The sequence below is a fragment of the Zychaea mexicana genome (genome assembly GCF_025766255.1).
Source record: "Zychaea mexicana strain RSA 1403 chromosome Unknown BDB00scaffold_132, whole genome shotgun sequence".
In the NCBI taxonomy this organism is placed as follows: Eukaryota; Fungi; Mucoromycota; class Mucoromycetes; order Mucorales; family Lichtheimiaceae; genus Zychaea; species Zychaea mexicana.
Genome location: NW_026516795.1, coordinates 1 through 52,192, shown reverse-complemented (window position 1 = coordinate 52,192; position 52,192 = coordinate 1). Strand labels below are relative to the sequence as shown.

The window sequence follows — 52,192 nt, the reverse complement described above, 5'->3', positions numbered from 1 at the left end:
GATCCGCTTTGATAATCTTGTGCCTGAACTTGCGGCCGGCAGTCTTCAAAGTTATTGTTGGTGCAGCGCTCGTTGTTTGCTGAATATATGTAATAGCTTGATAGTTACATCGAATATCAATGACTGTGACAAATGACGAGTACTCTATATAGGATTGCTACTGTGCTGTGTTGCCGAGCAAACACAGCACAGTATTTCCAAGGAGGCGCATAATTTTATGTAAGCACTTCGCAGCTGCTCCGCCTGCTTTTCGTCGAGTTTGTGAGCCAATGAAAGGTAATATCTAACCACAATACAATAATACACACATTAATATTATTAAATACACAGAGAAAACAATAAACAAAATTAACACAAATTGACCCCTTCCCGCGACGTCGTACCCTCCTGTTCGCTGGACGCTATTCATGTTCTTGATGCCACTGACGTAAAGTCTTAAGAAGTTGATCATCTAATAAGCCCACATACCCATTACGAGGGTACGGTAAGAGAAACATCGAATACACCATTATTGATATAAATGATATAACCACATCAAATCTCCTTCTTTTTTCCCTCTCGATCTCTCGTCATTCTAGCCGCTCGTGCCCTTCATCCTCACCATTGTTGTCGTCTTCACGCTGACACCTAGCAGGCGATCGTCATTGCTGCCGCTGCCTTCCTGCACCTTGACCTTGAGCTTGTCTTGTACGTGCAGGTTATTGCTGAGCTACTTGATGCGCTTGTTCTCTCTCCGCCTGCTTCTGTCCACGTTCTTGCAGTAATCTAATACGTTCATTTCTACGCAGCATTATTGAAAAGAAAAGACCAAGGTGTGATAATTGAGTAAATATTGTTGTGCTAAGGAAAGTGTATAGTAAAAAAAGAAGGTAAAGGTAGAAGTTGTTAGACAAAATTGTATGGGTGGTGGATGCGTGAACAGTGAGGCTAGCCATGGCGTTCATTTATATCAACGGAGGAAGACAACAATACCATTTGCATAATGAGTATAGGTGTTGCTAATAGCTGTGTATTAAAGCAGTAATAATAAGCCCTCCTCTTTGTAACCCATTGTTCGAATTTGTTGGAGAAGTTGCAGGGAGTTAATGAGAGAGTTTGATATACGCAGGCTGTGTTGTTTTGATATGAAAACACACTATGATACTTTATCAAAACCGGGATCTGACCTTTATACATACGAAAGCGTACTATAGATGAATGCTTTAACATAGTAAAGCTACAACGCTGCAACATAGTGAGAGTTGCTGGTGACTTTCTGCTTTTGATTTATCATAGAAAATGTGAATTGCTATATACACTTGCTGCAAACTTACAGTTCATTTAGAAGCGACCCATTTTTCGTTTCCATCGTCGTCGAGTGCAGAGTATATAGTCAATTGCAGCGTACGTAGTTTCTATCATCTAAAATTTAACCGCACATATGCATCAATGAGTCAATGAGAATATAAAGTCCCTCAAAAACAAAGGTCTGAAAAGTATATATGAATGGCGCTACCATAAGTAGCAGCTATCGTGTATATATTGACTCAGAAGCCATAGTTTTAACCACGTATATTTTAAAGCTTGTGCAGTATTTCCTCGTTTAATTTCAACCTCAAAGGGGGTCTATAAAGTGTTGAAACTACTGAGGGTTGACACCAAACGAGCGTGATTCAAGCAGTGTTCTATGCTTAAAAGAAGTATAGAAAAAAGTTGAAAGAAGTGAGCGTTTATCTTATCGAGAGTGAGATTAAACGGGGAACCACTGTATGTAGATCTTGGCAATGTATGTATGTGCGCTGGAAAAACAGAAGAATGAGCATGAAATTTCCGCATAATATCATAATTACTGAGGACTTTTGTCGATCGAATTCTCAAGCTCACTTTATCCAATAATTAGAAGGATTAGGTTTTGTACATACACTGATAATTGTTAAACTGTCAAGAGGTTGCATAACCATGTCCACAAACAGCCTGTTATCATATACAGACAATAAGAGAGTTCTATATGCATTTTTTGAAAGCTCTGAAACTAGGTATACGTCTTGTCATTTTAATTCCGGTTGTTTGTAGCGTATTTATACTCTCGGAATCAGACGGAGAGAAACCATATTTTTACTCTCGCTTTTATCACCCCTCAATGAACGTTCTTTCAAAGTTTTTTTGCAAAGCCTTGTTACACTGTACATAACAATTGATACCGCTATTCTTGGGATCATCTTAAATATGATGCCCAAAATGCTTGGGGTATGCTGCGGTAAAAGACAGAATATCATATATCACTCCAGCCTCATAACTTTTAACATTCGGTTCAGACCAATCTGTCTATCGTAAATGGATATACTATAATATCAAGGTACCAGAAAATACTCGTTCGAAATGGCCAAAGCGTGGAACAGGTTGCACAAAGGTGGTAATAAGGCATTAGGAGTAAAGTTATTAGTGAGGTTAGGATAAGGTTTGAAACATAATTTTAAGGCATACTATGCGAAGAAAAACCTGTATTGCTCTCACTATTGCTTATAAATTTTGATGCTGTAATTTAGAGTAATGATGAGTATCAAAGACAACAAGGAAAGTTCAGTATATAACGGAAACGGCATAAACCTTCAAATCACTGTGTGAAGCTCATCAGAACCTAGTGGAAACACTCAGAATTTATACGTAGTCTCTCCTTTACTGAAACTAAAATGAAATGAACAACATAGGGTCCACTTTTAATTAGTTTGCGTCAGAGTGTTGTGAAAATTAAACGATTATCAGGTGCATGGATTTGTCGGTGATGCTTTCTCCACATGGAATTCGTAGGAATTCATTGCTTCTTGAGACACGCAACAAAACCTCAGTCGGTGTAACATGACATCCGCATTTCTACACATGTATGATACTCTTTTTTGTCTTTACTCGATTTATTCTTGTTACGATAGCTTGACCATTATTTCTCCAGCAATGAAGGCCACAGTTGAAAAAAATAAAAAAATATGTGCTGTTTCGTCTTTGCCAATAGTCAGCGTTAGATTTGTATAAGCAAAATTTGTGAGGAAAAGATTCGCATAATGATTTTCTTGACACTCGTGTGTTGTTATCGTTCTAATACTTTATCCTACTGAATATTTGTACCTTTGAATTAATTGAAATTCATCTCGTTATTATTTACAGCATATTAATGATATAATATGCTTGTGTTTATCTTATTCGAAACAATGACCATGGTCATATTCCATAAACCTGATCTACTTATTACAGGCAACCGGAGTGTCGGAGCTTTAGATTTTCGAAACTATAATTATCTAATCATCAAATTGTCAGAAGCCTTGGTAGCTGTATGAGCTAGGCTAGCAGTTTCTGTTGATCTAGTGGTGCACTATAGTCCTTCAATTCATTGTAGATGATTTTTAACAATATAAACGAGCAAAATATGTTGCATGGCTACGAAAAAAGCTTATTTAACGTTTAATAAAGACACGTTTATTGTCGACTATATTGGAGTGCAGTTACATGTTGTACAAAAATGTGTCTCGACTTTGTTGAGTGTAAAATCCGCAACTTATTCGAGGACGGGATCGTCTCTTCCGCTGAGAGCCGTAAGCCGACACAGTTGTCCCTTCTTACTTCCTCAACCTGAAGCGGGCTTCGTCACTCAACACTTACACATTAACATCATTCTCCTCTTTCTTCGATTTCGTTTATAATCTTTGACATCCTCTCCTACAAATTCGGTTACCCCGTCTCATCGACCTGACGACCCTTCTCCTCTCCTCTATATAATACCGTTACTCTACAGTCCTTCTTCGTCTCTACTACTTTCCTTTCGTTTCTCTAAATTTAAAACTTGATGCGCGAAAATTTAACCCCATCTAAAGTACTAAAGTACTTTGCAATCTTATATGTCGTTGGCTCTCTGTTTTATGCAACGGGTCATCTTCTGGGTCTCGGAAAATCATCTGCAACCAATCACGCATCTATAGCCCCTCGGTCTGCTGCCGACGAAAAAACATTAAGTGTATCCGAGTTACAAGATCGGTACCATGGAAGCCAGCAAGTGACCTGGGGAACTTCACAAGGTACAAACCGTTTTTTGCATTTATGCGAGAAAATGAAAGTAAGATAAATAACAGTAAACTCATTTTATCTTTACCTTACAAATTACTATTTAATGAAGAAGCCACTGGTGAAGATCTGGCGCTCAGTAAGGTCTTTTCTGATGCCATGGGACCTTCCAAAGTGATTCCGTATTATTTCAAGGCCGAAGAATCTGCTGACATGGAAGAAGTAACCATTGCAACGCTCGTAACATACAACCGCTTCAAGGTCTTGAGCCGACTCGCCACACGCTACAAAGGGCCTATCTCTGTTGCTCTTCACGTCAACGACGATTCCTCAAAGCAAGTACTTTTGACAGATCTGCACAAGCTCTTTGACGAAAATCCAGATATGCGCCGATACGTCGATTTGCATCTTGTGGTGGACAAGTTTGATCGTCAATTCAACATGTGGCGTAACGTAGCCAAGTTCTTTGCACGCACCGATTACATCATGATGTTGGACGTCGATTTCTATTTGTGCACTGATTTCCGCACCTCGCTCAAGGCAAACCCACAGTTAATGGATATTTTGCGAAGTGGCACTGGTGCCATTGTGGTTCCTGCTTTCGAGTATATCCGTGATGAGGATGGCGAGGACTGGCGCGATTTCCCAAAGAACAAGGAGCAGCTTATGATCGACGTGCAGTCCGATAAATTAGATATGTTCCATAGAGATTGGAAGCGAGGCCATGGATCGACAAACTATACCCGCTGGTACGGTTCGACAGAGCCATACATGGTTGTGGACTACAACTATTCGTACGAGCCCTATGTCATTTTCAAGAAGGAAGGATCGCCCTGGTGTGAGGAACGATTTATTGGATATGGTGCGAACAAAGCTGCTTGTCTTTACGAAATCTATCTGTCAGGCATCGACTATTGGGTTCTTCCCGACGACTTTTTGATCCATCAAACTCACCATTACCCGATTGAAGCACGTGCCAAAGAGGTAAACAAACTTATTACCAGTGTTATCTTTTTCCGGTATATGCGCTGCTTTACTAATTGCACGGATATTTTTGTGGAAAATAGCGGACATACAACAAGAAACTTTACAGCTACTTCCGAGAAGAAGTATGTCTTCGGTATTCACGTACTATGATCGCTGCAGGCTTGTGGGACACGTCGCGGGCAGATAATGTCAAACGAGAATGTGCAAAGATCAAAGGATTTAATGATATCATTGGCAGAATGCATGGATAAGAGGGAAAAACATCCTTCTGTGTATATTTATTGTTTGACCCTTTTGGCAATTACTCTCACCCCTTTCACCCCCCAAAAAATAACCTCTTGTCTCGATAGATCGACCTTCCCTTATCCAACCCATGTATTCGACTCCACTTTTTTTTCCCTTCCTTTGCACGCAAACACGCACTATCTCTTCTTTCTTTCCGCATAAAAAACACATTTTCTTCTCTTACTTGTTACAACAACTAGTATTTACTAAATCCATAGTCATTGAATAAAAAGAAAAAAAAAGGAACGATCAGGCCATTGTCATTGTGCTGAATTCAACAGTGCCATCCTCGCATAGCATCTGTCTCTTGAGGTTTTTGACTACGTACAGACTGGAAACTGTTGCTGATTTACGCTTTTATTATTTGGCGATAAGGCATCACTTGGATACTTGAAAGGAGTATTGCAAGCTCATAAGATAAGAAAGACAGTGAAGTTTCATCTATTTAGAGTAGGGGACAGGGATGGAATATGTTGTGGATGAGAGGCTTTTAAATGACGAATATAGAAAATTAAAGGTAGGCTGCTAACTTCCTTAAGCAGTCCGCAGACGATTCTCGACCTCATCGCGGCGTTGATCTACATATAGCATATTAGCAACTAGTCTATCAACAGTTCTTAGTGTCTTTTCATCATTACCTTTCAGACTTCGAGCATCCTCTGAAGTAGCGTTGTACGACATAATATTTGCTTGGTTGAAGGGGTTCTCTGGAGACTTCTTGAATTCCTTAAAGATTATTTCCTTCAACTGGCTCAATCGCAAGCCAGGGTTTTCCTTTTTGAAACGAGGAAGTTCTCTAATATACTAGTCGTGTAAGCCACCATACAGTACAGAGCTCGCTGTTGTCATGCCCCACTATTCTTTGTGTCCACTCGTCATCCAACATTACTCACCTTTCTTCATACGCAGCTAACGCAGCCTTGAATCGGCGCTCAGGATGGCGCTCGATATCCTTGTTCGAAACTGGACCCTTCTTATCATCACTGAGAGTTAACAGATCAAGGGCATCATCAATATTGCTAGCAGAGAACTCGGGGATCGTGCGTCGGGCATGTCCAGCTGCGTCAACCTTGGCAGCCTTCTTTGCAGCCGCTTTCTATAACCATTATAAGGGATAAGTACTCTAGGATTCATATTTCTTAGGGCAGAAATCCTGATTTGTAATTTCAAACTTACATCAGCACCCTTGGGCTTGATCTTGGCTGTTTCCTTCTCTTCCTCAGCCTATAATGGTGGTCAACCACAGTCAATAAACCTGTAAAAAAAACAACCCTGGCAAATTAACCACTACGCTAAGCGAAGCGACATATATACCTTAATTCTAGCCAATTCAGCCTTCTTGGCTGCTTGTGCAGCCTATAATGGCATGATGTTTGGAATGATTAGTAATCCTTGTTATTGCAATCAATGGCTTAATGTTGATTGTTTGCTGCGGTTGGTTCTTGTATACCTTTTTCTCAGCCTCGGCATCCTTCTTGCCTTTGCCTTTAGCACCCTGGGACCACTTGTCGGCTTCTTGAGCTTCGGCAGCAACAGCCTTAGACTTGTCCTTTTCAGCCTTAGCAGCAGCCTTCTTTGCATTTGCGGCTTCAGCCTTGCTGTTTCCACCAGCACCTTTCTTGCCCATCGTTATCTTTAGTAGAAGTGAAAAAAAAAATACAAAAAAGTAAAAACGCGTAGACCGCCACTACCAGTGAAGTCCACCCGAGACCGGATCGGAGTATCTTTGGCCGAAACTGCCTGTTAGTTAAAAAGACGCTTTTTTTTCCACTTCTCTCCGGTTTTTTTATCACTTCCTATTTCCTATTGCCCTTTCAACCTAACGGAATGGCAACGCACGAATCGGGACAGTGGGTCCTGTCAATGCCGCTGGACAATTCCGAAGGCCAACCCCCATGGGCTGGAATGTGTCAGGATATTGAAGGCTGGGTAAGACAAAAGGCCTTTTGTGTTTTCTTGCACGTAAAAGTAGGAGCGGTTGCGAGAACAACAAAACGAACAGAAGAGCCTGCAGAGCTGACATGATATATAAACTATAACTAGGGACCGTTCTCGGATCTGCGTATTCCAGACTTCACCCCATGCTTCGAAGACACGTATGTAATTTGTATGATAAAAATGGCTGTACGCTGCAACAGAAAATGATTGTAATTCCTGTTGTTGTTTTTCTACTAGAATCGTGATGATGGCCCCCTCTGTATTTCTTATCATTGCAGGTGCTGCACGACTTTGGATTCTATCCAAACGCGAATCGTTTCCATCGGATATGACACGCAATTGGCTATACTTTGTTAAGATGGTATGCTTCTGCTACTTTATACATAAAGCTGAGAGATACATACGGACTCACATGAATACTATCTTTAAAAAGACTACGCTACTCTTGCTGCTGCTGACGAACATCGCTAGCGTTGTCCTTCGCTCTGTAAACGTACCAGACTGGATCGAAAATGCACAAATACTGGCACAAGGTTTCAACGTGGCTGTATTGGTAAGCAAAAGATTTCCATCTCGCGCGGTACTGCGGAGGGTCAAACATTGCGACGGTCGGGCTAACTCCGCCACAAACAATAATCGATCAAAATAGGTATTTGCCTTTGGCTTGCATCATCTGGAGTATACACGCAACAAGGTTGCATCTGCCGTCTTGCTGTTTTACTGGCTGTTCGTCCTGGTCGCCAATGGCATCAAACTGAGAACTTTGTACACTCTTGATGAACCATCGCAAGATCCAGCCCAATTTGGCTTATTTGTCGTTAGCACTGCTCTTGGTTTGCTCGTCTTTATTCTCGAGCTTACTCCCAGACCCAAGAGCCAGTATGTTATGCTCGAAGATGATGAAGTGAGTTGATCGGAACGACAAGGAAGCCGCGGAAAGGGAAGGAGAAAAAGAGCATATTACTAATCAGCACTAGAATGAGTGTCCCGAGACAAGCACCAACATCTTTGGCCGACTCACATTCACGTGGATGACACCGCTTATGCGACTTGGCTACCGCGAGCCTCTAATAATGGATGACTTATGGTATGTTAACTAGCATATTATAAGGAATTTCCCGCTCTCTCTCTAAACTATTTTCAATTCTACAGGAATCTTAAAGATGATGATCAATCGGCTTTAGTCGGCGAACTTTTCCAAAAGCATTGGAGCCAAGAGTTGGAAAAAGAGCAGTAAGGCCTAGAATAAATATGTTGCCCTCAATATGCATCACCAACATTGTTTATCTCACACACAACTATCTTTGGTTGCATCTACAGCCCTTCATTGGTTCGTGCATTGATTCGCACGGTTGGTGGCCCTTACATCTTCGCTGCGGTATGGGCTCCTTTATCTAACACTTGACAAAAAAGAAGAAGAGAAAGCCATAAGTTACTCACTCGCCATGCCTATAGCTTTTCAAAGGTCTTCAAGATATCTTGCAGTTTACGCAGCCAATACTGTTACGAGAATTGATGGGTTGGGTTTCTAGTTACTCGTCAGGTGACCCGTCGGTACCTGCTTACCGGGGTGTTTTCATTGCAGGTAAGCAGAATGTCGCACAGAACAACGAATTCAGCCTTACCATTCACGAATGACTGACTAAATCAACAATGGTTATTAGTCGGAATGTTCTTGACCGCAGTTTGTCAAACCATGTTCCTTCATCAATACTTCCACCGTTGCTTCATGACGGGTATGCGTCTGCGTGCTGCCTTGGTGACTGCAATTTATCGCAAGACTTTGGTGTTGAGCAGCGGCAGCAGGCAAAAGTCGACTACTGGCGAGGTAAAATTAAAACGAGATGAATAAGTTGTTGTCTTGATATCGGTGTGCTGAAACAAAATCCTGCCTAGATTGTCAACCACATGAGCGTCGATGCACAAAGACTGATGGACCTCTGCACTTATTTCCATATTGGTAAGTGACCTTCCACGATATATCGCTGCCTCTCTGTCATGATATGGCTCTGTTGTAACTTTATCCATGCATAGTATGGAGTGGACCATTCCAGATCATCATTGCACTTACTTTACTCTGGAGAACCATGGGTCCTAGCATTTGGGCTGGCGTCGGCATCATGATCTTGGCCGTGCCACTTAACACTTTCCTTGCTCGAAGAATGCGAAGCCTCCAAAAGATCCAGATGGGCAACAAGGACGCAAGAGTTAAACTCATGGTAAGGGCGCATAATCACCGCAACCCTAGGGAAAAAACGGATTCTAACCAGTGCAAATGTTACAGAATGAGATCTTGAACGGTATCAAGGTTATCAAACTTTATGCATGGGAAACTCCGTTTCTGGAAAAGGTAAAATTACGATTAAAAGCATGCGTGTGATGAAAGTGGTATAATTTGTCTATCTCAAAACTAATCGCCACTGTGGACCTAGGTTGGCTATATCCGTAATGATTTGGAGTTGGCAACGCTCAAAAAGATCGGTGTTTTCACGGCAGTTCAAAACTTTACGTGGTCGTCAATCCCTTTCTTTGTCTCGTTGAGCACTTTTGCTGTCTTTATTGCTACCTCTGGTGTTGCTCTGACCAGCCAGATTGCCTTTGTCGCTATCTCGTTATTCAACCTACTTCAATTCCCCTTGTCCGTGTTTCCAAACGTCATCACCTCCGTAATTGAAGCCTCCGTTTCGCTCTACCGTATCGAAAGCTACCTTTCTTCCGAGGAATTGGACCCCACTGCCGTGATCCATGAGGATTACCGTGCCACCCCTGGATGGACACCCGATGTTCCTCTTGTCGAGATCGAAAATGGCTCGTTCAAGTGGTCTGAGGAAGACTCGGACTTGGTCCTTAAGGATATCACTATGGGTGTCAAGAAGGGCGAGGTTACTGCTGTGGTTGGTCGTGTCGGCTCCGGCAAGTCTTCGATGATTAGCTCGCTTTTGGGCGATATGGTCAAGAAAAATGGAAAGGTCACACTTCGTGGTTCCATTGCCTATGTGCCTCAGCAGCCTTGGGTCATGAACGCCACGCTTAGAGACAACATTGTGTTCGGCCATCGTTGGGATCCCGTGTTCTATGAACGTGTTTTGGAAGCCTGTTCGCTTAAGAGTGACATCCGAATCTTGTCTGCTGGTGACCAAACTGAAATTGGTGAACGTGGTATCAACTTGTCTGGTGGCCAGAAGGCCCGTGTCTCGCTTGCCCGTGCCATTTATGCTCGTGCCGATATCTATTTGCTTGACGATCCGCTCAGTGCGGTCGATGCCCATGTCGGTCGTCATATTTTTGATCATGTGATTGGACCCGAAGGCATCCTCAAGAACAAGGCTCGTGTTTTGGTCACCCACGGTATTGCGTTCCTTCACAGAGTTAACAACGTGGTCATGTTGCGCGATGGTGGAGTTATTCTCAACGGCACTTTCGACAAATTAATGAGTCAAAGATCCGAGCTTTATGCGCTGATGACTGACTATGGTAACCAACGTAACAGTGGCAATAATAGCGACGACGATGATACGGATGATACACTTGACGTACCTCACGACGATTCTCAGCCTACGGATCCTGGACGCTGTGAAGAGGAGTCAGTCTTGAACCGCGAACAGGAATACACACGTCGTGAACGTCTGAACAGCTCAAGCAGCGGCTCAAGTAGCATGACTTTAAGACGCGCGTCGCTGGCTTCGATCGGCAAGCATGCTAAGAAGGCTCAAAACAAAGATCGTCTGATGACCGTTGAAGAAACAGCAAAGGGTAGTGTCGATATATCGGTTCACAAGGAATACGCTAAATCCTGTTCCTTGGTTGGTGTCTGCATGGTTCTCGGTTTCCAAATCCTCGCACAGCTTGCCGGTGTTGGCGCCAACGTTTGGCTCAAAGAATGGACGAGCGAAGACAAGCAGGGCAGTGGTGCCCACTCTAGCGTCTGGGTCAACCTTGCCATCTACGCTGCCATCGGCTGGTCTGGCACGATATTCACTGTTTCTCAGACCTTGTCATTGTGGATCCTTTGCGCTATCCGTTCAGCTCGCGTCCTCCACAGTAATATGCTTGAATCTGTCATTCGGTCGCCCATGTCATTTTTTGATACCACACCGCTAGGTCGTATTTTGAACAGATTCAGCAAAGATCAACACACTGTCGATGAAGTACTCCCGCGTTCGTTCCAAGGCTACTTCAGAGTCCTTTTCTCCGTCATCGCCACCGTTCTGGTTATCGCAGTCTCGACTCCATTCTTTTTGATTTTGATCATCCCACTTGGTATGAAAGGAGGAGGCGATGGATGTTTACATGTATGATTCATTACTAACTGCATACACAAATAGGCTTTATTTATATGTACATCCAACGCTATTACCTTGCTACTTCGCGTGAGCTCAAGCGTTTGGACTCGGTTGGCAAGAGTCCCATTTACTCCCACTTCCAGGAAACCATTGCCGGTGTATCAACTATCCGTGCCTATAATCAGCAACGCCGATTCACATTTGAAAACGAAACTCGCTTGGACGATAACCAGCGCGCATACTTCCCATCCATCTCTTGCAACCGCTGGCTTGCTGTCCGTCTAGAATTCTTGGGCTCGATCATCATCTTTGGTGCTGCCATTTTCGCTGTCATTGGTGTTGTATATGGCACTGGCACCTCAATCATCGATGCTGGTGTTGTTGGTCTGAGTGTCTCATATGCTTTGAGTGTGACTCAATCACTCAATTGGGTCATCCGCACCTACTGTGAAATTGAGGTATATTAACGAACGGCTTATGGAAGTGTAAGAGCGAAGCAAATACTAATCTTCGTTTGTTTACTTGAATTACCTAGACGAACATTGTCTCTGTTGAGCGTGTCAAGGAGGTTTGTAAACAGTTGCTGCTAAAATATACCGTTACGCCCATTTATTCTAAAAACTCTCTTGTATATAGTACATTGATCTTCCTAGCGAAAAATATCAAGGCTCTCGCAGTGTGTCATCAGAATGGCCAGAAAAGGGCCAAATCGACTTTAAAGATTACGGTGCACGCTATCGCCCCGGTCTTGACTTGGCTCTAAAGGATCTGTCGATGAACGTTCGCCCGCAGGAAAAGATCGGTATTGTTGGACGTACGGGTGCTGGCAAGAGCTCCATGAGCTTAAGTTTGTTCCGCATCATTGAAGCTGCCAAAGGAAATATTACCATTGATGGCGTTGATATCTCTTCGCTCGGTCTCTTCGATCTTCGGTAAGTGGCTATCATACGTACATTTTCTTTATGGGAATGTGATAACTTATGAGCATTGTTTATTAGATCGCGTTTGACTATCATTCCTCAAGATCCCGTTCTTTTCGCCGGTGCCGTTCACGAGAATTTGGTAAGTTAACGCAAAGAACAAACAAGAAGGTATTCGATGCATCGTGAAACTTACATTATGATATTTACGTGCCACTCTTAGGATCCATTTGGAACTGCCAGTGACGCTGATTTGTGGAATGCTTTAGAGCTTGCTCACTTGAAGGAACATGTCTCCAAAATGGAAGGCAAACTGAAGGCAGTTGTTCTTGAAGGTGGCGAGAACTTCTCTGTGGGTCAACGTCAGGTAAATGCAAGAAGAAACAATAAATTATAAACTGTCAGGCATAATGCTAATGCTCGTGGATTTGATAGCTTATTTGCTTGGCACGTGCTCTATTACGACGTACGAATATCCTTGTGCTTGACGAAGCTACTGCTGCTGTAAGTGTGATGTGACGAACTTGATTGCCGGGTTATCTTTTCCTTAATTGATTTCGTTATGATATACATGTAATAGATCGATGTCGAGACAGATGCAATCATCCAAGAAACAATCCGCAAACAGTTCGCTGATTGCACGATTCTGACAATTGCTCACAGAATCAATACAGTGATGGACTCGGATAGAATTCTTGTCTTGGACAAGGGCAACATTGCCGAATTCGATTCACCTCAGCGTCTCTTGGAGAACAAGGACTCTGTCTTCTATTCCATGGCACACGAGGCTGGTCTTGTAGATTAACTTCTTTAAATGAAGAAGCCTTCTTTTATCCCTTCCCACTCATTTTTCTTATATATTTTATGGGCTTCTTTTGCTCACACCCTGTGTTGTATCTAGTATCAAGTTGCTTGTGGTTTCACCGTTTGCATATTAAGTAAATATATTATTTGAATCAGTTTGATTTTGTGATTAAATTAAGCACCCTTGAAAAATGTTGAAAACTATCAGGACAAAATAATTACCCTGCTATGCTAAATACGAGTAAATGTACTGTATATCAAGCTCTTGGATCAGCAAACCGCCACAGCGTCGGTATGCGTTCCGATACAGCCGAAAGATCGAATTTGGTTTAAATGCCGATATATGCAGCTGGACTATGTGGCAGGAGCATGAGGAATGGCATTGGAAGTTGATGTCCACCAGCTCAAGATCTACTGACGGTCCTTGCCTCGCTTCTCTACAAGTCTTTCAGTGGATACCGCGTCGCAAGCGCGTTCCTACCCTCCTTGACCCCCATGTTAGGGACAAGTACAAACCCCCCCCCCCCCGATGGCGGCAGCGTTCGATACCAAAAGTCGCGTGGCAAGATCAATTGCATTCTAATATTCTACAAATTGCTGCTGTGTAAGTCGGTAACCGTTGCTACCTGAGAGACTACCTTAAATTCTGTCCTCCTGCATATTCTAGTAATCATCCATGGGAAGCTTTGAATACATTTGGAATCTGCAGGTCAATCAACTGATCGTAGTACTAAAAGCTGCCATTCGCACCCGGTGCACACTTAGTGATCAGTGCACGCTTTAATGTTAAGGCGATAATCTGTATATTTGACCAATAGCAGGATGGTAATTCGCTTCTTGTAGACAATTTATTATTACCATTATCTTCTCTCCAGCATAGAAGTACATGTCAGTAACTGGGAAGAGGTTTATGATAATGCCGAGCGTGTCTTTTATGTGTGTTGAATGATCGAATGATTAATAAAACGTGGTCATGTAATGTAAAAAGAATGGTATTACGTGTATGTAGTTCGCTCGCTCTCTTTTTTTCAGTATACTCTGACGTGGCCGTGCTTGGGTGTTGCTGCCGTACTGTGGGTTCAAGTGTCCGCCATATCATGTACGCGGTGAAGACTGGATTAATGCTGCTGCTGCTGGGAAAAAAGCAAGGCTGATTTTCAAGGTCTCTCGTTGTGCTTCTACTTTTACTCTGACTCAGGAAGACGTTAAAAGTGCCTAATGGATCCATGTATATTTCATTCGCCTCCCCTTTGCATTCCCTGTATCGCCTAGCAAGCCTGTCTGTTCCGTATTTATCTTCGGATGTTGCATCGCTTCATTAACCGCATATCCCTCACCCTAGGCAGCCTTCGGGCGTATCTTCTGCCTTTTATCATGTCCTCCATCCACTAGTTAAAAGTGCGTTGGTGCTCCCGTATGTATTTACTTCCTCTCTGTGTGTGGGCGCGGGTATACGTGGAAGGACTGAGTTTCCTTTTTTGTTAGCTACTTGTTTCAATATATTAGACAAGCCTTTGTCGCCTGCGCGCCTTCAGTATGGGCACCTTCGCTTAGCTTCGTGTCAAACCTACGGAGCTTCGTCGGTGGCTCGTTAATATATCACATGTTTAAGACATATCAAGCTTAGCTCAAGCATTGTATCCTATTCCCAATCGCTATGGCTTAGATATCACAATGATTGCTAATAGACATCCTCATATTTATTCTTTTCGTATTTTTCTTTACATTTACAGTATACATCCAAGTCTCTTTTATGGCTTCTTTGATTGGCAGTATACTTCTAATTGAACTCTTCTGCCAGATTTTATTAATTACAAACTATTTCCCTCAGCTAGGATACTGTCTATTGTCTCGAACAATAAAGTATATTCGCATGGCCGTAAGAGCTAAGAATTTTGAGTATAGGTTCTTGGTTGAAGTTTAGAAGCATTCTACTAAGTTAAGCTTTCTCACTGATCTCCTCAATCGCATTGACAAACTTACTTGGCTGTTCGTCATTTGTTCCAGGAGCAATTGAGGGTATACCTTGTATGTTTTCATGCGAATTGAAGCTATTCCTTTGGGTAACCATTTGCGGGAGAGCGTGAGCCCGTATCATGATGATGGCAAATTATCTTCAGCATTCATGGTATGCTTAAATGAACTCGACATATAATCCTCAGTGCTTAATATCAGTTTATCGTGTATTACATAGCTAGGAAAGACTAGTAAGAATATATCTTGTCGACAATTTTTGAAATCACAAACCAGGAAAACAAAGGACGGCAATGCCTTGCGCATCATATATTTACTGTTGTATCTCACTACACGCAATGATATTGGTTGGCTTCAAGTGTTGCCGCTGACGTACATTTGACAGGCTTGGTGATGCGGTTCAAGATCGGAAAGATCATCGAGAGGAGTATGTACTCCTCAGTACTATTCATGTTTATTCGACTTCGTTTAAGAAGCTCTTTTAACCTATCGGCCAACCTCTAGACGACAATCTTTGGCATTTGTTTGTATTCTAAACTCTTTCGTCTTTCCGTGATATCTGAGTTTACCTTCTTTATAAAAAGAAGGGCGCGTTGCTTAATAGTCTTGGCTGAGCATCTAAGTTGTACATTCGACCCTTATTAAGTTAAATCCGTTAAGCTTTTTTTCATTAACTCTCACACCCACATAATATCTCGATACGTTGGCTTTTATTTTGCGGGGGCCACTGTGTACAAGAGAAAGCTATACGTCAATAATACATTTCTTTTGGTGGCATTGTTAACAAGCGAACGAAGCGATTACACATTGCTCGAAATTTTTTTTTGGAGAAACGCCACCGTTAAGCATCTTTTGCTCTCATAGAACTAGAGAGTGGAGCTCTTGGCGCTATTTTCTTGGATGTAGTTTTCCATCTGACAGTTGACTTATTCCTCTTTTGCGCGGCCGTTCATTGCCGCCTTCCACCTTTTGCAACTTCGTTGGACGACCTCCACCTAGATTTCAGATGGGGCTTCGCTCACTTTATGCACTTCTTTACAATTTCACAGCCTACTGTAACCGAGTCCCAGAGCTGGAAGCAATTGAGGCTGACTCTAAACGTTCAAGATAATCGGTATAAACTTTCTAATCATATTTACTGGGGTGTTAAGTTATACTCTCAGCAAACCACTGCTTTCAAAACAAAGAAGTGTGTATTTAGGGTTTGGGCAACAAAGAATAAGGAGGGAAACAGTAACTGTGCCCACCAACAAGTTCTCATGAATGAAAACTGTAATTAACTTTTTGTCTCCATTGTTTGAAGGTTGGCATTGACGCTTCGACCCGCATATGGACTGCAAAGTATCATAATTTCCGCAAGTAATCGAAAGGATCGTTACTACACAGTGAAATCTATAGCTAAACGAAAAGAAAAAGATTCACAGCATTACCAACTCTCACTTGATCAAGCATCTACAAGCTTTCACTTGAAAATGTTCTTATTTGAATTCTGGTCGTTATATATACCAGCTTTGATTACCGCTACTCTATGATCCTATTCGGCTTTTGCACGGAAAAGGACTAACCATGCTGTGAAACGGTTGTGTAACGCATGTGAAGTTGTAATCCCCTCCAACAGAGGCTGTCAATTATTGACACCCTAATTAAATGTACTTCCAAGGATCACAGACGATTGGTTTATATCGCTATGTATGCTATATTTTAAGCATATCAAAGATCTCATTATCTACGCTATAGGTCAGTTGCAGATACAATGCCACGACATATCTATTGAGCATACCTTCACCCTATATTTACGCGCCGCTGGAAGTTTAAACATCTAGAAAAAAAAAGTGAGGGTGGTGTGCTATAATAAAGTTCGATGAATATACAGACCTAGGAATCCGTCATGTGAAATAACTGTTCCGCATGCTGATTCCTGTGATGTATCAATTTATTGAGTATGACGTGCTATTGCTATGACATTGATGAAAAGGAAGATGGTGAATATATGAACATAGACATGTATTTTATATTAAAAAGAAGATGAATAAAAAATTTCATTTGTGCATGAGCACCGACATTGCGGCATGAGAATCGGCATAGCGCATCCAACAGTTACATGGAAAAAATCAATTGGTGTGGAAATCAAAGATGACAAATGCTACTCTGTAATTTCTTCTAATCCTTTACGGTTGTTAGTGGGCTGGTTACCGACGAGCTAGGTGTAATAGTAGAACACCTCGTCATTGCATAGCATCTTGTTAAGACCATATCAGCCTTCATGAATCTCGTGTATAATGTAACGATATTTGCACAGTATTGTATCGGAAGAAAACGTAATCTATGATAGAACATCAATGATACCATGAAGAACTATAAGCCGGCTTTACGGAAGGAGCTCTTCCTGAGAAGAAAAGTGGCAGTTATTTTTAAATCTCCACTAACAAAACATTTTCTCTTATTTGTTTGAGAAAATGTTTGGAGGGGTGGAAAACCCTCTTTTATCCGTCAATGTACACTTGTTAACAGGACGTCTATATGCGTCGCCATATCAATCGAATGAAGATACCAGGAAACAACTGCTATGTCACCAAATTTTGTGAAGACAGTAACATCGCAAGGAACAGTACTGCTAACCACAAGATCTTACTGTACAGCGACACTATTCTGCCGTCTTCTTTTTCCAGAAACAACAAAACAAGGCACTGCGTAATATCCGTTGCCACTGATGATGTTTCTATGTGTCCACGAAAGGAAATACGCTATTACGTTTAGAAATACACCATTCACACAGTTCGGCTCGTAAACACCCGAGAGCAGCCAGTTGTACCCAAACGTTACGCTTAAGCTCTGTTGTTAGACAGTCGCCAGCAGCCTCACCATGAGCCAACACTCTGTGCACGTTGTACTTTAACGCCGTAGCCCAAGTTAGGACCTTTCAAAGTAACTGTCGCTTATTATTCCTTTGTCACAAAGGCTAGCAAATACGTGCGTCCCAGTAAACCGCCTCGTTGTTATACACACTGAACACTAGTTGCCTGAGTCTTACCAAAGGGCAGTATAGAGCACGCGGACAGGATCATTTTCTTTACGGGATATACGTTTTCGAACAACTACGAATCAGCAGCATACTGTGCTCTAGCAGCAATAGAACCGAAGCATCACTTTTCCTCATCGTCGTAATAGCAGTAGAAACTGCTGTAGCAAAGGATAGGCCGTCGAACATTATTGCTGGTTCGTTGTATTTACATCTTATAGGTTCGAGAACAACGTTTTTAACGTACTGCTATATGCTGCTGCTGTCGTAGTCTAGTTGTAGTTGCAGTTATTGCTGCTATTGTTTCTAAAGAAAGAGAAGACTTATCTGTAGCTCTTTTCAGTTGTTATATACCGTTGTCTTGTGCTACATTGTGCGAGCACTAGTAAAAAGTAAACGATGTGCTATGCTCGCGGTCGATGTAAACTATCTGGAAACGGATCTTTGTATAACTGTAGTGTGCAAGGGGCACCTCATTAGGGTATTGGAAAGACACTCGGTGAAAGGGCCGCTTACTGTGAGAATAAAGCGATAAGAAGCGCAAGACATGGGGTGCTCTTTATTTAGGTTTGTGAAATTGAAACTACAAAGAAGAAAAGAAATATTTCCAGCAGATAGATTGCTCCTTACCTAGATTGTTATTTATAAGTGTCGAATGGAGATAGTGAACGTGTATATATGTTGTCCACACGGTGTGCAAGACACTGTTGAATCCAATAGTCCACGGGAGTTTTTAAAAAATGGGAAATTCCGTTTAACGTGGTCAACTGCCTTGCTGAGAAAAGATTTTTTCCTTCTAGTTAATCGTGTGTATGGCGGGTAATGCTTGGAGAAACATTGCCGTCACCATGTGACCTGAAGAGAGAAAGAGAGAAAGAAGAATATGATATTACAGCCATCTACTATCATCAATGGCTTTCATTTCATCATGCACCAGTTTATTTAATTTGATCACTTTATTTGGTTGTTTTTTTTTATAAGAGTATCATCAGCAACAGCATCAACATCTACATGAATGACCCGGGAGAATATTCGGAGAGGAAATGATGTCGAGAAGGAGAAGGACATAAGCGCCGAACTTAATCCAGATATGGATATTCAGAACAAAAAAAGTGCATCCAGATGCACATACACACATGGATATGTTGTTGTTTATGTGTTTGTACGGGCAATCATTAGTTGGGTTGAATGATATCTTGGCCTATTACAGATAGCTTCCTAAAAGCTCTTCTCGATCGTTTTTTGGCGCCCTTGACTCTATGTCCTTACCTTTGTCAACCTATTCTATTCTAAACCGCGCACCTCTTAAGATTGTGTGTGCTTTTGAAACGTGCCTGTTGTGCGATGATGGTGATGATGACTAGTCTATAACTCAGCAGAAGTGATGGTTTCTTTTCTTTTTGGCTTTTTCGATAACGAGGTCTCACCGCCTCCTCGTACTAGTAATTAGGGAACGCCGGTCTACTCTACCAATTAGTCAATACTTTTACTTTAATATCACTGCAGTCCATCATACACATCAACTGCTAAACATGTAATTTGATCTAAAGTGAGTTGTATAAAGAAGGCGTTGAAAAATTTGTAAAATACCAGAGTCGTCCAGACCTGCCAAACAAGGTGGCTCTGTGTTCCACTACCAAACAATCATCAGAATGAATTAAGGAGATTTTGGGCTAGACCGATTCTTTTATTTTACCCAAATTACTTTTTAAAAGGATTATTTGAAGTTACCAAGCTTGAATGATTGTCCTCGTAATGTTATCGCTTGATCTAATGATGTTTCTTCTTCATGAAATACATATCACCTTATTGCTGAGCGCGGTTGTATATTTCATCTCGAGATAAAAAAAAAAAATGAAAGCGCACTGGTACGTCCGCTTTTCGGCGAATATTTTAGCTCTCCCACAGCTCCACGTACTGTGAACACATGGAATACCTATGGTAACACCTGTCACAGCTGTACTAAAAACACCACTTCGTCAAACTGGTCATTCAGGTTTATCGTTTGACCGTACAACGTACACTTCTCTCATACATCTGCTGTTGCTGTAAAGAGGGTGCTTTCTCGGACTACAGGTGACCACGGAACATAGATTAGGCGACAGTTTAAAGTGCAGAAGCAGCTACTTGACAACATCTTCTGAAGAAGTTTCGTGGTATACGATAGCGGAGGCAATATAACGTGCATGATCCAATGTCAACCAACGAGAAGAGCTTCTTAGAACGGACAGGATTGTTGATTAATTTAGGTATAGTCACTAAAACTTTAAATGTCTTTTACACGGAAACACAGTGGAGCAAAATATCTAGATCGGCAATTGAGCACGATGTTCACAGGAGCGGCTGCAGTGCACACGTAACTTTTTCTTTTGCGCCTGTCATTTTAGCTCTACACTATCATTTTTCTATTTGTACGCGCAAGTACGCGCACACACATACTTGAAGAATTTACTTGTCTTTTACTCTCTTTTTATATTTGCATAATTTGCTTAGTAGTGGGATTTGTTTTGGAAAATGAATCACAGATGGGAGATACAACAAAAATTAACATACGATACATTGGCCAGGCCGTTTTGGAAAAGCGATGCGAAAGATGGGGGTTGGGATATTGTAAATACAACAGGTGTAATGCATATGCATCACGCTTGTAACCAGCATCATATTGATGATGATGATGATGTTGGAACGCAAAATACCTGGCATATCCTTGTCTTAAATGCCACCATTAAGCGCGACATCAGTATATGAACAGGACAGCTGCCAGCACTATCCCGCCGTCGGCGTTGCTCTCTTTGATCCGTGCTCCCCTCGCTGGTATTATATTTACTGTTGGCTGGATCCAATCTTGCGTCGCCGCTATTATTACTGTCGTGGCGATTTACCCGACGAGCATCGTTGTTACTATTGCTACTGCTATTGCTGCTGCTGGTATCATCGTTGTTGTGGTTGTCGTTGCCGTGGTTACGGTTAGCATAGTTACTGTTGCTATCGTTTCCGCTGCTTTCCTGACTGGTTGGAGGTGGTGGAGGAGCCGGTGGCGCGGGAGGAGGAGAAGGACGACGTGGTGGACGAGGGTTATTTGGACGAGGGTCCTTTAATCGAGTAAACCACATTTTATAAACACGGTCTGACACGTAAAAAAAAGGAAAAAGTGATCAACAAAAAAAGATACAACGCGCGCACAGACATAGATCTACATACGATCTCGGGACTTACAAAATCCGGTAATGTGGGGCAAAGGGCAACAGACTTGCAGCGTATAGAAGGCAAGAGCGATTAGGACAAGAAAGGGAATGATTTGCAAAGAGGCAGCAGAAAAAGAAAAAGGTGTAATATATTTATTTTTTCTACCCCGTTTATCGTCGATCTACGAAACCCATCTCTTTATGTAACCAGAATTTATCCTAAACGCCAGTTAAAATGAATGATTTCGGAACGCTCACACGCTTTGGCGCTGATGATTGTGAAATGGGCTCGAGCGCTCGAGCTGTTTTAGATTGTGGGTCGATTTGGGAGGGACAAGGTTGAGTGCATATGTTGTATTGAGTATATGTTTGTGTAGATGCTGGGAAAGAGCAAAAGCATATGACAAAATAAGCACGAACCAAAGATGGTGTTACGCACGTTCGTTGCACCGATAACTTTGATGCTAAGCAAACTGGCAACTGCACTGACCAATTTGGGCGGATATCACGATTACGGACAAGGTTTCTAAAGCAGGAAATTGGCCTGGTACCTTGTGTGAGCACGAACCCTCTTTTAGTGTTACCTCGAGATTTCTGACATGTCTAGGTAGCACGGCCCCAATAATTATGGAATCATCTTTCTTTTGAATTTGTTTTATATTTGGTACGGAAAAAGGAATAAAAAGCAGGTTTATAAATTTTATACAAAAATTATGTTGAAAAACTTTATACAATGAAGCAGATGTAGCAGCGAGATGCCGTGTTGAACTTGGCTAATAAAAGGAAATGCAATGGAAAGGGGAAAGTAAGTGGAATGGACGGAATGAAAGAAAAAAATAGACAGCGGGTACAGATTTAATATTTTCAGGGGATGGATAAATGGGTTTTCATAGTGTGTCTTGTTCTTTCAGCTTTTTTTAGATGGTTACGGTGGCCTTGATGGCGGTGGCGTCGAAACCGGGCATGGGGTAGCCGCGAGCAAACTCAACAACCTCCTTCTTGAGTTGGGCAATTTCCTCGTTACCGTCACAGGCGGCAACAAAGTCCTTCATCAACTTGGAGCCGGCCTGTTCCTGGACCTTGAGGGCAATCTGGACGGTGCGGTGCAAGTAGTCACCAACCTTGACCATGTCTTCCTCCTTCATGGAACGCGAAGTGAGAGCGTTAGCACCCAAGCGGACACCACCGGGGGTAACAGCGGACTTGTCACCAGCAATGGAGTTCTTGTTGATGGTGATGTGGACCATGTCGCAGATACGCTCGACCTTGGAACCAGTCAACTTTTGGGGCTTGAGATCCCAGAGGACCAAGTGGTTGGAGGTACCACCGCTGGCAAGCTTGTAACCGTGGCCGACCAAGACTTCAGCGAGCTTGTTGGCGTTGGCAATGACCTGCTTGGCGTACTGCTGGAACTCGGGCGAACCGGCCTGCTTGAGAGCAACGGCAACAGCAGCAATGGTGTTGTTGTGGGGACCACCTTGGCACGAAGGGAAGACGGCCTGGTTGACGCGGTTCTCGAGATCATCACCCTTATCGCGACGGAAGAAGATCAAACCAGCACGGGGACCACGGAGAGTCTTGTGGGTGGTGGTGGTGACAACATCACAGAAGTCGAAGGGAGAGATGGCCTGCTTACCAGCGATCAAACCGGAAATGTGGGCCATGTCGCACATCAAGTAAGCACCGTGCTGATCAGCAATACGGCGCATAGTGTCGTATTCGAACTCACGGGGGTAGGCAGAAGCACCGCAGATGAGGAGCTTGGGGCGGAAGAGAGCAGCATTTTCCTCAAGACGCTTGTAGTCAATGTAGCCAGTGGTGGGGTCGACCTGGTAGGGCATCGACTGGAAGTAGATGGACGAGGAGGAGATCTTCTTCTTGTTAGTCTGGTAACCGTGGGTCAAATGGCCACCGGAGGGCAAGTCCAAACCCATCAAGCGGTCCTGGGGCTGGATCAAGGCAGTCAAGGCAGCAAAGTTGGCAGTGGAGCCGGAGTAGGGCTGCACGTTGACACCCCATTGCTCAGGGTTCAAGCCGAAGGCGGCCAAGGCACGCTTGCGGCAGAGAACTTCGAGCTCATCAATGAACTCGTTACCACCATAGTAACGGGCACCGGGAAGACCTTCAGAGTACTTGTTTGTAAGAGCAGTACCGTTGGCTTCAATGACGGCTTGCGAGGTGAAGTTCTATAGTTTCGACAAAAGTGTCTACTTTAGCACGAGAATAGAAGCATATATCACCCACCTAGTTCCTCCTCCATACAGCCATCCAATCGCCAATCCCCAAAAAACACATGTTTCTTCCTTACCTCAGAAGCAATGAGTTCCAAACCAGACCATTGTCTCAACTTTTCGTTTTCAACAATGTCAAAGATTTCCTTGTCCTCTTGTTCGAGGGTGGTGTTGAGGCAGGTGTTCCAAGGATCGACGGGCTTGACGGACATTGCGGTATGCAAAATGGGTTCTTAGTATGAATAAAAGAAAAGGAGACGGAGAACGACACGAAATTGATGGTCTGAACAGAAATAGTGGAGAGGACGGGTGGCTTGCAGCCCACTTTTTGTCCAATCAGTCATGATGATGCTGATTATCGGGTGCGCATAATCACCGCTTTGCATGTCCGCTGCTGATCCGCGCGAAAAAAGATCTTTCTTCATAAGAAAAAACGCATCCATTTTTTACTCTCCCCGACCAGCCAATATAGCTGTCCTTTCGCCTCGGTCTGTGTCTATACTCACGCTATGGCCAATCCGGAATATATCGTTTTCTCTTTTATACACTGCGCGCATGTGCAAACAATAGAGAAGTACAGCCTGAAAACAGCACTAATAATGCCTCGCAATCAAGCTACCTATCTCGGCGCCATGGGCTGTCTAGAAACCTTGCTTCTTTTGGTCAAAGTAATGCTAATATCTGACTCTGGGGACGAGTCATAGCTTAGCGGTGCTTTATTCGGCTGTATACATGCGCATTCCGAATGGTGCTGTATCATGTAGCCAAGACCCTTTATCGTTTCTTTTGGCAGCCAACAATTTCTATAGCAGCGAAAGGGCCGCTTTAGTGGCCCCACCTGTCAAACTTTGTTTGCTGCAGTCCATTGATGGGGCTCTCAGTTATTGTTGAGCAAATGTTTAAGTACTCACATGGTTCAATTACTAGAACGTTACACAACAGAGTTTGTCGAAATATTACGCTTTGGAAAGATTAAGTTGAGATACGATTATATCAAAAGCTTCTGTGTCGGAAGCGAAAGGCGCTTCTAGTGAATCGTTCTTGGTGGAGCATGATAAGTTATAGAAGTGGGGACACCAAACTGTTTAGTCAAAAAGAGACAACACCACTGAGAATGAATGGCACGAACCATCTCAATGAAGCAGCTGCTACGCTACTAGTAGTTAGGTAATATAAGACGTATAACTGAAACGTGTACATTTATTCGAGCAAAGTTACTCAAAAATGCCGCTCGTTAACCCTGGAAACCCTTCTCATTGACAAGCAGTTTGAAGATGTCTTGACGGTTATAGTGGCCCGTAAGACCGTTGTCCAAATCCAATTTAGCCCTGCAGGAAAATAATGAAAGGAGCAATATTAGCAAATGTGTGTGTAATTGTACTTTGTTATAAAAAAACAGACATACCGGATGATATCGTTCAGATCAATATCGGCAGTGAGCAATCCTTCCTTCTCGCGCAAAGGTCCAGCCAATACTTCACCGAGGGGCGAAACAATCATGCTACCACCGGCCATGGAGACACCTTCAGGATCGCTGTTGGCAGGCAATGAGTAACCCTCAGAATAGTCCTTGAACAGCATGAACGGATTGGCAGAGAGGACAAAGCAGCGTCCTTCCAAAGCAACGTGCGTCATGGTAGAAGCCCAAACCTCTCGAGTGTCGACGGTAGGCGCACAGTAAATTTGGACACCCTGATTGTAATAATGTTGGCGCAGCATAGGCACATAGTTTTCCCAGCAGATAGTACTCGACACACGTGCCGAAAGAGTGGGAGATCGTTTATACGTAACAACAGGAAGGGTTGAGCCGTCGCCTTGGCCCCACACAGTTCGCTCTTGAGCGGTGGGCATGATCTTGCGGTGTTTCGCCACAAGGCCCAACTCGGGATCGATGTGAAGGGCGGTACAAAAGAGTGTGCCTGTGGTAGCTTCCTTTTCAATGACTCCGATCACAATGTACAAGTTAGCCTTGTTTGCCAGCGAGCCCAAAAGGTCGGTAACAGGTCCAGGAACCTCAATTGCGTTGCTGTGGTATCGTAAGTACTCGTCTCGTCCTGCGGGCGTACGCTCACCAATATGCATACCGAAAGTAGTATACTTTGGATAGCCTCCAATAAAGGCCTCTGGGAATACCACAAGGTCGACCTGCTTCTCCGAGGCTTCGGTCACGTATTTTTCGAGCTTCTCGAGGGTCTTGGCTAAGTCATACAGCGGTGTACTAGCTTGAACAACGGCAACCTTGAGTTTCTGTTCTGCTGCCATTTCCAAAGTTTGTGTCGAAAGGGAAAAAGGTCTGGAAAAAAAAGAGTTTGGGAAAAGAGAAAGTATATAATTTACGAAAGACTTTTCAAATATGGGGATTGTCCGACCTACTTTATTGGTGTGCCTCTTTTCGCCGCCAGAATTGATCTGAAGCATAAAATCATCCGCAAAGACTTTATCATATCATGTCATTTCCCATGTCAACGAAAAAAACTCGGATCAATTAAATGTACAACCTGCTACCATCAGATCCACGAATTCTGTAGTAGACGAGTTTCAACATAGTACATAGCGTTGATACGAAAGCTTATTTTTGAGCTTTTCCGAACTCTGCAAAAGCTTACTACAGCTCCGCAAGAGATAAAAGCTCAATCACATTAAACTTTGGCTGTTATTCGTAGCCAGAGCTTGTGTATACATAGAGTACTAATATATGTCTTTGTTCGAGCGCTGAGAGTCGCATCCGCAATTTAGCGCACATAATAGTGTCATTCCCTTTTTTGACATGTTCAAAGGCTCGTGGCAAAATGAGTCACTCAACGTCAGTAATAGCAACTCATTTAGGTAGTATTTTCTCTATCTCATGCAAATATTCCTTTCCAACAAATCAAGCTTGATTACGCGGTGCAAGCAGATGCCTCATTGTAGGACGTTCTTGTACACGGTTCATGGCTGTCATCCTCGGTGTTTGATACGTTCTACCCGAATATCTCGCGAGACCGCCACTGATTTCACAAGTTTGGCCCTCCCGTTGGTTTCGCCGGATGCCGGGACTCTGGATCCACAATCTACTTCAGTACAAGCCGAAGAATAATGAGTCTTAGTCGAGGCCTTTGGCCGAAGACTTTTCATTATTATTCGAGGCGAAGTACTGATGTAGATTGTCCCGCTTACCACTTCCCAATTTTTTGTTTTTTGTGTTTGTCGCTCAGGCATACGATAGCTAGCGTAGTATGTACGCATGCCCCACTTTTATTTCTGCATTTTCGGAGCAAATAAAATCAGTACTTCGCCTCGAATAATCAGCTCTTAAAAGAGTAGTACCTCAAACCATCATCAAGTGGGAAGAAAAATGCTTGCTTACCCTTGTTTTACACATCTCTTCAATCTGGATTATTGGTGGGCCCAAGTGTTAGGGGATTTTTTTTACCAGTGCCATGCGACGCATGAAATTTATATGACGTCAATGTTTCTTGCCAACACCGCTTACATATAAAAAGATCTCACGCATGAACTTCCTTACTTGTAACTTTATTTTAATCAAGAAGCACTTAATATGCAAAGTTTGATTATACGGAAACAAGCAACACGACTAGCGACACAGCGACTTAATCGCCGATGCTACAGCGAGTACAAACCATGGTCTAACGAAAACTCTGTCTCTGGCACAACATGTGATACAATGGAGCGCAAGGTGGCTTCAGATAATACGGTCGATCCTGCAAAAGAGTTGAATGAAGCCAGCGAGGAAGCACAGTTTGATGGCAGGGAAGACGTGCTCAAGTGGAGTGCCGCCAACAAGCTGATATCAGACATTCCTGATGGTCACGAAGGCCTATGGACCACCGAAGATACTGTGACGCATAAAGCACCGTCATTCTGCCACTATCATCCCGCACGGCCCGCACGGGCTCCCATACAAGAAGGGTTATTCAAGCCATTAAAGCGTCCTGTATATAAACGATATTCATAATTACACACGATGGTTTAATTAACCAACCCTTTGTGCTGTATTGTAAAATATGAAGATTTGGCACGAATAACAACAAACAAACAAACTATCAATCTAATTTGCATATGCGATATGCATAATACAGAAAAAATAATTAAACAGAACAAAATGTACAAAACTTCATTAATTTATAAAGCTTTCAGTCTCTTTTTAATGGTGTATGGGTGCCACCTAAATGAGGCAATATTATATGCAGTCAGTACCAAAATTCACATATCATTTTTACTGATGTACCATATATACACATCGCAGTAAAAAGAAAAAAAAACTTACGTAGTTCGCTGGGATTATACCTGAGGCAGTGCCATCAGCTTTTCTTGCTTGCCACCAGTTTCCTTTTTGCTCGTGAACGTAGAGAGTTTCGCCCTTGGAGAATTTTAGCTCGTTTGGATCCTCAGGGTTGGCTTCATCTATCGTATCCAGTTATAAAGGATAGTTTCATCGTGCATCAATTGACCAAGAACTTAAAACATTGTTTTACTAAACACACGCACTATGTGCACGTACATGTATGGAGTGCGATGACGGGAATGTTGTACTCTGCATGAGGTGATACAAACACAGTTTGATCGGCTGGTTCTGTTGGATGTGAATCGTATGGTGCAGGAGCACCAGATGTTAATGGCGGTGGCGCTGGTGGATAAGTGCTTGCTGCGATTGACTTTGCCATATCTAGCGTACTTGTGCCAGTGCCGAACGCCATAGCGGCGTTGGATCGGTTGGTAGTATAAGAATACGATGGGTGGGGCACTCGTAGTGTTTGGAAAATAAGCGATTCATGCCGCACGCCGAATAAAAATAGCCAAGAAAACTTTTACGAGTAGAGTTAATCATCCAAAATGCACGATTTGATCAATTCCGCTTATAGTAGCGTCGTGTTAATGATATGTACCTGGGCAACGACGAGTACGATATATCCAGCAGACGCAGCAGATAGCGCAGGTTGGCCTGTTGTGATGTAGTGTGCGATTTCGCCTGTTGCGTAGGGAACACTGATAGCGATCAGTGCAAGCACCTACCACGATGAAATAATCTTATTTAGCAGCCCACAATAAAGCGCGACAGTCATTAACAAACACGCCTTTTTTTTTTGTTTTACCACTGGTCGATATATTTCAATGGCGTTGCTCCAGATAACAGTGCAAACAAGGATTACGAGACTCAATTCGTAGACGGTGATCCACCAAGAAACCGCATGTGTCAGTGCGCCTGCCGCCGATACGCACAGACCGGCAAATGAAACGACCCAACCGACCTACATTGAAAGCTGTTGAGTCGCGAGGGATGGGGTTGCTAGCCAGGTACGACTTACAGCTGCGAGTACACAAGACAGTAATAGGACATGATTTGCAATGAAAATATTCATTTCTTTGTATAAAACAAGGGAATAATAGTGATAGCAATAACAATTAATAGTAACAATAAGATAACAGGAGAAAAGGAGGAGAAGAGAAGAGAAAAGAGGGTTGTCTGTATTGTGTAGTATGGAAAGAAAAATACTTTATGTATGTGTATGGTAAATTCAACCGAGGGGGTCAAGAGGGGTTTTGTGTGTGTGTGTGTGTGTGTGTGTGTCGTGATCTGCGCGCGTACTATATTGACGGCTCAACTGTTTAAGGCCCCAGTGGTAATTGTAATAAGAGAAAGGTTATAAGCTGGAGATGATTTGCTGTTGTTGTTGTTGTTGTTGCTGTTGCTGCTGGTAGAGGAGGAACAAAGAAATAGTGGTAGTAGTAGAGAGAAGAGGGACAAGGAGTGCAGGGTATACAAGTCTGGTTTCCTTTTTTTACGCTACACACATGATACACAAAGGTAAAAAAAAGACAACGTATTATTTAAGCTGGTTCAAATCGTCAAGAAGCTTCTTGCCAACATCCATACTCTTCAGCTTGGTCGCTCGTTTGATCAACAGTCGCTCCGTGCGGTATTGCTCGTAGTACCGTTCAACCGTTTCAGTCTGGAGGATTCGGCGGTGTGTCGAGAGCAGCATCGTCTTCAAACTGTTGAAATCGCTCGTGCTGTCACTCAGACAGTCGATCTTGCCCCAGCCATAATCGCGTCCAATCTTGATGCCCTCAATCTCGATCGGGTCGCCCGTTTCTGGATCATCCTCATATGCAATGACGCTGAAGGGAATGAGCTTCAAGTAGTCGAGGAAAGCCTGCGTCTCTTCATCTTCCTCTTCATAGTTAAATTGGCTGAGGAAGTCGTCTAGCGACGATCCGGTCGTCGTTGTTTTGCTGGCTTTATTATCATCGTTATTGTCGTCCCCTCCTTCGTGGTGTTCGCCATCCTTTACACCGTTCTTATAACTGTTATTGTTGTCTTGCTTCTCTTCCGTCTTTTCCTCTTCCTCGTCGTCTTCCTCGTCTTCCTCTTCGTCCTCGGGCATGCCGTAGAGAGGTATCTTTTGTGTGGTGTAAATGTCGCGGAGGATGGTTGGCTTCAATCGACGGCGTTGTGCTAAGGTCAGTGTGTCTGCCTTGCCGACGACAGGGATGACGTTGACACGCTCTGCGAGCCGGGTTAAGATGCGAATATCGTACTGGTCCAGCGCACGTTTCGTCGGGTCGATCACATACAGACATGCGTGTACCTGAGTGTCGACGGCCTTTGGGTTTCGCTTCACTTTGCTCTCCTACGTAGAGGTTGTAAAGTTCAAGAACGACAAAAAAAAAATCAGGTTTCAAGGTATGACCTGTGCAACCTTTCCCGGACCAACTCCTCCTCCTCCATCTACGCCACCAACCTCACAAGCACGCACACTCACTCACTCATACATACATACAACCATCACTCCTTCCAACTTGGCAAGAAGCTCTCCCCGTTCTCCCCCCTTTTTTTCCCATTTGTTTATTAAGCCCGAGAATTCGGATTCCAAGATAATTTACCTCGGCCAGTGTCAAATCAAATTGGTGTTCGATATAACCAAGAATATCATGCAGCTGTTTGTCAATCAAATAGTCGCTCTGGAAACCCGGTGTGTCAATGACAGTGAACATGATCTTTTCACCATCTACGTCAATGCCGGCCGACGCCGTGTATGGCTTGAGTGTCTTTGTCAGCGGCCCTGCAAGAGCGTTCGAGTCGGCGGGTTGGCTTCCAAACGACTCACGCTTGTCCTTGGACACTTCACTGTTCAGGGCTGCCATGAGCGTTTTGATAAACGATGTCTTGCCGACGCCCGAGAAGCCGACGACCATCACGTTAAAATAGGACACTGCATTTCTCCTTGACCGAGGAGACATTGTATGATTACTGAAGTGTTTTCTGGGAAAGTGGAAGTTGTATGGGAGGTACGTGTGGGGATTGAAATGAGAGTGATTGTGAGCTCTTGAGCTGGTGACGATAGAAGAAAGAAGAAGGGAGGAGCAAGAGAGAAAGAAAAACAAGAGAAAAAAGGAAAGGCTAGGTTGATTGGCCCCGAAATATAAGCATGTTTATAAGATGGCTCAAATCTGGGTAAGCGAGCCGCGTGCTATGTTGTGTCTTTGTGTAGCATCAACTTTTCTATTCCCTCTCTCTCTCTCTCTCTCTTTCACAGCCGACTACGGACGTGTATGTATGATTATTTCCCTTCGTGTGATGCTCATCAAATTTGCCACGCTTTATGCCGCATGTTTCAGGATGATCGGAGGCGGCCAGGCGTAGCAACCAGATGGACAAGAGGGGGTGCGTGCTGTGGGCCGACATCAGCCCTTTACACCTACACCCGTTAAGGCGTACGGTGCATTCGCTGCTTTTTTGCACGAGACGTTGCCATCAAGCGCTCTGCTCTCTAGCGGTTATAAAGGAGGCCAAGAAGCCTGATTGCTTGACAAAATGGTCTGCCACTTATATAGTCGAGGTGACACAAGCAAAAATTGGGTCATTAAAGAGCTAATAAAGCTTGTTAAAGTGTGCGTGCCCTGGTCCGCTTTAGTTTTTTATTGTTGCTTTGTTGTTATTCCTCTTGCATATTCTATCAGCGAGCGAGTAGGTCGTCCTGTCAAAAAAGATTGTTAAGTCTTTTTCCGATCGCATCATATGACGTGTAGCCACTACTTACCTGACATGCCCTTGATATGGTAGCCATGAGTCGATGCGCTGTCCATCACGCCTGCAATGTCAATGTGTGCCCACGCAGGGTGCTGCACCTTGTAACCTTCCTCAGGATCTAAGCCAGCCACGAATTCTGATAGGAAGGCTGCAGCCGAGGCAGCACCTCCACTTCTGCCCTTGCCCAGGTTGTTGAGGTCTGCCACGTCTGACTCCTTCATCTCCTTCAAGTATCCCTCATGCAGAGGCATGCGCCAGAATGGGTCAGAGGTTAGTATACCGGCCTCATTCAGTCGGCTCCACAAGCCATCCGAATTTGTGAATACGCCAGCGTATACGTTGCCAAGAGCCACGTCCATGGCACCTGTCAGAGTCGCTAAATCAATGATGCTTTCAGGTGAAAATTTAGAGCTGAGATAGTAAAGTGCATCGGCCTTAAAACAGAAAATTAGCAAAACCTGGCCAGAAAAGCTATAAACTTGTTAATAATGCAACACTTACCAGAATCAACCGTCCTTCAGCATCAGTATCCATGACCTCAATCGATTTCCCGTTCTATGAATGCTGTCATTTAGCTGCTATCCATTTTGCTCACAAGCATCCTGCTTTCTACCTACCATGGCGCGAACCACATCTCCCGGCTTGGTGGCTTTGGATGAAGGCATGTTTTCGCAGAGAGGGATTGTGGCAACAATGTTGACTGGCAGCTGAAGCTTCGAGATACCATATAATGCACCGGCCACGGTAGCAGCTCCTCCCATATCACCCTTCATGAGCGCCATGTTGTTGGATGGCTTGAGCGAAATGCCTCCTCTACAGTCAGTAAGCCCAGGAGGTTAGCGTTAGTTTAAACAACAGCCCAATTAACTTGTTATAGACTTGCTGCTCTGTACATACGAGTCAAATGTGACACCTAATAGAGTAACACAAGAAAACGGTCAGGGTGCTTCTTCATCTCCTTGTTGTTGCTACACTAGAAGGATCGGCGACTCATATATAGTACATTACCCTTGCCAACAAATCCATGCGGTGCCTGATCTTCAGTTGCACCTCGGTAATGAATTTCCAAAAATCGGGGTGCTTCATCACTGTCGGATGGATGATCATTAATAACTTTCTTATTGACAACAGATGTTTATGCCGTTTTTCATACCTTCCCTTGGCAACGGCCAAGAACGAGTTCATCTTTTGACGTTGAGCCCACTCCTCATCATGCACAATAACTTCCACGTTTTCCAACCCGGCCAAAAGATACGCGACCTCCTCCGAGAACAGCTTGGGGGTCATCAAGTTTCCAGGCGAGGTCATGAGCATACGGGCCAAGTTTTGCGACGCGCCATAGATTTGACCGCTTTCCCAGTCAAGTTTCGACTCCTCGGCAGATTCCGAGAATGGCGTCACCTGAATAGCATCAGCACGCGACTTTTCGTTCTTCAGCTTGTCAAACGCAAATTGGGCCAAAACAGCGCCTTCAGCTGCACCGTGCGCGCTCACAGATACATCCACGCCCACATTCTTGACGCCTTGTTTGCGTAAGGCTTGGATACCTAGAGCCGACTTTTTTTTATATACACATCCTTCGTTCACTATCTTTACTGTTGCTTTTCTTTTTTCGTCGTGCGTTTGGAATTATGCTGGACTTACCGCCATTCTTGCACTTTCAAGTCGCTCGGCTTCGCCTGTGGTTTCGCCCTTTTTGCCAAGAGATACCACAGCAACCTGCTTAACGCCACCGACATTATACAAAGTGCGCACGTCACCTTGTTTCTTAAAGGCAGAAGCTGCGAGTTGTTCAAGCACGACTTTTTGTGTTCCGGACGAAATGCTTTGAGTCGCAGAAAGAGAGATCTCCTCTGCATTGGTATAAGCACCTATCACGAGTGCGTCATATTTCTCGGCATTGTGGAAAAAGCGTCTCTGGAAAGTCGGGATCGTGGCAGGACGTCTAGCTGCAGACAAGCGGCCGAGAAGAATGCGTGACATTAGAGAGTCGGGTTTGTAGAAGAGAAGATACACAGCTTTGAAGGTGTAAGCTTGGAGCAACAAAATGCTAATTTAGGCGTCCGCTTTGACTTTCTTCTCAAGTTTGATGACGCCGTCCTTTTTTTTGTCAAGTGTGAAGGGGGCGATTTTCGGAAACTGGACTTTTTGATACTCTCTCTTTTTTTTAAAAGATCTGCCATGCTTGCTTCTGCATTGACACGAGCTGGCACTCGCGCCGCCTCACGGCCCGCTGCTCGAGTAAGCACTCTATCTTATGTTTGTCTGTACAGCTTGTCTTTTTAATGTTCTCCTAATTTCCATTACTTCTTTGATAACAACGACAACAGGCCTCGAGACACTATGCAACTGAAGCTGCCAAACCCAAGAAAGGTTCATTGGGCAAAAAGCTCGTGTGGACCACTGCTTTGGCTGGCACTGTCTATGCTGGCGCAACCTACGAAGCTCTCAACAACGAAGCATTCTACGACACGTACACGACTTATGTACCTGGCGGCGAACAGTTGCTCGATGCTATCGAAGATGCCATGCACGACAAAGACGTTAAAGAAAACTTCGACAAGGCCATTGCGATGAAGCAAAAGGCACAAAAATACTCTGTTACACTTAAAGAATATGCTGTCAAAGCAAAAGACACGTCGATGGACCTGTACGAGTACGCCAGTGACACCGTAGCTCAGCTTACCGGTGGCGACAAGGATAGCGAAAACACCACACCAGCAACAGCAGGCAGCGGTCCAGCACCTACTGTACGAAAAACAAAGCGTATGGGTCGTCGCGGCAGCATTTTTGCCAACATTATTGAGACGGACGAAGCAGCGGCTGTACCGCAATTCGCCACTGTGGGTGAACCCGCTATCGACGAACTTGCAAAGACGGTACAGGAACTCGTCAAGATGTTGAACGACGCCGGACTCAAGGGTCATGCAAAGCGACTGGCAGATTACGGTACACACGAAATCGAACGTCTCCAGAACGACTACCATCATGTACAAACCGAGCAGGACCGCGTGTTGAAGGATTCTGCTGCATTGACACAGGCTGCTAGTGATGTTGAGAAACATATCGAAGGTCACACTGACGAAATTGATAACAAGGTCAAGTCTGCTCGTCAACGATCACGCGATCGCGTCATCGAAAAGGAAAACAAGATGAAGGGTGATTTCGCTGCTGAAGCTTTGGACTTGCAAAAGGAAATGAACGCTATTGCTACACAGGAGTTGGGACAGCAACGCGACGCATTCTTGGGCAAATTGTCTGCTGAATTGAAGGAACGCGCTACCGAGATCCAGCGACAGTACGTACGTGAGGTGCGTCAACAGGTCGAGACCGAGCGTGGTGGTCGTCTTTCGCGTGTTGATGAAGTCGCCGTTCGCCAGCGTGTGTTTGAAAAGCTCTCGTATGCCAATGCCGAATCACTGGATGACGCTCGCAAGGCACATCAGTTGACGATCGCTGTGGATGCCTTGGGCAGAGCAGCTTATGCTGGTAACCAAGAAGCTTTCTTGGACGAATTACAAGCCCTTTTGACAATCAGCGCACCCGCCTCTCCATTTGCTGACATTACCGAGCGACGAAACGACGAGTTGGTCCAGGTTATCGCCTCTAACATTTCCGAGACCGTGGCACGCCATGGCATCGATTCTATGGCTCAAATGGTCACCCGCTTTGCTAACGTCGCCACTGAGGTGCGACGGGCGTCGCTTATACCCGAAGAGGGCAGCAGTATGATCTCGCATATCATCTCGATCATCATGAGCAAATTGATGTTCAAGAAGGAAGGATTGGTGCCCGGTGACGATTTGGAAGCACGCCTCGCACGCGCAGAGTACTATTTGCACAAGGAGAATGATTTGGAGAGTGCCACTCGAGAAGTTAACCAGCTCAAGGGCTGGCCCAAACACTTGGCTGCTGACTGGCTTGATGCTGCACGTCGACATTTGGAAATAAAGCAGGCTTTAGAGGTAAAAGATCTGTTTGCATTTGAGGGGAAAATTGCTGTATCCGCTAGTATGCCGGTGCTAACATTTTAAATTTTGGTAATATGTAGATCATGCGAACACAAGCCATGCTGGGTAGCATGCAACAGCTTTAGAATGTATTATCTTTCCTTCGTGTTGGAAAATCTCAATCAAAACAATACAAAAGCAAAAGGCAAAAATCATAACAATAAAATTTTAACATGTTTAATACCATCAAACTCATTGGATGACCCTGTATACATGCATGCCAGTATGATATCTTACTGCTATGTACATGCATGTTGTCTTCATGCGGTGTGTTTCAGGCACCGCACTTGGATGCGTTTGACTTCGTAATTGGTCCGCAACATGTCTGTTCACTCTGGCTGTGAGTACCCATTGTGCGTTGATAAGATGCTGCTCTTTAGTACCCGATAGCTTGACCAAAGCAACTATTTCTACCAAGAAAAATCATTTTTCAAAGGACAACAATCCATTTCTTTCAACTGTGAGCAAGAACACCAGATCATTGTTCTTGAGCACCTTTTGAAGGCGTGCCCGAAGCGTAGAGAAGTTCCCATATTAGACAATATTGATCACTCTTAATTCGTCTTCCTAAGCAATCGATCTAGCATCAAAAATACCACAAGAAAGATGGACAGATCTACGCTTCCATTTTTGTACCGCAAGCTTCGCGTTGACATTTAGGTATTAAATGTCATCTGTCTTATGATTGATATTCGAGAAATTAATATTTATTTAAGAAGACTGTGAAGGTTTGCGAGCTCGCACGTTATGACGCAGCATAGGTATGTAAACGAGCATATTTTCCTCGGCCAAGTAGCAGGCACAATTTGATAAGTGTCGGGAAGATATCACTCCTTTCAAGGTGAATTTTTTTATTGACTCGAGGTTACTTGCTTGTCTGTAAGCGGGGAAAAATAAGGGTTAGTAAAATATGGAGGACATGCTGATAATGCTATATAGTGGTCATACTAAATACTTATCTTGAATCCTACACCCGTGCAACAGGAATTATTCAAATATGAAGCTTGAACAGAAAGTGATCAAAGGCTCAGAAGACATTGCTGTCCAGCAGTATCATAGTTGGTATAAGATGCTGAGTGTAAGAGCGCTATTCATGACCTAGTCATTGCAGCAATATCAAGTCTACAGTAAATTAATATCTTTGTTGGAAATGATATCGTAATTAAGATACATACAAATGTAACAGGCAGCTTGCTAAATATATCTATTTCGCAAGTGAACGCGCGAGAGGTATGATTTATATGCTATGATAGCACTATAGCAGCTCAAATACCAATTTTAACTCGCTTACGACTTTATTTAATTGTGCAACCTCTATGCTCAAGTCTTGGTTATCGATATGAACCATTACTTTACCATTACTCTCGCACTATATATATAGTTTGGCACATAACAACCACTGGTATACGATAAAAGCGTGGAATGTTACACGTTGCTTTTGTGTTTTAAGTCCATTTTAATCTATTTTAATTTAAAAGCTCTTGGATAAATGAACAAAAAAGGTGATGATATCGCGATCCCGCCAGTGCCGGATGCGGCTGAATGTAGTGGAACTGCAGTGTTGAGTGAGAGTGGGGGAGGGGTTTTCTGAATTAGTTTCTGGGAAGGATCTTTTTTCTTTGCTAATGTTGTAACGGACAGTTCTTGCTTCGTTTAATTCCACGTCTGACATTGGTAAAGTTGTTATATATAGAGTGTGAGAGAGAAAGAGGCAAGAGATAAACCTTAGTGCAGTAAGGATAAGCGTAGGACCGACGGAGACGAGCAGTGCAGAAATGTTGCGGCTGAGAGCGGCGCTGCTAAGTCAAGTTGTAATTAGTCTATGGCTCGATACAACATAGCGATGGTTTTTATCTGGGGATTTACGAATGATTTACATATTTGCAGTGGACCGACCGCTGTTTCTTTTACCTTTCAGTCCAGGCTCTAAACACATCTTACTGGCATTAGCAAACATATAATAACCCATGAAGATTGTACAAAAGGAAGAACGTGGCTGACTATAGATACCTTTACAGGACACAGCATGTTTTCTTGATAGCCCAGAGGATAGCCCTGGCTACCAGAAGTGTTACACGGACCATGAGCTAGGTAATCAGAAGCATGGTCCTTACCAACGATGCTGCCGCTTGGTCAACCGAGATCGTTGTCTCCACAACCGAGACCGCCGCGCTCAAGACCAATGCTAGATCCTCAGCAGTGAGCTCAAAAGCGGCCTGGTTGCAGTTGTCGTCCTTGTTGGTGGCGATGGAGGAGGAGGAGGTAGAGGAGGAGGAGGCAGAGGGGGAGGAGGCAGAGGGGGAGGAAAGAAAACCGGCGAACCAGAGGAACGCAGATTGCAGTGCCGAGGCAGCTGCAGGCAAAAATGATTTCATGAGATGCATTTTGAGTGTGTGTGTGTGTGTGTGTGCGTGTAAAGCGAAAAATAGCACTGATTGAAGAGTAAAGAGGTATCCAGGATTGAACGAAGCTTGGTATTTATGATACTAGAACAAACCCTTGATATTCAATCCATCCATCCGCAACAGCTGATCAATCACCTTTTGCACACTCAACTTATCATTCTTAATTCATCATTACTACTTCTACTTCACCCGAGGTTTTTTTTGACACTTAGCCTTGTTCTTGTCCGGTCTCCCTTGTCATTACTCCTGTGTAATTTCTTGTGATAGAGCATCGGGAAGATAGATCAACAATGGAGGATCTGCTTTCAGAAATAGCAGGAACCCCATAGAGGAAAGTAGGAACCCCATAGAGAAAAGTGGAGAGATAAATTGGCAGGTCGGAAGCCATGTGTCGCTTCACTGAGGGTTTCTTTTCCTCTTTATATACATCTATTACGATTAATAACATCTGCATCGGCACTACTTTTGGAGCCCATTCCCTTACAACCACAAGATATCATATATCAGCATTTAGCAACATCATAATTACATGTTGTTTTCGAAAAAAAAAGTAGCAATGAGAGGAGCTCCTTCTCAAGATATGCCGTTTGATTCTTGACGCATCATAGCTCCTTGTCTTCTGATGTGTTGATTAATGGCCGTCCAACTTTTGCACTGGTTGTCTCCTTGTTTCTTTAACGATACTTTCGTCCATGTGTACCCTTTCTCTATGTCCTGACATCCTTCCAGCTCTTTCCAAGCAGCAAGAACACTGCCACGGCAAAAGAGAAAGCATATTAAAAACAAACAGCTACAGATCCATGGATCTAATAACATATGATAGACACTAATAATAAAATCAATGTTTCATGCTTTCCTAGATGTTAGCTTTTAAAGCCATTTCTCTTGTCCAGGGCTACTAGTACTACACATACAGTAATACTTTGATACCAACTCCATGCGCGCATCCGTTGCGACATTATGGTCGAATAACTTGTATTTCACGATACCCTTACATTTTTCAAATGCCCAAGTGTGCTGCATTATTGTCGTTTTCATTAATATAGACATTTTTGACAAGCACAATCAACAGTGACAATGAGATATCGTGATCAGAAACAGCATTTTACGGAACATACTGCAGCCATGCTCAGTAACGCGTTCTGTGTGTATAGTGTAGATGAGCACGCTTATTCATGAAGTTGTCTATATGCCAATTTATCTGGATAACGCCGTCTGGCTTGGACCCTGTGTCTTATTTCCCCAGACCCTCTGCTAGTTTTTAGTAATCAAATAAACAGGTGCTTCATCTAACGCAGCACCGAGTATTCGTTCCGAGTTTCGCAATCGGTCTTGTTTTACCTTGCTTACACGAGGTCCGGTTCCCGGTATTGCTGCTGCTATTCTGCGATGCCAGTCACTCAATTTATACAGCAGGCTTGTACGTTTGCTAAAGCTTCTGTACCGGATGATATCATGTGAATTTAGTGTATCTATACTCGGAGCATTGTGACAAACACGCTCGATTTGATGTTTTACTACCTTCTCAAAGTAATGTTGCTTACAAAGTTTAGGACAGGCCATCATCGCTCATCATGAAATAAATCGGAAATATCTTCCTTTCCTGACAGTGACAACATGTTGGCGATATTAGGTTTGTAAAGGCAGTAAATAATGTTGTGCAAAAGGTGATACATAATGCTTACAAAGATATATGCAAGATCCTTGAGAAAAAATTCATTAGCCAGTGTGAGAACGCTGCCATATATATGATAACGGGGAAATAAATTCTTGTTCTTACCTTTCGTGTACTTCGGTATCATGGTAGTTTACCTTCAATTTGTTGAAAAGACGGAGTAGTATTAGAAGAAAGAGGATCAAAATACTTCTTTGATCAAGAGAAACTCTTAAAAGTACATCGTAGAAAGGAAGTAGGTATTAGGAAGGGCTTAAAAAGAAGCTCCATATATTCATCATGGCCTTGATTCACTGCTTCCGCTAACTCTTGAATAAGGTTCAAATTGACAAAGATGCAGCAGTCAATTGTAGTTGTCTTCTTATTGCCATAGCTAGAACTAGCTGCCGATGAATCCAGCTGACATAGCTACTATATGGTTATCATTAGCAACATTTTACAATTTGATAATGCGTTAGTGCTTTCGAGCTCTCATGACAAGTGCATCACTGTGTTAAGAGCTCAGAACGATATTTATGATAGCGAGCATTTCAAAATTCAAAACTAAATTTCGTGCGCGATCCTTGGTGCTTTATGTTTTGCGCACTAGTAGCGAATGCATATAACATCATCAAGTAGTGTACCACATAAACCATCTAGTTGTCGCAATAAATGAGCTTAGAACTTATGTATTGATAAAGGATCAAAAGGTTTGGAATGCACATAGAATTTTAAAACATGTTTCCTTCAAGAACCAGTGCATTGTTTTTTTACCTGAGATCGTAATTCTAAGCCCCGATGAGAGATGAGAGAACCTGCAAGCCTGGCATGTTTCAGAACGTTCTTCCCTTCCTTGCAACAGCTCCACTTAGCAACTACAACCGAGATTATGGGGGACGAGACCGTACCAGAAGTACCACTCGCCTTGGTTACCAATGCCTACCTCGACAAGAAAGCTGCTCAAATTAGCAGCAAGTCTATTGTTTGGGAGGTAAAAAATAATAGAAGATTCCACATTGTCAAGAACAGTTCAACCGTCCACCCGAAACACACGTATACACGATTGACACACTCGCACGCACTCATCTCGACATTATTAATAAACACTACAGGCATACGAACGCGCTAATTTGGTGACACATAACCAAGTAGAATTAATTAAAGCCATCGACAAACGTTCGCCGGAACAAGTCCAATCGGCAGTTCAAGCCAAGGGCACGACATACGCATCGCTCATTCTCCACCTCTTGCAGAACTTATCTCGACCCGACACGGTGCAGTACGTATGTATTCTCGCCGACAACATCCTCTCAGGTTCGTTTTCTTATGCAAGTTGTGGGATGATTGGATCTTCAAAAGGTTTGCTCGTGTTCTGTTATCTTAACAAAACTTGACATCTATGCACCTAGGACACGATGAGAATGCTCAGTATTTCCATGACGTGTCAGCTGAAGACGAGTCGTATCCTTTTGGCCCGTTCTTCAAGTAAGCAGTATTTATTTATTTACACTTTTATTTCTCTCGCTGCATCTCCCGGGGTAAGTTTGAGAAGATGTAAAAAATGAAAAGACTGACGCATGTGGGGTTACGTGTAGGGCGTTACATCTGCAGGATGAATTTACTTCGCTTCAAGCCAGTAAGATCCTGACAATTCTCGCATGGTATGTATTTTTCCGTTTTACCACGAACTATCTTACAGAAAGATTACTAAAAAGAGACGGGATGGCCGTTTTGACAGCTCTGCACCTAATCCTGGCTCACTCGACCTTTCAGACTTGTGGCGCTGGATCAGTGAACAGTTGGCTAGCCGTAAGCCCGAGGTCGTGGATGTGGTGGTGCAAGAAGTGGAATCTTTACTCCGCGTACGCCAATTCCGTATGCCATTCTGGAACACTCAAAATACCATTAAAGAGTAAGCAGAAAAAAACAAACAAATCAGCGCCCTTGCTCTTCTTTGTAATCCTGGTGATTGGAATAAGGTTTAATCGAAGATGAATTCTGTAGACTCGTGTTTAACCTTGACAAGTCGACAGCTACACCACAAATGCAGTATCAGACCATCTTCTGCTTGTGGTTGTTGACTTTTGAAACTGAAATTGCCAGCAAAATCAACAAGTAAGCATTACCGTTTCCGCTGTAGACTTGCTTCACTGCTTCTTTGATGTTCTTCCTTCATGCTCATATTGTATATGATAATAGGCTCTATGACATCATTCCAAAGCTTACAGATATTGCCAAGGCAGCCATGAAAGAAAAAGTAATCCGTGTTGCCATCGCTACTCTCAAGGTATCCTAATTAAGCATGACCCCCCGCCTCCTCCCTATGTACGAGAAGAACAACCTTTATCACTGAAAATGGAACGTGTATTATATGTAGAATCTTGTTGAGAAGGCTCCCTCCGAAAACCTTGCATCAATGCTTGTTGCCAAGCTGCTCCCCTTCACTGAAAACTTGAGCACGCGAAAGTGGTCGGATCCCGATATTTTGGAGGATATCGATTACGTGAAAGAACGCCTTCAGGAAAACTTCCAAAGCTTGACGTAAGCGATTTCATGATTTCTACTGTAGTTTCTTTCTTTTAAAAAAAACAAGAAACCAACATCACCCATCATTACTCGAACAGCACGTTTGAACAATATGCATCCGAGGTCGAAACGGGCAAACTTGAATGGTCACCTCCACACAAATCCGAGACTTTCTGGAAGGAGAATGCTTCTCGGCTTGAAGAAAATAACTTCCAGTTGCTAAGGTTCGTTACACATATTATGCACGCTAAGTGGTATCTTGGCATATGTGTAGATATGGGAAAGAAAAGAAATCTGATTAGGTTGGATGATTATTAGACAACTAGCGCGTATCCTCAGTACAGCAACTAGCCCTGTGATCTTGTCTGTAGCTGCCAATGACATCGGTCAATATTCCAAATATGCGTCAAAACAGGGCAAGAAGTAAGTGAAACGAATCAAACAGGTCGCAACCAAATGAAAAGAGGGAAAGGGTTGTAATGGTTAAAATGTATTACGTTGCCCATTCGATACTAGGGTTCTACAAGAAGTTGGGGCTAAGCAGCGGGTCATGGAACTGATGACCCACGAGGATCAAGATGTACGATACCAAGCACTTTCTGCGGTGCAAAAGTATATGCACCAAGCATGGTAAGTTATCACACATAGTCCAGAATCGTTTCAATACAATTACATTCTGTTGTTGTCAGTAACTAATATATCAAAACAGGGTTTTTTGAAATAAAGCATAGGGTGCAATTAACTGATGACCAAAAACATGATGGAAAACTCATCATTTTAGAATGCAAAAACAACAAAGATCTGCCGTTGCGAATGATATCGGTGCAAAAAATGCTTAGTAGTGTGACCAACAACGAAGGGGATGGCGAGGGTATTTTGAAATTATGTGTGTCTTGGTCTATAAGGAAGTGCTATCATAGCATGCATTGGTGTGTAAGACTATACGTGAAAATGGGATATCGCATATCGGGGAGGATGTCCGGTACGAAGTGAAACACAGTATGAGCACCTTTGATCAATGCAAATCACCCTCTCTCCACTTCCCCACCAGAGATCTCTTCAGCCGGTATAGACAAGGCTCCAGAAGAGCCGTTGATGATTCAAATGTGGGGGCCATCGTAAGACCAAAACGGTGTGGAGTACGTCCACACGACCCCCCCCACAAATGCAGGATCATTATACCTCTCGGAGTTACACAAAGACAGTCGGATATGGTTTGAAATAGCGACAAAGGTATATTTGTGGTCACACTATATTTTAGCAACGGCAGCCTTCTGAAGACGATCCCGAGCAATCAACATCATATCCGTCATTCCTGTCACCATTTCCTTCTGACGGTCACCCGAGGCCATACGCTCCTTGATGACAGGAATGATCTGTGCTCTAGGTCGACCGGCGACGAACACAACAAAGTTGAATCCGTACTTGTCTTCGTATTCCTGTTAAGAAAAGGACAAAGGAAGCAGTAGAAGCAAAAGTGAGTATAAAGTAGCGAGGCAATAATGGATCCTCACAGCAACCCGTTGATCTTCATAAAGCATGATGTGTTTTTCTTCTAACCTGGTTCAAACGAGCCAACTCGGCATTGACTTGTTCATCCTCGTTGGAGACAGCGGCCTGACGATCCGTGTATCCTTGTTCTCGCAGAGACATGGCCGACAAGTTGGCCTTGGATGCACCAATTCTTGGGTGTGCGTTGATAATGTCCAACTTTTCTTGTTCGTTCAATTCGGGACCGAGGCAGATTGATTCGGCAAAGTCAATAAGTTTGGCATAGGATTCGTAGGGGCGTGCAGCAAGCAGACGGTCGGCAAGGGGAGGGGCTGTCTCGAAAAGGGTGTTGACAGTCTCGATGAAGACTTGTGCGGATTCGCTGTTGAGCTGCTGGATGGAGGGAAGCATCGTTGCTGGTCTAATGGAGTGTGTGTGTGGTGTGCAGAACGAAGAAAAGCAGGAGAGAAAGAGGAAACAAAAAAAAATAGGACCGGCATTATCTTTTATTTTACACGTATGTTACACCGCCAGGCCAATCACGATTTGACGGCAACCCACTGGCTTGGCTGGACTATGTTTTTTATTGTTATTTTTGGATGATGCTGCTAATGTTGATGATACAAACATACAAATGCGATTTTTTGCGAGAGAGAGAGAGAGAGAGAGATGGAGAAAGGGTAGTGGGTCTACGTGAAACAACGATATAAACAAACGGGTCTTTTTTTTCTTTTTTACTTCTTCTCAGCCTTCTTCTTGTTGGCAGAGGGCTCCTTCAAGGGAGTGGCCAAGAGCTTCAAGATTTCCTCGTCCTTGATGGCCTTGTCCGACTTGATCACAGCAGGGTTGAACTTGGGGTCGGTTGCCATGACGTTGCCGTTCTTGGTAACCAAAAGGGTGGTCAAGAACTGGGCAACAACGGCACCCTCACGCTCGTAGACAACATCGTAGGGAATGACGCACTGGTGCTTGGCGCACTCGACGATGCCCATGCGCGACTTGCGCTCGTCCGAAAGCTGGCGGAGGGAGAAGGGGAACTGGCCGGCAGTGTTCTTGATTTCGTGCAAGACCTGGCGCGAGGTGTTCATCTTGAGCTGGTAGCGGCTGTCGGTCTTCTTGTAGACGGTGGTACGGGCATTGAGTTGGCGGACCTTGCCTTCACCGCTCGAGATCAAAATGTCGACGGCGTAGACTTCGTTCTCCTCGAACGTGCAGCGCTCAAAGTCGCGCATGTGTGCCTCGGTAGGGTTCAAGATGATCTGCTTCTTGCCATCGGTCTTGTCCTTGAGCTGCTGGTGGGTCAACATACCCTCTACAGGCTTGGTGTTGAATGTGTTGGAGATCTCGTCAACGACCTTGGTGACTTCCATGTTCTAAACGAGAAATGAAAAACCGTAGAGACATCAATTGTGTTAGACAAGGTTGCAGCAGCATGAAAGAAAAAGAGGTATCTTCTTGTCATACCTTGCTGCCAGGGCGGATCAAGCGGCAAGCAGCTTCCAAGGCAGTGTGAGCAGCTTGAATGACATCGGCTTTCTCACCAGTCACGGGCTTTTCGGCGGAAGCGCCAACAACGAGCGTGTGAGCGACGGTCGAGCAGAAGCCATCGATCTGGACACCAAGTTGACTATATCACGGAATGCAAGGACCATCCTTCCCCGTTAGCTACCCAAGGTCCATTCTCTCTCTTTTTGCTTCTGTCGCTCTATCAACACGCCATGATACCATAGATTGATCTTTGTTCTCTCTCTCTCTTGTCTCTTTTTCAAGCACAATTATAACTTACATCTTGGCAACGTCACCATCCTTCAAAACGGTGCTAGCCTCAGGATCACTGGGGAGAGGCGAGAAGTGGGCAACGCAGTTGTTGACCGAGATGGTGGTGGGGAAACCAATACCTAGGATTATCATATGCGTTAAGTTGTCGTCTCTCAAAGGCTCTTTGCCCGTTGCTTTCGTTTGTGTTTTTACCCTTGGAGAACTTCTTCTTAGTGTAGACGCCCTTGGTGGCCTCGACAATAGCATTATCACCAGCAATGCAGATATCCATAATCTTGGCACCGTCAACGCAAAGAGCAATGACCTTGTCAAGAGCACCTAATACAAGTCAAAAAGAAAAAAGTATAAAATCTGTCAATTGAAAACACGTCTAATAAATCAATCTATTATTGCCACGGGCAAAGCAAAAGAAGGCGTACCGTTAGCAAGAGTGGCGGCGTCCTTGTACTTGGACATGACGTTCGAGTCGGCAATGGTGGTGGGAACCTCTGGTTGTTGGGTCTTGTCAGCCATGGTGTGAATTACGGTTTTTTTTACAAAGAAAAAAGTGAAAAGAAACTAAGCAGCGGGTTCCTTCAAAAAAGTTTTTAACAACGGAGTTTGTGCTTACTGCTGCTGCTGCTGTTGCTGCTTGCTCTGCTTGTCTGGACCGACACCAAAATTAAGTCATGAGCACTCGCGCCGACCTTCTACTTCGTTGCCTGTGCGTTTGCAACTTTGAGGGTTACGTTTGATATCATATGAATAGATACAAACATGTGTCTGCTCGACCCTTGTCTCCTCAATACATATCACATACTATGACACGTACTTGTTTAACTATAGAGCGATTGATGACTTTTATTTATGGCGCATCTGCTTGAATAAAAATCTTCCCTGCTTGGATATAAAGCTCTTCTGCCTAAATAAAAGCTCAAAGGTCTGTGTGGAAGAACACTATGTGTCCATGAAATTGGTTGTGAAATAGACAGCTCTGCCTTTTATACACTCTTTATATAGTTGATGTGTCAAACAGAACCTTGGTGACATCTACTTCCTCACTCGATCATCTAATTTTGGCACTTTTAGTGCGGTAAGCTCATGTTCTCTATCAAAAAAGGATTGAGGGAGACAAAACAAAACACGCGCACACAGAAAAAGGAAGGATGAATTGTATTTATCAAACATGGAAGATGTATCATCATCTCAGTCGAAGAAGAAACAATCCTATGAAAATTCATAAAGTGCTTTACTCTATGTAACATACTGCTGGCAGAAGACAACCCTCAGGTAAAACCTGATGCAGCAGACGAGGAGTTTGGGGCAATGGAGGCACTCATCTCGTATCCGATGAAGTGGGGTCACACCGAGTGCTGGCAGTAGCTAGTGCTGTGGGTGTAGATCTCTAAGCACAGCACGGGATCATAGCCATACACACTCGCTCTCCTCTTCTTCTCTGCAAGTATATGCTGTTCCACTTTAGCATCGTGGTAGTTTAATTGAATTTGTTGCTAGCAGGTTTTTGTATGCCAGTAGAGGTACCATCGAGCGTGACCACTGTCGTCTGTTTGTCAGTTCCTCTAAAAGAGTAATTGTTTACAAAGTACCATTGACGGATTGAGGTTGAGGTGGCACACACACAATGAGAGTGGGGCTGCAGCGGAGTGGTTACTGTAATAAGATCAGGGCTCTGTCTCCCCGAAGTCAGGGTGCAGCGGGCATGACCCCTTTATTATCATTATTATAATTATTATGCAAAACCACAATCATGTTTTGATGAGTCTGGAGATGGAGTTCAAACGAATGGACCGTATGTTTGCTAGCGGTGAAGCACGTGTCTTTGGTACTGGGATCTCTATAAAAAGCATTCTTTATTTCTCATGTGGCTGCAACTACATTTTAATCTTATGAAAACCAAATACTGGATTAAAGGAAGAGACACTGAACGAATCTTCCGGGAACTCGATGTCATTCGTCGCAAACAAATTGACCTGGCTCGTGATCACATTGCTCTGGAGAATATTACTGACTTGCCGTAAGAAAGAGATAGTGGGCCTTTCTCAGGACCATGTTTATCTTGGAAACATCCGCCTTAAACTTTTTTTTTACCCAGTCAAAAACAGAGCACCCTCCAACAATTTAGCGAAAATAATGAGATCGAACACGGCTACCAGCAAAACTTGGAAAATTTCCATAAAAAAGAAGTCGGTTTAAAAAACCTCATGCTCAAGGTGAAGAAGAAAAAGGGTCCGGAAACCTCCATAGAATGCCTTTCACTAATGTAATTATGCTGTCTTGAACAACTATAGCTTGACGATCTAGGAGCATCCATGTAATGCTGCTATTGAAGTACCAGTACTAGTTAGTTAGCCAGCTGCATGTGTAACATGACTAACACGAGGTTATTTGATGCAGGAACCGGTTTCGTGAACTGTCGGATCCTGAGATGCATTACTACAACAACCATGGATATGACAGTCAGCACAGAGCAAACGCAGCACAATTTGAATTTATGGGATTTGACGATGTGGAATCACCTTTGTCGACGCCTCGACAAGAGCATCATCCTGCGGAACCGCTGAGCATTGACGCATTTGCCCAAAGCGACTCACAGTCTTCATCACGGTCAAATATTGTCATGGAGGACTAGTAATGCTTGTTTATTATACCATTATCAATAATAAAAGTCAGACAGCAGGGAATATGTATGTATATATGAATAAGTAACAGGTGATATCAGTACAGTTGTTGTCGTGTAGTATACGTATAGGGTGTGCAAGTGTGTATGAGCGCATATATAATATGAAAGGGTAAGGAAATACAAGTGGGCGTGTCAATACAAAATTATTCATCCTCGTTAGGAAGCTTCTTTCTACAATATGCATAGTGGATATTTGTCCAACTCCTGAATTCCTGGCACTCTTTTGCCGCTGCCTGTGCCATCTTTTCATATTTTTGCAAGTTCATCGACCAGTCATCACACAGCCTCGGTTTCATTGAGTCAAACATGCGCTCCAAACATTCAAGCCCAAGATCACCCAATTTGCCCAGCCAACCGATGGGAATGGAGCGATGGGAGTAGGTAACGTCTGTCACGCCACTATGTGCTTCAAGGACCTCGTGCAGCTTAGGACCGAATTTCAGATGGATGTTGCGTGTTTGAAGTGAGACTGTCACTGTGTAGGCAAGAAGAGACACGGCAGACGCACAGCAGAACAACGTTACGTTAGCCATGTGCAACTTTATCATTTGTGCTCCAAAAGTTTAATGTAATCAGTGTTACCTCGCATTAACCATATTGACAGATTTGGACCGACGTCCTGTAGAATCCCGCTGGTCTCCACTAAATCAGGAAGCGCTTCGTAAGACCTTTTCTGTGTCCGTCTTTTGTGTAAAAAAAAGGGACATTATTTCCTTACCCAGTTGAAGCCATCCGCCAGGCTTTAACACTCGAACTAATTCAGCAATAGCCTTGTCCCACTCTTCTCGGGTATATGTGAGAATGGTATCGTGTTGGGCGACATAGTCAAACGTGTTGTCTGCAAATGGAAGCCCTTTGGCTGCGTTGGCTATCCTCAGATGACAGTTGGGCGGCGGATCACTTGATAGTTTGATCAAATACACGAGATCATGAGTGACAATAAAGACAACTTAATTTACGGATGGTTGTGCAATTTTACCTGATCGGATAAATGACCTCATCAGTGCCTGTGAAATGCGAATTTGGATATGTTTCTGCCATATCCTAAAAGTGTCATATCAAAACAAAGAATCACCGTCAGATAAAATACAGTGAGCAACTGTAATGAAGTATGCAGAAACTTACTTTGACCCAATGTCCAGGTCCAATCCTACATGGACCAAATGAAGCGTCTTGTTGAGTTTCGGATGTTTGTTCTTGCACTGCTTCTATGCTATTCAGGCTTACCTGACAGTGAGAACGCGAATGCCTCGTTTCAGATCATCTTCAATAGGCGGAAAGTGCGTTCTTTTCAAATAAGAAAAGGTGGTTAGATACGGTCAATCAAATCAGTAGAATATGGGCTGCTGTATATTACGTTACTTTTTAAAAACAGTTCTACGATAGAGAGGAAAAATTAGCACGTTGAGAATTGTGGTTGCCCTGAGAAAAGCGTCCGAGATGACCGTCTTTTGTAGGTTGGTAACTCACTTGAACAATAGATAATTTAGTTGCAACCGTTCGCTTTCCTCGTCATCGCAGGGTAAGAATGGAGAAGCTCCACTCAATTGTCGAAAATTGCGTCCTTCAATAAACTCGTACTGACTGATGGGAAACTTTGGTTCTATAAACCCCTCTTCGTTGTCACTGGAGCTCGTGTTGCTGTTGCTGCTGCTGCTGCTGACTTGCTAGTTTAGTTAAACATAAGCGTACAGTACGTATTTCTCTTTCAAACTCACTTTTTGGACTTGCTGTTATTATTGTTATTGTTGTTGTTGTTGTTGGATAGTGAGCTTCTAGAGCTGGCGTTGTCTTTGCAACTCGGACAAAAACGCATAGGTTTGCGGGGTAAAAAGGTGAAATAAAACAAGAAGGGTATGCAGAGACTCTCGCACCGTTTCCATGTCGAACTTTAAAAAATCGCCCGCATTTTCGGCTGACCGTGACCATTTTTTCTTTGACAACTTATCTTGCTTTATCCCGAACTTTTTTTTTCGCACTGATCTATTTCATTTAAAAAATACTCGATCGATGAAGACAGGATTTAAGGTGTGCACTCAATTGAACTTTTTTTTTGGGAATTGGCATTCCATAACTAACATTTTTGCAATCGTAGTTTTCCAACCTATGCGGCACTGTCTATACAGCAGGCAACCTGATATTTACGCCAGACGGCAACTCGATCTTGAGTCCCGTCGGCAACCGTGTTTCGGTATTTGATCTAGTCAAGTATGTTCTTTCCAACTCTATACTTAGTAGTACATATGAGAAGCAATTATTAACATGTTACTGCTTTTCTCTCTCGTGCAGCAACAAGTCCTTGACTTTACCGGTCGAAATGCGAAAAGATATTAAACTCATGGCACTCTCACCAAACGCTACACTACTGGTTACGATCGATAAAGGTTCGCGCTCGACTATCGAAAATAAGAAAAGAGAAGAGAATTATTTAGTGCGCTGTAAGCAAGCATATACTAACGCTCTGGATAACATTTAGATGGTCGAGCATTGTTGATCAACCTTCCACGACGAGTTTTGATCGCCCACTTTAACTTCAAAGCACCTGTCAAAGCAATCCAATTCAGTCCTGACGGCAAATGGATTGCCGCCAGCCACGAAAAATACGTCGAAATTTGGAAAGCACCAGGCTTCAACCGGGAATTTGCTCCCTTTGTGAAGCACAAGACCATCGGCGGCCACTATGACGATATTCTCAACATATCGTGGAGCCCGGACTCAAAGTATGTATTCTTGGTCCTTTAAAGGTGATGACAACAGCCACCAATTCCGTTCTTGATCTTTCTGTAGATACTTTTTAACGTCGTCGAGTGACATGACAGTACGCCTTTATCGTATGGATGCTTCAAAAGACTACGTTCCACAAACATTGGCAGGCCATCGTAATTCGGTACTCGGTGCATGGTTTTCCGATGATATGCAAAATGTATGTTTCCTCGATCTATATTCTCAGATTAGAATTATTCGTGTAATAACTCTTGATGATACCTGAATGTTAGATATATACCATTAGTAAAGACGGTGCTCTTTTCCACTGGCAATACCGAACGAGAGCAGCTGCACGCGATTCTGACGACGAGGACGAAATGGATGTTGATGATGGCGAAGCTAACCGTGTCGACAAAGCCCAATGGCGGATATCAGGAAAACATTATTTCAACCAAAACAATATCAAAGTCAAGTCATGCGCCTTCTTTGCACCCAGCAACTTACTTGTCGTCGGCTTTTCCAATGGTGTCTTTGGCCTATATGAGGTGCCAAGCTTTGTAAACATCCATACATTAAGGTATGTAGTTTGTATCTGATGACAAGCAGTATCTGGGGTTGGAAATACTAAAATGTATGCTATCATCAGTATTTCTCAACATAAAATCGACACCGTTACTATCAACCGTACTGGTGAATGGCTTGCTTTTGGCTCATCAACACTGGGTCAGTTGCTGGTGTGGGAATGGCAATCCGAGACCTATGTATTAAAGCAGCAAGGCCATTATTACAACATGACGTCGCTATCATACTCTGCGGATGGACAGACACTTGCAACAGGTGGTGAAGACGGTAAAGTCAAGGTGTGGAACACAACGTCGGGCTTTTGCTTTGTCACATTCAGCGACCACAAGAGCAATGTGATGGCTGTCGAGTTTGCAAAGCAGGGCAAGGTTTTGTTTTCCGCCAGTATGGATGGAACTGTACGTGCATTCGATCTGGTACGCTATCGAAACTTCCGAACGTTCACGAGTCCCAACCCTGTACAGTTCTCCTCACTGGTGGTGGATCCTAGTGGTGAAGTCGTGTGCGCAGGAACGACCGACACGTTCGAGATTTACGTATGGAATGTGCAAACGGGCAAGCTGCTGGATATCCTGGCTGGTCACACTGGACCTGTTAGCTCATTAACGTTTTCTCCTGTGGGCATGCTTTTGGTCAGCGGCAGTTGGGATTACACAGCACGCACATGGGATA

The 52,192-nt window shown here is 43.6% G+C and overlaps 18 protein-coding genes across 18 annotated transcripts; 7 read left to right on the top strand and 11 right to left on the bottom strand.

The window, feature by feature from the left end:
* Nucleotides 1-3,541: 3,541 nt before the first annotated feature.
* BDB00DRAFT_852772 (glycosyl-transferase for dystroglycan-domain-containing protein) lies at nucleotides 3,542-5,580 on the top strand. The gene is made up of 3 exons (XM_053125581.1): nucleotides 3,542-4,043; nucleotides 4,142-5,013; nucleotides 5,097-5,580. Exons 1-3 carry the CDS (start codon nucleotides 3,815-3,817, stop codon nucleotides 5,265-5,267), a joined length of 1,272 nt encoding a protein of 423 aa, XP_052973920.1. The 5' UTR covers nucleotides 3,542-3,814; the 3' UTR covers nucleotides 5,268-5,580.
* Nucleotides 5,570-7,057, bottom strand: BDB00DRAFT_852771 (uncharacterized protein). The gene is made up of 6 exons (XM_053125580.1): nucleotides 6,752-7,057; nucleotides 6,616-6,657; nucleotides 6,478-6,525; nucleotides 6,195-6,397; nucleotides 5,940-6,097; nucleotides 5,570-5,879 (listed from the first exon to the last, which is right to left on the bottom strand). Exons 1-6 carry the CDS (start codon nucleotides 6,926-6,928, stop codon nucleotides 5,836-5,838), a joined length of 672 nt encoding a protein of 223 aa, XP_052973919.1. The 5' UTR covers nucleotides 6,929-7,057; the 3' UTR covers nucleotides 5,570-5,835.
* Nucleotides 7,058-7,651: 594 nt separating this feature from the next.
* Nucleotides 7,652-13,247, top strand: BDB00DRAFT_774086 (multi drug resistance-associated protein MRP; the record flags this gene model as incomplete). The annotated part of the gene is made up of 18 exons (XM_053120131.1): nucleotides 7,652-7,792; nucleotides 7,889-8,143; nucleotides 8,223-8,326; nucleotides 8,392-8,472; nucleotides 8,560-8,617; nucleotides 8,725-8,824; nucleotides 8,904-9,067; nucleotides 9,136-9,199; nucleotides 9,274-9,458; nucleotides 9,524-9,589; nucleotides 9,672-11,499; nucleotides 11,565-11,980; nucleotides 12,058-12,090; nucleotides 12,159-12,454; nucleotides 12,521-12,584; nucleotides 12,666-12,809; nucleotides 12,878-12,946; nucleotides 13,023-13,247. The coding sequence occupies 18 exons, from the start codon at nucleotides 7,652-7,654 to the stop codon at nucleotides 13,245-13,247; spliced, it is 4,293 nt and encodes a 1,430-aa protein (XP_052973918.1).
* Nucleotides 13,248-20,677: 7,430 nt separating this feature from the next.
* On the bottom strand, nucleotides 20,678-21,601 carry BDB00DRAFT_852760 (uncharacterized protein). Its single transcript, XM_053125579.1, has 2 exons — nucleotides 21,456-21,601; nucleotides 20,678-21,366 (listed from the first exon to the last, which is right to left on the bottom strand). The coding sequence occupies exon 2, from the start codon at nucleotides 21,350-21,352 to the stop codon at nucleotides 20,897-20,899; it is 456 nt and encodes a 151-aa protein (XP_052973917.1). The 5' UTR covers nucleotides 21,353-21,366; nucleotides 21,456-21,601; the 3' UTR covers nucleotides 20,678-20,896.
* Nucleotides 21,602-22,023: 422 nt separating this feature from the next.
* On the bottom strand, nucleotides 22,024-23,960 carry BDB00DRAFT_852758 (serine hydroxymethyltransferase). The gene is made up of 2 exons (XM_053125578.1): nucleotides 23,733-23,960; nucleotides 22,024-23,610 (listed from the first exon to the last, which is right to left on the bottom strand). The coding sequence occupies exons 1-2, from the start codon at nucleotides 23,865-23,867 to the stop codon at nucleotides 22,342-22,344; spliced, it is 1,404 nt and encodes a 467-aa protein (XP_052973916.1). The 5' UTR covers nucleotides 23,868-23,960; the 3' UTR covers nucleotides 22,024-22,341.
* A 929-nt stretch (nucleotides 23,961-24,889) lies between these two features.
* On the bottom strand, nucleotides 24,890-25,917 carry BDB00DRAFT_878318 (nitrilase II; the record flags this gene model as incomplete). The annotated part of the gene is made up of 2 exons (XM_053127717.1): nucleotides 24,890-24,983; nucleotides 25,061-25,917. 2 exons carry the CDS (start codon nucleotides 25,915-25,917, stop codon nucleotides 24,890-24,892), a joined length of 951 nt encoding a protein of 316 aa, XP_052973915.1.
* A 1,265-nt stretch (nucleotides 25,918-27,182) lies between these two features.
* BDB00DRAFT_852755 (uncharacterized protein) lies at nucleotides 27,183-27,785 on the top strand. The gene has a single exon (XM_053125577.1). It carries the CDS (start codon nucleotides 27,194-27,196, stop codon nucleotides 27,608-27,610), a length of 417 nt encoding a protein of 138 aa, XP_052973914.1. The 5' UTR covers nucleotides 27,183-27,193; the 3' UTR covers nucleotides 27,611-27,785.
* A 3-nt stretch (nucleotides 27,786-27,788) lies between these two features.
* On the bottom strand, nucleotides 27,789-29,015 carry BDB00DRAFT_878316 (uncharacterized protein; the record flags this gene model as incomplete). Its single annotated transcript, XM_053127716.1, has 6 exons — nucleotides 27,789-27,820; nucleotides 27,943-28,059; nucleotides 28,157-28,460; nucleotides 28,542-28,664; nucleotides 28,749-28,904; nucleotides 28,962-29,015. 6 exons carry the CDS (start codon nucleotides 29,013-29,015, stop codon nucleotides 27,789-27,791), a joined length of 786 nt encoding a protein of 261 aa, XP_052973913.1.
* A 465-nt stretch (nucleotides 29,016-29,480) lies between these two features.
* BDB00DRAFT_774096 (Septin-domain-containing protein) lies at nucleotides 29,481-30,897 on the bottom strand (the record flags this gene model as incomplete). Its single annotated transcript, XM_053120132.1, has 3 exons — nucleotides 29,481-29,860; nucleotides 29,951-30,287; nucleotides 30,541-30,897. The coding sequence occupies 3 exons, from the start codon at nucleotides 30,895-30,897 to the stop codon at nucleotides 29,481-29,483; spliced, it is 1,074 nt and encodes a 357-aa protein (XP_052973912.1).
* Nucleotides 30,898-31,519: 622 nt separating this feature from the next.
* On the bottom strand, nucleotides 31,520-33,817 carry BDB00DRAFT_106992 (cytosol aminopeptidase family, catalytic domain-containing protein). Its single transcript, XM_053116075.1, has 8 exons — nucleotides 33,332-33,817; nucleotides 32,841-33,244; nucleotides 32,696-32,775; nucleotides 32,585-32,600; nucleotides 32,305-32,500; nucleotides 32,189-32,242; nucleotides 31,698-32,121; nucleotides 31,520-31,634 (listed from the first exon to the last, which is right to left on the bottom strand). The coding sequence occupies exons 1-8, from the start codon at nucleotides 33,668-33,670 to the stop codon at nucleotides 31,576-31,578; spliced, it is 1,572 nt and encodes a 523-aa protein (XP_052973911.1). The 5' UTR covers nucleotides 33,671-33,817; the 3' UTR covers nucleotides 31,520-31,575.
* Nucleotide 33,818: 1 nt separating this feature from the next.
* BDB00DRAFT_107037 (mitochondrial inner membrane protein-domain-containing protein) lies at nucleotides 33,819-35,876 on the top strand. Its single transcript, XM_053116076.1, has 3 exons — nucleotides 33,819-33,928; nucleotides 34,018-35,652; nucleotides 35,739-35,876. Exons 1-3 carry the CDS (start codon nucleotides 33,869-33,871, stop codon nucleotides 35,781-35,783), a joined length of 1,740 nt encoding a protein of 579 aa, XP_052973910.1. The 5' UTR covers nucleotides 33,819-33,868; the 3' UTR covers nucleotides 35,784-35,876.
* An 874-nt stretch (nucleotides 35,877-36,750) lies between these two features.
* On the bottom strand, nucleotides 36,751-38,081 carry BDB00DRAFT_792500 (uncharacterized protein; the record flags this gene model as incomplete). The annotated part of the gene is made up of 4 exons (XM_053121126.1): nucleotides 36,751-36,795; nucleotides 36,989-37,066; nucleotides 37,422-37,496; nucleotides 37,812-38,081. The coding sequence occupies 4 exons, from the start codon at nucleotides 38,079-38,081 to the stop codon at nucleotides 36,751-36,753; spliced, it is 468 nt and encodes a 155-aa protein (XP_052973909.1).
* A 3,090-nt stretch (nucleotides 38,082-41,171) lies between these two features.
* Nucleotides 41,172-42,916, top strand: BDB00DRAFT_885121 (armadillo-type protein; the record flags this gene model as incomplete). The annotated part of the gene is made up of 8 exons (XM_053128386.1): nucleotides 41,172-41,184; nucleotides 41,390-41,417; nucleotides 41,495-41,668; nucleotides 41,956-42,043; nucleotides 42,134-42,297; nucleotides 42,381-42,506; nucleotides 42,601-42,705; nucleotides 42,799-42,916. 8 exons carry the CDS (start codon nucleotides 41,172-41,174, stop codon nucleotides 42,914-42,916), a joined length of 816 nt encoding a protein of 271 aa, XP_052973908.1.
* Nucleotides 42,917-43,517: 601 nt separating this feature from the next.
* BDB00DRAFT_106903 (Oxo-4-hydroxy-4-carboxy-5-ureidoimidazoline decarboxylase) lies at nucleotides 43,518-44,259 on the bottom strand. Its single transcript, XM_053116074.1, has 2 exons — nucleotides 43,843-44,259; nucleotides 43,518-43,721 (listed from the first exon to the last, which is right to left on the bottom strand). The coding sequence occupies exons 1-2, from the start codon at nucleotides 44,182-44,184 to the stop codon at nucleotides 43,533-43,535; spliced, it is 531 nt and encodes a 176-aa protein (XP_052973907.1). The 5' UTR covers nucleotides 44,185-44,259; the 3' UTR covers nucleotides 43,518-43,532.
* A 27-nt stretch (nucleotides 44,260-44,286) lies between these two features.
* On the bottom strand, nucleotides 44,287-46,228 carry BDB00DRAFT_852743 (peptidase M24, structural domain-containing protein). The gene is made up of 5 exons (XM_053125576.1): nucleotides 45,972-46,228; nucleotides 45,745-45,870; nucleotides 45,560-45,671; nucleotides 45,238-45,400; nucleotides 44,287-45,146 (listed from the first exon to the last, which is right to left on the bottom strand). The coding sequence occupies exons 1-5, from the start codon at nucleotides 46,063-46,065 to the stop codon at nucleotides 44,508-44,510; spliced, it is 1,134 nt and encodes a 377-aa protein (XP_052973906.1). The 5' UTR covers nucleotides 46,066-46,228; the 3' UTR covers nucleotides 44,287-44,507.
* Nucleotides 46,229-47,227: 999 nt separating this feature from the next.
* BDB00DRAFT_852739 (uncharacterized protein) lies at nucleotides 47,228-48,243 on the top strand. The gene is made up of 5 exons (XM_053125575.1): nucleotides 47,228-47,374; nucleotides 47,464-47,566; nucleotides 47,645-47,762; nucleotides 47,841-47,863; nucleotides 47,947-48,243. The coding sequence occupies exons 1-5, from the start codon at nucleotides 47,284-47,286 to the stop codon at nucleotides 48,179-48,181; spliced, it is 570 nt and encodes a 189-aa protein (XP_052973905.1). The 5' UTR covers nucleotides 47,228-47,283; the 3' UTR covers nucleotides 48,182-48,243.
* BDB00DRAFT_852731 (uncharacterized protein) lies at nucleotides 48,244-50,059 on the bottom strand. Its single transcript, XM_053125574.1, has 9 exons — nucleotides 49,951-50,059; nucleotides 49,703-49,891; nucleotides 49,595-49,609; nucleotides 49,460-49,519; nucleotides 49,358-49,382; nucleotides 49,212-49,276; nucleotides 48,951-49,132; nucleotides 48,815-48,874; nucleotides 48,244-48,707 (listed from the first exon to the last, which is right to left on the bottom strand). Exons 1-9 carry the CDS (start codon nucleotides 50,046-50,048, stop codon nucleotides 48,376-48,378), a joined length of 1,026 nt encoding a protein of 341 aa, XP_052973904.1. The 5' UTR covers nucleotides 50,049-50,059; the 3' UTR covers nucleotides 48,244-48,375.
* Nucleotides 50,060-50,327: 268 nt separating this feature from the next.
* Nucleotides 50,328-52,192, top strand: BDB00DRAFT_723653 (WD40-repeat-containing domain protein; the record flags this gene model as incomplete). The annotated part of the gene is made up of 6 exons (XM_053118215.1): nucleotides 50,328-50,440; nucleotides 50,522-50,616; nucleotides 50,709-50,952; nucleotides 51,020-51,155; nucleotides 51,229-51,515; nucleotides 51,585-52,192. Coding segments are annotated over 6 exons (1,483 nt in total), but the record flags the coding sequence as incomplete, so codon positions are not given.

Excerpts from the sequence above, each read along its gene's own strand:
- BDB00DRAFT_852772 (XM_053125581.1), top strand. The coding sequence starts at position 3,815 with ATGCGCGAAAATTTAACCCCATCTAAAGTACTAAAGTACTTTGCAATC. Across the intron at positions 4,044-4,141 it reads GACCTGGGGAACTTCACAAG|AAGCCACTGGTGAAGATCTG; the intron begins GTACAAACCGTT and ends TATTTAATGAAG. Across the intron at positions 5,014-5,096 it reads TTGAAGCACGTGCCAAAGAG|CGGACATACAACAAGAAACT; the intron begins GTAAACAAACTT and ends TGTGGAAAATAG.
- BDB00DRAFT_852771 (XM_053125580.1), bottom strand. The coding sequence starts at position 6,928 with ATGGGCAAGAAAGGTGCTGGTGGAAACAGCAAGGCTGAAGCCGCAAAT. Across the intron at positions 6,526-6,615 it reads CTGAATTGGCTAGAATTAAG|GCTGAGGAAGAGAAGGAAAC; the intron begins GTATATATGTCG and ends CCACCATTATAG. Across the intron at positions 5,880-5,939 it reads GGATGCTCGAAGTCTGAAAG|ATCAACGCCGCGATGAGGTC; the intron begins GTAATGATGAAA and ends TGCTATATGTAG.
- BDB00DRAFT_852760 (XM_053125579.1), bottom strand. The coding sequence starts at position 21,352 with ATGTGGTTTACTCGATTAAAGGACCCTCGTCCAAATAACCCTCGTCCA.
- BDB00DRAFT_852758 (XM_053125578.1), bottom strand. The coding sequence starts at position 23,867 with ATGTCCGTCAAGCCCGTCGATCCTTGGAACACCTGCCTCAACACCACC. Across the intron at positions 23,611-23,732 it reads TGGAACTCATTGCTTCTGAG|AACTTCACCTCGCAAGCCGT; the intron begins GTAAGGAAGAAA and ends TCGAAACTATAG.
- BDB00DRAFT_852755 (XM_053125577.1), top strand. The coding sequence starts at position 27,194 with ATGCAAAGTTTGATTATACGGAAACAAGCAACACGACTAGCGACACAG.
- BDB00DRAFT_106992 (XM_053116075.1), bottom strand. The coding sequence starts at position 33,670 with ATGTCACGCATTCTTCTCGGCCGCTTGTCTGCAGCTAGACGTCCTGCC. Across the intron at positions 33,245-33,331 it reads TTGAAAGTGCAAGAATGGCG|TCGGCTCTAGGTATCCAAGC; the intron begins GTAAGTCCAGCA and ends TATAAAAAAAAG. Across the intron at positions 32,776-32,840 it reads TTGGCCGTTGCCAAGGGAAG|TGATGAAGCACCCCGATTTT; the intron begins GTATGAAAAACG and ends TCCATCCGACAG.
- BDB00DRAFT_107037 (XM_053116076.1), top strand. The coding sequence starts at position 33,869 with ATGCTTGCTTCTGCATTGACACGAGCTGGCACTCGCGCCGCCTCACGG. Across the intron at positions 33,929-34,017 it reads CCTCACGGCCCGCTGCTCGA|GCCTCGAGACACTATGCAAC; the intron begins GTAAGCACTCTA and ends CAACGACAACAG. Across the intron at positions 35,653-35,738 it reads AAATAAAGCAGGCTTTAGAG|ATCATGCGAACACAAGCCAT; the intron begins GTAAAAGATCTG and ends GGTAATATGTAG.
- BDB00DRAFT_106903 (XM_053116074.1), bottom strand. The coding sequence starts at position 44,184 with ATGCTTCCCTCCATCCAGCAGCTCAACAGCGAATCCGCACAAGTCTTC. Across the intron at positions 43,722-43,842 it reads AGTTGGCTCGTTTGAACCAG|GAATACGAAGACAAGTACGG; the intron begins GTTAGAAGAAAA and ends TTTTCTTAACAG.
- BDB00DRAFT_852743 (XM_053125576.1), bottom strand. The coding sequence starts at position 46,065 with ATGGCTGACAAGACCCAACAACCAGAGGTTCCCACCACCATTGCCGAC. Across the intron at positions 45,871-45,971 it reads CGCCGCCACTCTTGCTAACG|GTGCTCTTGACAAGGTCATT; the intron begins GTACGCCTTCTT and ends GACTTGTATTAG. Across the intron at positions 45,401-45,559 it reads GATGGTGACGTTGCCAAGAT|TCAACTTGGTGTCCAGATCG; the intron begins GTAAGTTATAAT and ends TCCGTGATATAG.
- BDB00DRAFT_852739 (XM_053125575.1), top strand. The coding sequence starts at position 47,284 with ATGCAAAACCACAATCATGTTTTGATGAGTCTGGAGATGGAGTTCAAA. Across the intron at positions 47,567-47,644 it reads GAGAATATTACTGACTTGCC|TCAAAAACAGAGCACCCTCC; the intron begins GTAAGAAAGAGA and ends TTTTTTACCCAG. Across the intron at positions 47,864-47,946 it reads GACGATCTAGGAGCATCCAT|GAACCGGTTTCGTGAACTGT; the intron begins GTAATGCTGCTA and ends TATTTGATGCAG.
- BDB00DRAFT_852731 (XM_053125574.1), bottom strand. The coding sequence starts at position 50,048 with ATGCGTTTTTGTCCGAGTTGCAAAGACAACGCCAGCTCTAGAAGCTCA. Across the intron at positions 49,383-49,459 it reads ATTCGCGTTCTCACTGTCAG|GATTGGACCTGGACATTGGG; the intron begins GTAAGCCTGAAT and ends TGGTCCATGTAG. Across the intron at positions 48,708-48,814 it reads GTCAATATGGTTAATGCGAG|TGACAGTCTCACTTCAAACA; the intron begins GTAACACTGATT and ends TTGCCTACACAG.